Source organism: Eschrichtius robustus, chromosome X (genome assembly GCF_028021215.1).
Source record: "Eschrichtius robustus isolate mEscRob2 chromosome X, mEscRob2.pri, whole genome shotgun sequence".
Lineage (NCBI taxonomy): Eukaryota > Metazoa > Chordata > Mammalia > Artiodactyla > Eschrichtiidae > Eschrichtius > Eschrichtius robustus.
Window position 1 is genome coordinate 124,645,688 of NC_090845.1, and position 72,089 is coordinate 124,717,776.

General features: G+C 40.4%; 2 pseudogenes; both read left to right on the forward strand.

The window, feature by feature from the left end:
- The first annotated feature begins 25,420 nt into the window (after positions 1-25,420).
- On the forward strand, positions 25,421-44,436 carry LOC137756450 (peptidyl-prolyl cis-trans isomerase A pseudogene; annotated as a pseudogene).
- A 15,965-nt stretch (positions 44,437-60,401) lies between these two features.
- Positions 60,402-60,954, forward strand: LOC137756451 (transcription factor 7-like 1 pseudogene; annotated as a pseudogene).
- The last annotated feature ends 11,135 nt before the right edge of the window (positions 60,955-72,089 follow it).

The following is a 72,089-nucleotide window of genomic DNA, read 5'->3' on the forward strand; positions in this document are numbered from 1 at the left end:
CCTTCATCTTGGACTTCCCACCTCCAGAACGGTAAGAAATAAATGTCTGCTGTTTCTGAGGCACCCAGTCTGCGGCATCTTTGTTACAGCAGCTCGAACTCACGAGGGCCCCTAGCAGCAATGTGAGTGCCTCGCGGAAGAAGGAATAGGTGACTCGGCCAGTGTTTGACAGCATGAGGTTCCCGGATCTACGGGGAAATCCAAGTGGAGGCGCCAAGGAGGAAGCTGCGTCTCTAGAAGATAGGTGTGCACGGCGGATCCGGGTGTGAGCGTGTCGGCAGTGAGGTCGTGAGGATGAATGAGGGCCCCTGACCAAGTCTGAAGAGCAGGAATGCCCAGTGCACTCAGGGCAGAGGTTCAGGAAACATAAACTTTTAAAGTGTGAGTAGGGCAAGAGGATTATCCGGCAGAGTCTGAAGAAGGATCGCACTCAGAGAGAAAATCAGGAGAGAATGGTTTCACATGAAGAAAGCATATCAAGAAGAGGGTGGTCACAGTGCCAACGACTGCAAACATTCCTATAGGAAGAAAAAATGGGGAAAGAGAAAGTATCTTGTTCATGGATTATTTGAAAAAGTCCAGACCACTAATTTTCTATTGTGCACCCATTTTATCCAGGGAAGATAATGTTCTTCTGATTCGAAATGACAGAGCAGACAGTTCAAGGAGGGAATTGCAGCCACAGGTTAATCGGGAGACGGCAGGAGATTACTTAACCATTTACAACACACACAGGCCCTCCGGTCACCCTAACGACTGATGTTCCTGCTGCTGAAGAACCACACAGGTATCATCTCAGTCACTGTCAGTAAATTTTGTCATCACCTGTAGAACAGGAGACAGATGCCAGGAGATTGGGGATGGGCAAAGGTTGCTGAGAATTTCAGGACAAGGGAAACAAATGGGGACTTAGAGAATAACACCGTCAGTCTGGCCCTGCATCCTAACAAGGCGTTTGGAAGCAGGAGGGGTCAGAGGTGACTCCAGGGCTTAGGACCAGGTCACTGATTGATGGTGGGGACATCAAAAAATAACACAGAAGCCTGGGCCACACTTTTGCAGGAAAGAGAATGTAACTCGGCTCTCTTGGGCCCGAGCTGATGCTGGGCTTTGCACATGTAAACACTGCAGACGAGGTGACACTCCAGAGAAGAGGACCGTCCCAGCTGCAGATTCACACATGGGAGCCCCCGCATGGCTGATGTCTCCTGTAATGGTATGAAAATAACCATTCTCAGAAAGTGGTAGGAAGAGGAAGGCCCTGGGCTAAGGACTGGACCTCGAGTGCTTAGTGCTGTTGGTAGTGAGAGGAAAAGGATGCTCAGGAAGGTCGGGGGAGAAGCAGGAACAGGCAGCGTCAGGAGTCCCGTGAGCGCACCAGCCTCTCGCTCACCCGCTCGTGACCTTTCAACGACTTGTCCCCTCTACCTGGGATGCCCTTCCCCCACACCCCAGCCCATCACCAGGGAAACTTCTCTTCCCCCTTAAAACTGCACCTCACGTGTCACCATCTCCAGAGGACCTTCCCTGACCCTCCTCCCTTCTGCCCCCTCAAACACACACACACACACACACACACACACACACACACACACACAGCCCACCCCACCCCATTCCTTTCCTGTGCATGTGTTTTTACAGGCGCGCACACCACACGAGTATCAGCTGCCTGTGAGGGAAGGATCTGCTCCAGGCCTCTCTCCTTGGCTTGTGGATGGCCGTCTTCTCCCCCGTCTCTCACATCATCTCCCCTCTATCCGTGCCTCTGTGCCCACATTTCCCGTTTTCATAAGACACCAGTCATACGGGATCTCATGGTGTTTACTTGGTTACCTCTGTAAAGACCCTGTTTCCAAATACAGTCACATTCTGAGGTCCTGGGAATTAGGATTCAACATGCGTATTTTGCAGGATACCATTCAACTCTTAACGATGGCCAAGCTGAACCCGTTTTCTAAGGGCTGGTCTTCTCCTTATTACCCATAAACAGAACAGAAAAATACTGAATGATGATATCCTATGTAGAGGGTCCAGTCCTCAAATCCTTTCCATTTTATGTGAAAGAAAACCAGAAATATTGGTATAGACCCATTTGAACACATGCACAAACACAAAACCGAAGGAGTTCTGGAACTCCGGCCTCACCTACAAATGCTTCCCTAGGACAGACCCAGCCCTGACTTGGCTCCTCAGCAGACTTAGGGTTACTCATCTACCAACAGCGTGAGGCAGAGGGATCTCAGAATACGCAAGACGCCCACTGCTGCCAAACCCAACAGGTCACAGGAAGCCCACGGCCAGGTAGAGCAACAGGAGAAGGAGCCGGGCCGAACTTGGGAAAGTCTCCTCACCTCTCTCAGCCCCAATTTCTCATCAGTAAAGTGCAGATGAGAATAATAGTGCAGCCCACTGGCTCATTCTAAAGATTAAGTAAGATATGAAGCTACAATATACATCACAGTGCCTGACAGATAGTAAGTGGTCCATAAATGTTAGCTTAAAGAGATGTTAAATTAAGCGTGGCCAGGTGTGAGGTAAGTACTCATTCTTCCTGGTTCACTGGATTTAGAAGGGATAACCAGGTGGCCTCTTACGTCACTTAGCATCCTCTGGAGGCCGAAATGCTAGCCCACTCCCATTGCTGGAGTTCAATGTGTTAAGACAGCTTCACTCTGATGATTCCTCGTTTCATAGAAGGCTTGCTTTGAGATCCATACTACAAGAGGGGTTCTCCCAAACACACACAGGCAGTATAGACCAAGGCAATCGTTTCCATGACAACAAGGAACCTAGGAAAGTGACAGGTAAACTTCTGCCACGTCCCTGCCTCATCCCACTCTTCTCACAGGTGAGTTTTTTGCCTCATGGTTTTGAGACACTGAAAAATCCAACAGCCCACCTTAGAATATGGGCCACAGAAAAGATACTTAAAAGGCAAGTCCAGTCTGCCTAAGGTTTTGAATGGACATCAATCATTCCTTTAGTTTAACGCAGATGTCAGACCAAGGGTAAGAGAATGTGTGTATCGGGTGGGTGGCATTCATAGCTTGTCATCATGTGTTCAAACAGTTCTTGATTTCACTGAGGATAGGCAATAAGAAGCTCTTTTCTTCAGGTCAACACAGTCTGGTCAGATGAGCTCTGGGGCGTTTGCTTCATTAAAGCAGAAGTTTAGCCCCTGGAGGAAGGACACCACCTAACACTTGGAGCACGAGGAACGTCTCGGCAAAAGCAAACCAGCCTCGCTGTGCTCTGGAGCCGCGGCACAGACGCTCTCAGGAGGTGCTGGTGGAGCTGAACAAAGCTGAGTTAGACAGCTCCTCACCGACTGGCACCGCGACATCATTTCACCGCCTTCCTTCCTCTCTCAGCACCGCGTCCACTGGTTATGAACTTTCGCCAATTTCGCCCTGAAACCACTCTATGGAATCTTGTCAGCCTGTTCTTGTTCACTGCCTCCGCCTTGTGTCAGGCTCTCATGGCTCACATTTGTCCTTCGCCCCCCTTTGGCACCACAGATATAAGGAAATCCGAAATCCCCGGCACGCCATTCAGAGGCGCTCTACACCGGGGCGCCAAGCTCCGTTTCCAAGCTGTTTCTCACCACTCCCCACCCGAACTCTGCTCCACCCACAAGGGCCATCCCCATCCCTTTCTCTGAAACCTCAGACAAACTCCTTGGTCACTGCTTTTTCTCTCGCTGCTTTTTCAACCTTTAAAAGCCTTTTCACCTCCTCAGTTACCTCTTACCCCCTGCCTATCAAAGCCTCCTCAACCATCAGAGACCTTCGCTTCCTCTGGGAAAGAATTAAAGCCTCCAAACCTCTGTAAGTCTTTCATTTTATTTTTTTTCTTACGACACTAGGAGGTAGTGTACTTTAGGAGAAAAGGTGGACTCAAGTAAGTTTTGTTTAAAATCCCGGATCTACTACTTTTTAGGAGTCTGACTTTGGGCATGTTATCTAACCTCTCTATGCCTAAATTTCCTTATAACAGCAGTTACTGGTATGATATAAGCACTCAAATATGACCTCCCTTGTTCCTTCCCAGCATGGTCTGTGTGCTAGCATGCTCTCTCTCTGTCTCATATATGTGTATATATACATATAATACATGCATATGTATTATACATCCATAGGCACAATGGAGGTACTCAATAACTACTTGTTGAATTAATGAAAAATTAGTATATTCTTAATGAACGCTTTTTAGTTGAGCTGATTCATTCCATTAAACATTTGTATTCTGATCACAGGAGGAAGCTAAGCTAGCGAAACAAAAAAAATGTCATGCCCCCCAATTCCAGTCCAGCATTCACCATCTTTTATCATTGTCACCACCACCACCACCATTTCTTTCTTCTTACTGCACTCTTCTTCCTACGGAAACTTTATTCCAAAGAGAACAAAGCACCTAATTACCCTTGCAATAGTTCCATCTTATAATTAATCAAAACCATCTGGGAAAGCAAGTGAAAAATTCCCAATTTTTCAGTCCAATTCCCCTTCCTAAGATTATGTGTGGAATGACTTCAGAAGAGGATTCATCATAGTGAGGGTGCAGATCCCTGCCTTTAGAAATCAGAGCTGCCTGACTACAGAGCTGATGGCCATGGACACTCAAGGACAAGGCCCACATTCAGCAGGTGCTCAATATTATAAGAGTCAATAAACACACAAGAGGAAGTGCCCACAGTTGATTCAATTCTGATGTTCATCATCTAACACATCTTCCAGTGTCAAATAATTACTAAGTGCAGCCAAAGGCATCTTTACCTTTACAAAATGACTGTATATTTCTTAGTTAATGCAAATACCTCCTGAAATAAAACCCAGAGCAATTCATACAGAGTCACTGAAGAGTTCATACCTTTTGTCTAAATAATATGAATTCTCAAAATTTATCCTCACAAAATCATTTCCAAAGGCACAAAACCCAAAATGCACAAAAATATTTACTGTTTTTTTAATAATAGCAAACATATGGAAACACTTTAAATGTCCAAGAATAGGGAAATAATTCTTTCTTTTTTTTCCCCAGAGGCACTCCATGTTTATTTAATTTGATCACTTCGACATCATAGGGTTGTGAGGATAATTCAGGTGAACTGCGAAGTGTATAATCGGCCCTTCAGAACTGTCAGCTTTATCATGATATTTTGTCCCAAATCCTCAGCGTCCATAAAAATTTGGCCTCTGCAGTCTCATCTCTTCCTATTCCCGACACACAGACCCTCCCTTGGGAGTAGGGTCTCCACCATCAGACCTGCTCTTCTCTCCCGACTTCTACGTTTACACCCACCACGCATCAAATGCTACAGACCAGGCTCTGTAGTAAGAAAGTTCCATAAATTCTCTCAGTCAAACCACCAAAAGCCCTTAGGAGGTCGCTTCTCTCACTGCTACCATTTTAGACAGCAGGGCACAGGCCCTGAGGGTTTCAGCGACTTCCCCAACGTCAACTCAGGCAGCGAGGCCCCTTCCCAGGTCGGAGGCGCACCCTCGGTCGGCGCAAACCCCGCCCAGCGCCGCACTTCCGGCCACTTCCCCGCTCCCCCGCGCGCGCCCCTCTCACCGAGAACCTGAGTCAGGCCCCTGAGGGCACGCTCCACCGTCCTGGGTGGTTTTCCCCTTTTCTCCGCCAGAGACTGAGGGTGAGATAGATCCACGTTGGTGTCCCAGACGCGAGGAGGTCACCCCGAGGTCCTCGGACGGAGGGCCCAACGGACAAGTCCCGCGGAACAGGGAGGGAATGTCCCGCCGCGGGCCAGGGTGTGGTGGGGGGGAGGGGAGGCTCCGCGCGAGACTTGCCGCCGGGAACGGCGATCACGTGGTGGGGAGGAGGCGCCAGCGCGCCCAGCCAGGGAACTCATTCTCTTTAAAGGGCAAGTCCTGGTACCCCTCTGGGTCTGAGTTTCCTTATCTGTAAATTGGAAATAATATTTACTTAATTGTTTTAGGGGATCAAATTACTTCATGCAAATAAAGTAGGTACATTCGAAATTGGGTTCCAAGAGAGTCCCCGTGTTAGTAGACCGCCTTTTCGCTTGAGCTCTTTTGAAAGGTTTTTATTTATTGTTCCTTGCAGTCCAGTGATCTTGGATTCCGATGAGCCGTGTGGTGCAGAGACAGACACAGAGAAACATGGCCCTCTCTTCACTCTACCCATAAGTGGGTGAAAAAATGCAATAAATGTTTAATTATAGGTGACACAAATTACCAGATGTAACACCTATAAAAATGTCATTCCAATTCTGTTTTTCCACAGAGATGCATGTTGGCAATGGGCCACCCACTGCTCAGCACCATATGTGCAAGATCTCATCAAATACTGATTACTTCTTCCATCTTACAGATGAGGAAACGGAGGCTCAGAAAAGTTATACATCATGAGTTGAGGAGATGAAATTTCTGTATGGAAGAGTTTAGGCCTGCAGTCTCCGTGAGTATGTGAGAGAGAGAGAGAGTGAGTGAGTGTGTGTGTGTGTGTGTGTGTGTGTGTGTGTGTGTCTGTGTCTGTGTGTGAGAGAGAGAGAGAACGAAAGAAAGAACACAGAAGTGAACAGCCAGGAGTGGGAGTTGGCTAAAGGACTGACTTGTTTTGAGGTTAAATTTGCCTACAAAACAGTTTTTTTACTTAGTGTTTTTTGTTTGTTTTTGTTTTAAATTTTTTGCATGGTTTGTGGAAGTTACTCAAGATTAGGGTACTTGTCTTGAAGCTTCATTTGTATCTGATGCAATCTGTCTTTATCAGTGCTTAGGTATGTGTTCCTTTGGGGTGGATTGTGGAGCACAGGGCTGTTGAACCATCGCATGTGGAAGGCTAAAGTACTTACAAATCCCTCTCTCCTCTCTTGCTCCCCCATTGATTAAAATCTAGTCCAGAGCCACACAGATTGGCCAGACTCTAAAACCAAAGTGCCTAGCCACAAAGGTGACCTCCCTTTACAGGAACAATAATATCTGTTTTTAAATCTCACATTACTAAAGTACTGTATGGTTTTCAAAGAATTTTTTGATCTGTAATTTTATTTAAGTGTGACCCAACTTGCAAAAACAACATTCTTATTTTAATGAGACCAACTTAAAGATACCTTCAAGTAATCCAGATATCCCAGACCTCACCAGCCTGAAAGTTCACATTTATTTTTCATAACCAAAGCAGGAAACTCAAGGCTCCACCAACCTGATTGCTGGAAATCAGGCTTCTATTTCCAAAATATCCCCTTGGTGTATCTTGGGGTACTTTCAGTTGCAGGCATCACACAGGGTCCACTCTGTTCTATATAATGGAATACCACTCAGTGATAAAAAGAAACAAACTACTAATATAAGCAACCCGGATGATCTTCCAGAGAATTATGCTGAGAGGAAAAAAAAAGATAATCTCAAAAGATTATACACTCCAGGATGACATTCTTAAAAAGGCAAAACTATAGAAAGAAGTACAGATCCGTGACTGTCAGATTTTCTGGCTGCGGGAGAGTTTGACAATAAAGGGGTGACATGGGAAAATTTTAGGGGGTGATAGAACTGTTTTGCATCCTGACTGTGTTGGTAGTTATGTGAATTTATGCATGTGTTAAAATTCATAGAACTGTACACACCAAAAAAAGTTAATCTTATAGTATGTTAATTAAAAACAATCACAAAGACTGGAGTTGGGGAGAGTTAAGTATGTGAAAAAAAAATAGTGGTATTAGTCAGAATTCTCCAGAGAAAGAAACCAATAGAATGGAAGGATGGATGGACGGATGGATGGAGAGGTAGAGAGGTAGATAGATACATAGATATATAGGTACACAGATAGATACATTTACTATAAAGAATTGGCTCATGTGGTTATGGAGGACGAGAAGTCCCAAGACCAGCAGTGAGCAAGCTGGAGACCCAGGAGCTCTGATGTGGAGTTCCAGTGTGAGTCCAAAAGCCTGAGAACTAGGAGAGCCAATGGTGTAAATTCCAGCCCTAAAGTTGGCAGTCTCAACTGTACTTGAGATCCAAGTCTACTATGGATGCTTTTATTCCTTCTCTGCCTACTATGAGACGTTTGGTATTACTGCTAAACCTACCTCAAATATGGAGGCCAGAAACCACATTAAAGCAGATATGAATCGCTTCAACGTCTCAGACAGACAGCAAAATTTGATGTAAATTCCCCAACCCTAGTGCTATGGACTGAATGTTTTTGTCCTCCCAAAATTCATACGTTGAAACCCTAATCCCAGTGTGATGGTATTAGGAGGTGAGGCCTTTGGGAGGCAATTAGATCATGAGGGTGGAGCCCTCAGGATGGGATTAATGTCCTTATAAGAAGAGAAACAAGAGGGACATGGCTCCCTCTCTCTCCCAAGATGGAAAGATGGCCTTCTGAAAACCAGGAAGAGGGCTCTCACCAGACACTAGACCTGCTGGCACCTTCATCTTGGACTTCCCACCTCCAGAACGGTAAGAAATAAATGTCTGCTGTTTCTGAGGCACCCAGTCTGCGGCATCTTTGTTACAGCAGCTCGAACTCACGAGGGCCCCTAGCAGCAATGTGAGTGCCTCGCGGAAGAAGGAATAGGTGACTCGGCCAGTGTTTGACAGCATGAGGTTCCCGGATCTACGGGGAAATCCAAGTGGAGGCGCCAAGGAGGAAGCTGCGTCTCTAGAAGATAGGTGTGCACGGCGGATCCGGGTGTGAGCGTGTCGGCAGTGAGGTCGTGAGGATGAATGAGGGCCCCTGACCAAGTCTGAAGAGCAGGAATGCCCAGTGCACTCAGGGCAGAGGTTCAGGAAACATAAACTTTTAAAGTGTGAGTAGGGCAAGAGGATTATCCGGCAGAGTCTGAAGAAGGATCGCACTCAGAGAGAAAATCAGGAGAGAATGGTTTCACATGAAGAAAGCATATCAAGAAGAGGGTGGTCACAGTGCCAACGACTGCAAACATTCCTATAGGAAGAAAAAATGGGGAAAGAGAAAGTATCTTGTTCATGGATTATTTGAAAAAGTCCAGACCACTAATTTTCTATTGTGCACCCATTTTATCCAGGGAAGATAATGTTCTTCTGATTCGAAATGACAGAGCAGACAGTTCAAGGAGGGAATTGCAGCCACAGGTTAATCGGGAGACGGCAGGAGATTACTTAACCATTTACAACACACACAGGCCCTCCGGTCACCCTAACGACTGATGTTCCTGCTGCTGAAGAACCACACAGGTATCATCTCAGTCACTGTCAGTAAATTTTGTCATCACCTGTAGAACAGGAGACAGATGCCAGGAGATTGGGGATGGGCAAAGGTTGCTGAGAATTTCAGGACAAGGGAAACAAATGGGGACTTAGAGAATAACACCGTCAGTCTGGCCCTGCATCCTAACAAGGCGTTTGGAAGCAGGAGGGGTCAGAGGTGACTCCAGGGCTTAGGACCAGGTCACTGATTGATGGTGGGGACATCAAAAAATAACACAGAAGCCTGGGCCACACTTTTGCAGGAAAGAGAATGTAACTCGGCTCTCTTGGGCCCGAGCTGATGCTGGGCTTTGCACATGTAAACACTGCAGACGAGGTGACACTCCAGAGAAGAGGACCGTCCCAGCTGCAGATTCACACATGGGAGCCCCCGCATGGCTGATGTCTCCTGTAATGGTATGAAAATAACCATTCTCAGAAAGTGGTAGGAAGAGGAAGGCCCTGGGCTAAGGACTGGACCTCGAGTGCTTAGTGCTGTTGGTAGTGAGAGGAAAAGGATGCTCAGGAAGGTCGGGGGAGAAGCAGGAACAGGCAGCGTCAGGAGTCCCGTGAGCGCACCAGCCTCTCGCTCACCCGCTCGTGACCTTTCAACGACTTGTCCCCTCTACCTGGGATGCCCTTCCCCCACACCCCAGCCCATCACCAGGGAAACTTCTCTTCCCCCTTAAAACTGCACCTCACGTGTCACCATCTCCAGAGGACCTTCCCTGACCCTCCTCCCTTCTGCCCCCTCAAACACACACACACACACACACACACACACACACACACACACACAGCCCACCCCACCCCATTCCTTTCCTGTGCATGTGTTTTTACAGGCGCGCACACCACACGAGTATCAGCTGCCTGTGAGGGAAGGATCTGCTCCAGGCCTCTCTCCTTGGCTTGTGGATGGCCGTCTTCTCCCCCGTCTCTCACATCATCTCCCCTCTATCCGTGCCTCTGTGCCCACATTTCCCGTTTTCATAAGACACCAGTCATACGGGATCTCATGGTGTTTACTTGGTTACCTCTGTAAAGACCCTGTTTCCAAATACAGTCACATTCTGAGGTCCTGGGAATTAGGATTCAACATGCGTATTTTGCAGGATACCATTCAACTCTTAACGATGGCCAAGCTGAACCCGTTTTCTAAGGGCTGGTCTTCTCCTTATTACCCATAAACAGAACAGAAAAATACTGAATGATGATATCCTATGTAGAGGGTCCAGTCCTCAAATCCTTTCCATTTTATGTGAAAGAAAACCAGAAATATTGGTATAGACCCATTTGAACACATGCACAAACACAAAACCGAAGGAGTTCTGGAACTCCGGCCTCACCTACAAATGCTTCCCTAGGACAGACCCAGCCCTGACCTGGCTGCTCAGCTGACTTAGGGTTACTCATCTATCAACAGCATGAGGCAGAGGGATCTCAGAATACGCAAGACGCCCACTGCTGCCAAACCCAACAGGTCACAGGAAGCCCACGGCCAGGTAGAGCAACAGGAGAAGGAGCCGGGCCGAACTTGGGAAAGTCTCCTCACCTCTCTCAGCCCCAATTTCTCATCAGTAAAGTGCAGATGAGAATAATAGTGCAGCCCACTGGCTCATTCTAAAGATTAAGTAAGATATGAAGCTACAATGTACATCACAGTGCCTGACAGATAGTAAGTGGTCCATAAATGTTAGCTTAAAAAGATGTAAAGCGTGGCCAGGTGTGAGGTAAGTACTCATTCTTCCTGGTTCACTGGATTTAGAAGCGATAACCAGGTGGCCTCTTACTTCATTTAGCATCCTCTGGAGGCCGAAATGCTAGCCCACTCCCATTGCTGGAGTTCAATGTGTTAAGACAGCTTCACTCTGATGATTCCTCGTTTCATAGAAGGCTTGCTTTGAGATCCATACTACAAGAGGGGTTCTCCCAAACACACACAGGCAGTATAGACCAAGGCAATCGTTTCCATGACAACAAGGAACCTAGGAAAGTGACAGGTAAACTTCTGCCACGTCCCTGCCTCATCCCACTCTTCTCACAGGTGAGTTTTTTGCCTCATGGTTTTGAGACACTGAAAAATCCAACAGCCCACCTTAGAATATGGGCCACAGAAAAGATACTTAAAAGGCAAGTCCAGTCTGCCTAAGGTTTTGAATGGACATCAATCATTCCTTTAGTTTAACGCAGATGTCAGACCAAGGGTAAGAGAATGTGTGTATCGGGTGGGTGGCATTCATAGCTTGTCATCATGTGTTCAAACAGTTCTTGATTTCACTGAGGATAGGCAATAAGAAGCTCTTTTCTTCAGGTCAACACAGTCTGGTCAGATGAGCTCTGGGGCGTTTGCTTCATTAAAGCAGAAGTTTAGCCCCTGGAGGAAGGACACCACCTAACACTTGGAGCACGAGGAACGTCTCGGCAAAAGCAAACCAGCCTCGCTGTGCTCTGGAGCCGCGGCACAGACGCTCTCAGGAGGTGCTGGTGGAGCTGAACAAAGCTGAGTTAGACAGCTCCTCACCGACTGGCACCGCGACATCATTTCACCGCCTTCCTTCCTCTCTCAGCACCGCGTCCACTGGTTATGAACTTTCGCCAATTTCGCCCTGAAACCACTCTATGGAATCTTGTCAGCCTGTTCTTGTTCACTGCCTCCGCCTTGTGTCAGGCTCTCATGGCTCACATTTGTCCTTCGCCCCCCTTTGGCACCACAGATATAAGGAAATCCGAAATCCCCGGCACGCCATTCAGAGGCGCTCTACACCGGGGCGCCAAGCTCCGTTTCCAAGCTGTTTCTCACCACTCCCCACCCGAACTCTGCTCCACCCACAAGGGCCATCCCCATCCCTTTCTCTGAAACCTCAGACAAACTCCTTGGTCACTGCTTTTTCTCTCGCTGCTTTTTCAACCTTTAAAAGCCTTTTCACCTCCTCAGTTACCTCTTACCCCCTGCCTATCAAAGCCTCCTCAACCATCAGAGACCTTCGCTTCCTCTGGGAAAGAATTAAAGCCTCCAAACCTCTGTAAGTCTTTCATTTTATTTTTTTTCTTACGACACTAGGAGGTAGTGTACTTTAGGAGAAAAGGTGGACTCAAGTAAGTTTTGTTTAAAATCCCGGATCTACTACTTTTTAGGAGTCTGACTTTGGGCATGTTATCTAACCTCTCTATGCCTAAATTTCCTTATAACAGCAGTTACTGGTATGATATAAGCACTCAAATATGACCTCCCTTGTTCCTTCCCAGCATGGTCTGTGTGCTAGCATGCTCTCTCTCTGTCTCATATATGTGTATATATACATATAATACATGCATATGTATTATACATCCATAGGCACAATGGAGGTACTCAATAACTACTTGTTGAATTAATGAAAAATTAGTATATTCTTAATGAACGCTTTTTAGTTGAGCTGATTCATTCCATTAAACATTTGTATTCTGATCACAGGAGGAAGCTAAGCTAGCGAAACAAAAAAAATGTCATGCCCCCCAATTCCAGTCCAGCATTCACCATCTTTTATCATTGTCACCACCACCACCACCATTTCTTTCTTCTTACTGCACTCTTCTTCCTACGGAAACTTTATTCCAAAGAGAACAAAGCACCTAATTACCCTTGCAATAGTTCCATCTTATAATTAATCAAAACCATCTGGGAAAGCAAGTGAAAAATTCCCAATTTTTCAGTCCAATTCCCCTTCCTAAGATTATGTGTGGAATGACTTCAGAAGAGGATTCATCATAGTGAGGGTGCAGATCCCTGCCTTTAGAAATCAGAGCTGCCTGACTACAGAGCTGATGGCCATGGACACTCAAGGACAAGGCCCACATTCAGCAGGTGCTCAATATTATAAGAGTCAATAAACACACAAGAGGAAGTGCCCACAGTTGATTCAATTCTGATGTTCATCATCTAACACATCTTCCAGTGTCAAATAATTACTAAGTGCAGCCAAAGGCATCTTTACCTTTACAAAATGACTGTATATTTCTTAAGTTAATGCAAATACCTCCTGAAATAAAACCCAGAGCAATTCATACAGAGTCACTGAAGAGTTCATACCTTTTGTCTAAATAATATGAATTCTCAAAATTTATCCTCACAAAATCATTTCCAAAGGCACAAAACCCAAAATGCACAAAAATATTTACTGTTTTTTTAATAATAGCAAACATATGGAAACACTTTAAATGTCCAAGAATAGGGAAATAATTCTTTTTTTTTTTTCCCAGAGGCACTCCATGTTTATTTAGTTTGATCACTTCGACATCATAGGGTTGTGAGGATAATTCAGGTGAACTGCGAAGTGTATAATCGGCCCTTCAGAACTGTCAGCTTTATCATGATATTTTGTCCCAAATCCTCAGCGTCCATAAAAATTTGGCCTCTGCAGTCTCATCTCTTCCTATTCCCGACACACAGACCCTCCCTTGGGAGTAGGGTCTCCACCATCAGACCTGCTCTTCTCTCCCGACTTCTACGTTTACACCCACCACGCATCAAATGCTACAGACCAGGCTCTGTAGTAAGAAAGTTCCATAAATTCTCTCAGTCAAACCACCAAAAGCCCTTAGGAGGTCGCTTCTCTCACTGCTACCATTTTAGACAGCAGGGCACAGGCCCTGAGGGTTTCAGCGACTTCCCCAACGTCAACTCAGGCAGCGAGGCCCCTTCCCAGGTCGGAGGCGCACCCTCGGTCGGCGCAAACCCCGCCCAGCGCCGCACTTCCGGCCACTTCCCCGCTCCCCCGCGCGCGCCCCTCTCACCGAGAACCTGAGTCAGGCCCCTGAGGGCACGCTCCACCGTCCTGGGTGGTTTTCCCCTTTTCTCCGCCAGAGACTGAGGGTGAGATAGATCCACGTTGGTGTCCCAGACGCGAGGAGGTCACCCCGAGGTCCTCGGACGGAGGGCCCAACGGACAAGTCCCGCGGAACAGGGAGGGAATGTCCCGCCGCGGGCCAGGGTGTGGTGGGGGGGAGGGGAGGCTCCGCGCGAGACTTGCCGCCGGGAACGGCGATCACGTGGTGGGGAGGAGGCGCCAGCGCGCCCAGCCAGGGAACTCATTCTCTTTAAAGGGCAAGTCCTGGTACCCCTCTGGGTCTGAGTTTCCTTATCTGTAAATTGGAAATAATATTTACTTAATTGTTTTAGGGGATCAAATTACTTCATGCAAATAAAGTAGGTACATTCGAAATTGGGTTCCAAGAGAGTCCCCGTGTTAGTAGACCGCCTTTTCGCTTGAGCTCTTTTGAAAGGTTTTTATTTATTGTTCCTTGCAGTCCAGTGATCTTGGATTCCGATGAGCCGTGTGGTGCAGAGACAGACACAGAGAAACATGGCCCTCTCTTCACTCTACCCATAAGTGGGTGAAAAAATGCAATAAATGTTTAATTATAGGTGACACAAATTACCAGATGTAACACCTATAAAAATGTCATTCCAATTCTGTTTTTCCACAGAGATGCATGTTGGCAATGGGCCACCCACTGCTCAGCACCATATGTGCAAGATCTCATCAAATACTGATTACTTCTTCCATCTTACAGATGAGGAAACGGAGGCTCAGAAAAGTTATACATCATGAGTTGAGGAGATGAAATTTCTGTATGGAAGAGTTTAGGCCTGCAGTCTCCGTGAGTATGTGAGAGAGAGAGAGAGTGAGTGAGTGTGTGTGTGTGTGTGTGTGTGTGTGTGTGTGTGTCTGTGTCTGTGTGTGAGAGAGAGAGAGAACGAAAGAAAGAACACAGAAGTGAACAGCCAGGAGTGGGAGTTGGCTAAAGGACTGACTTGTTTTGAGGTTAAATTTGCCTACAAAACAGTTTTTTTACTTAGTGTTTTTTGTTTGTTTTTGTTTTAAATTTTTTGCATGGTTTGTGGAAGTTACTCAAGATTAGGGTACTTGTCTTGAAGCTTCATTTGTATCTGATGCAATCTGTCTTTATCAGTGCTTAGGTATGTGTTCCTTTGGGGTGGATTGTGGAGCACAGGGCTGTTGAACCATCGCATGTGGAAGGCTAAAGTACTTACAAATCCCTCTCTCCTCTCTTGCTCCCCCATTGATTAAAATCTAGTCCAGAGCCACACAGATTGGCCAGACTCTAAAACCAAAGTGCCTAGCCACAAAGGTGACCTCCCTTTACAGGAACAATAATATCTGTTTTTAAATCTCACATTACTAAAGTACTGTATGGTTTTCAAAGAATTTTTTGATCTGTAATTTTATTTAAGTGTGACCCAACTTGCAAAAACAACATTCTTATTTTAATGAGACCAACTTAAAGATACCTTCAAGTAATCCAGATATCCCAGACCTCACCAGCCTGAAAGTTCACATTTATTTTTCATAACCAAAGCAGGAAACTCAAGGCTCCACCAACCTGATTGCTGGAAATCAGGCTTCTATTTCCAAAATATCCCCTTGGTGTATCTTGGGGTACTTTCAGTTGCAGGCATCACACAGGGTCCACTCTGTTCTATATAATGGAATACCACTCAGTGATAAAAAGAAACAAACTACTAATATAAGCAACCCGGATGATCTTCCAGAGAATTATGCTGAGAGGAAAAAAAAAGATAATCTCAAAAGATTATACACTCCAGGATGACATTCTTAAAAAGGCAAAACTATAGAAAGAAGTACAGATCCGTGACTGTCAGATTTTCTGGCTGCGGGAGAGTTTGACAATAAAGGGGTGACATGGGAAAATTTTAGGGGGTGATAGAACTGTTTTGCATCCTGACTGTGTTGGTAGTTATGTGAATTTATGCATGTGTTAAAATTCATAGAACTGTACACACCAAAAAAAGTTAATCTTATAGTATGTTAATTAAAAACAATCACAAAGACTGGAGTTGGGGAGAGTTAAGTATGTGAAAAAAAAATAGTGGTATTAGTCAGAATTCTCCAGAGAAAGAAACCAATAGAATGGAAGGATGGATGGACGGATGGATGGAGAGGTAGAGAGGTAGATAGATACATAGATATATAGGTACACAGATAGATACATTTACTATAAAGAATTGGCTCATGTGGTTATGGAGGACGAGAAGTCCCAAGACCAGCAGTGAGCAAGCTGGAGACCCAGGAGCTCTGATGTGGAGTTCCAGTGTGAGTCCAAAAGCCTGAGAACTAGGAGAGCCAATGGTGTAAATTCCAGCCCTAAAGTTGGCAGTCTCAACTGTACTTGAGATCCAAGTCTACTATGGATGCTTTTATTCCTTCTCTGCCTACTATGAGACGTTTGGTATTACTGCTAAACCTACCTCAAATATGGAGGCCAGAAACCACATTAAAGCAGATATGAATCGCTTCAACGTCTCAGACAGACAGCAAAATTTGATGTAAATTCCCCAACCCTAGTGCTATGGACTGAATGTTTTTGTCCTCCCAAAATTCATACGTTGAAACCCTAATCCCAGTGTGATGGTATTAGGAGGTGAGGCCTTTGGGAGGCAATTAGATCATGAGGGTGGAGCCCTCAGGATGGGATTAATGTCCTTATAAGAAGAGAAACAAGAGGGACATGGCTCCCTCTCTCTCCCAAGATGGAAAGATGGCCTTCTGAAAACCAGGAAGAGGGCTCTCACCAGACACTAGACCTGCTGGCACCTTCATCTTGGACTTCCCACCTCCAGAACGGTAAGAAATAAATGTCTGCTGTTTCTGAGGCACCCAGTCTGCGGCATCTTTGTTACAGCAGCTCGAACTCACGAGGGCCCCTAGCAGCAATGTGAGTGCCTCGCGGAAGAAGGAATAGGTGACTCGGCCAGTGTTTGACAGCATGAGGTTCCCGGATCTACGGGGAAATCCAAGTGGAGGCGCCAAGGAGGAAGCTGCGTCTCTAGAAGATAGGTGTGCACGGCGGATCCGGGTGTGAGCGTGTCGGCAGTGAGGTCGTGAGGATGAATGAGGGCCCCTGACCAAGTCTGAAGAGCAGGAATGCCCAGTGCACTCAGGGCAGAGGTTCAGGAAACATAAACTTTTAAAGTGTGAGTAGGGCAAGAGGATTATCCGGCAGAGTCTGAAGAAGGATCGCACTCAGAGAGAAAATCAGGAGAGAATGGTTTCACATGAAGAAAGCATATCAAGAAGAGGGTGGTCACAGTGCCAACGACTGCAAACATTCCTATAGGAAGAAAAAATGGGGAAAGAGAAAGTATCTTGTTCATGGATTATTTGAAAAAGTCCAGACCACTAATTTTCTATTGTGCACCCATTTTATCCAGGGAAGATAATGTTCTTCTGATTCGAAATGACAGAGCAGACAGTTCAAGGAGGGAATTGCAGCCACAGGTTAATCGGGAGACGGCAGGAGATTACTTAACCATTTACAACACACACAGGCCCTCCGGTCACCCTAACGACTGATGTTCCTGCTGCTGAAGAACCACACAGGTATCATCTCAGTCACTGTCAGTAAATTTTGTCATCACCTGTAGAACAGGAGACAGATGCCAGGAGATTGGGGATGGGCAAAGGTTGCTGAGAATTTCAGGACAAGGGAAACAAATGGGGACTTAGAGAATAACACCGTCAGTCTGGCCCTGCATCCTAACAAGGCGTTTGGAAGCAGGAGGGGTCAGAGGTGACTCCAGGGCTTAGGACCAGGTCACTGATTGATGGTGGGGACATCAAAAAATAACACAGAAGCCTGGGCCACACTTTTGCAGGAAAGAGAATGTAACTCGGCTCTCTTGGGCCCGAGCTGATGCTGGGCTTTGCACATGTAAACACTGCAGACGAGGTGACACTCCAGAGAAGAGGACCGTCCCAGCTGCAGATTCACACATGGGAGCCCCCGCATGGCTGATGTCTCCTGTAATGGTATGAAAATAACCATTCTCAGAAAGTGGTAGGAAGAGGAAGGCCCTGGGCTAAGGACTGGACCTCGAGTGCTTAGTGCTGTTGGTAGTGAGAGGAAAAGGATGCTCAGGAAGGTCGGGGGAGAAGCAGGAACAGGCAGCGTCAGGAGTCCCGTGAGCGCACCAGCCTCTCGCTCACCCGCTCGTGACCTTTCAACGACTTGTCCCCTCTACCTGGGATGCCCTTCCCCCACACCCCAGCCCATCACCAGGGAAACTTCTCTTCCCCCTTAAAACTGCACCTCACGTGTCACCATCTCCAGAGGACCTTCCCTGACCCTCCTCCCTTCTGCCCCCTCAAACACACACACACACACACACACACACACACACACACACACACAGCCCACCCCACCCCATTCCTTTCCTGTGCATGTGTTTTTACAGGCGCGCACACCACACGAGTATCAGCTGCCTGTGAGGGAAGGATCTGCTCCAGGCCTCTCTCCTTGGCTTGTGGATGGCCGTCTTCTCCCCCGTCTCTCACATCATCTCCCCTCTATCCGTGCCTCTGTGCCCACATTTCCCGTTTTCATAAGACACCAGTCATACGGGATCTCATGGTGTTTACTTGGTTACCTCTGTAAAGACCCTGTTTCCAAATACAGTCACATTCTGAGGTCCTGGGAATTAGGATTCAACATGCGTATTTTGCAGGATACCATTCAACTCTTAACGATGGCCAAGCTGAACCCGTTTTCTAAGGGCTGGTCTTCTCCTTATTACCCATAAACAGAACAGAAAAATACTGAATGATGATATCCTATGTAGAGGGTCCAGTCCTCAAATCCTTTCCATTTTATGTGAAAGAAAACCAGAAATATTGGTATAGACCCATTTGAACACATGCACAAACACAAAACCGAAGGAGTTCTGGAACTCCGGCCTCACCTACAAATGCTTCCCTAGGACAGACCCAGCCCTGACTTGGCTCCTCAGCAGACTTAGGGTTACTCATCTACCAACAGCGTGAGGCAGAGGGATCTCAGAATACGCAAGACGCCCACTGCTGCCAAACCCAACAGGTCACAGGAAGCCCACGGCCAGGTAGAGCAACAGGAGAAGGAGCCGGGCCGAACTTGGGAAAGTCTCCTCACCTCTCTCAGCCCCAATTTCTCATCAGTAAAGTGCAGATGAGAATAATAGTGCAGCCCACTGGCTCATTCTAAAGATTAAGTAAGATATGAAGCTACAATATACATCACAGTGCCTGACAGATAGTAAGTGGTCCATAAATGTTAGCTTAAAGAGATGTTAAATTAAGCGTGGCCAGGTGTGAGGTAAGTACTCATTCTTCCTGGTTCACTGGATTTAGAAGGGATAACCAGGTGGCCTCTTACGTCACTTAGCATCCTCTGGAGGCCGAAATGCTAGCCCACTCCCATTGCTGGAGTTCAATGTGTTAAGACAGCTTCACTCTGATGATTCCTCGTTTCATAGAAGGCTTGCTTTGAGATCCATACTACAAGAGGGGTTCTCCCAAACACACACAGGCAGTATAGACCAAGGCAATCGTTTCCATGACAACAAGGAACCTAGGAAAGTGACAGGTAAACTTCTGCCACGTCCCTGCCTCATCCCACTCTTCTCACAGGTGAGTTTTTTGCCTCATGGTTTTGAGACACTGAAAAATCCAACAGCCCACCTTAGAATATGGGCCACAGAAAAGATACTTAAAAGGCAAGTCCAGTCTGCCTAAGGTTTTGAATGGACATCAATCATTCCTTTAGTTTAACGCAGATGTCAGACCAAGGGTAAGAGAATGTGTGTATCGGGTGGGTGGCATTCATAGCTTGTCATCATGTGTTCAAACAGTTCTTGATTTCACTGAGGATAGGCAATAAGAAGCTCTTTTCTTCAGGTCAACACAGTCTGGTCAGATGAGCTCTGGGGCGTTTGCTTCATTAAAGCAGAAGTTTAGCCCCTGGAGGAAGGACACCACCTAACACTTGGAGCACGAGGAACGTCTCGGCAAAAGCAAACCAGCCTCGCTGTGCTCTGGAGCCGCGGCACAGACGCTCTCAGGAGGTGCTGGTGGAGCTGAACAAAGCTGAGTTAGACAGCTCCTCACCGACTGGCACCGCGACATCATTTCACCGCCTTCCTTCCTCTCTCAGCACCGCGTCCACTGGTTATGAACTTTCGCCAATTTCGCCCTGAAACCACTCTATGGAATCTTGTCAGCCTGTTCTTGTTCACTGCCTCCGCCTTGTGTCAGGCTCTCATGGCTCACATTTGTCCTTCGCCCCCCTTTGGCACCACAGATATAAGGAAATCCGAAATCCCCGGCACGCCATTCAGAGGCGCTCTACACCGGGGCGCCAAGCTCCGTTTCCAAGCTGTTTCTCACCACTCCCCACCCGAACTCTGCTCCACCCACAAGGGCCATCCCCATCCCTTTCTCTGAAACCTCAGACAAACTCCTTGGTCACTGCTTTTTCTCTCGCTGCTTTTTCAACCTTTAAAAGCCTTTTCACCTCCTCAGTTACCTCTTACCCCCTGCCTATCAAAGCCTCCTCAACCATCAGAGACCTTCGCTTCCTCTGGGAAAGAATTAAAGCCTCCAAACCTCTGTAAGTCTTTCATTTTATTTTTTTTCTTACGACACTAGGAGGTAGTGTACTTTAGGAGAAAAGGTGGACTCAAGTAAGTTTTGTTTAAAATCCCGGATCTACTACTTTTTAGGAGTCTGACTTTGGGCATGTTATCTAACCTCTCTATGCCTAAATTTCCTTATAACAGCAGTTACTGGTATGATATAAGCACTCAAATATGACCTCCCTTGTTCCTTCCCAGCATGGTCTGTGTGCTAGCATGCTCTCTCTCTGTCTCATATATGTGTATATATACATATAATACATGCATATGTATTATACATCCATAGGCACAATGGAGGTACTCAATAACTACTTGTTGAATTAATGAAAAATTAGTATATTCTTAATGAACGCTTTTTAGTTGAGCTGATTCATTCCATTAAACATTTGTATTCTGATCACAGGAGGAAGCTAAGCTAGCGAAACAAAAAAAATGTCATGCCCCCCAATTCCAGTCCAGCATTCACCATCTTTTATCATTGTCACCACCACCACCACCATTTCTTTCTTCTTACTGCACTCTTCTTCCTACGGAAACTTTATTCCAAAGAGAACAAAGCACCTAATTACCCTTGCAATAGTTCCATCTTATAATTAATCAAAACCATCTGGGAAAGCAAGTGAAAAATTCCCAATTTTTCAGTCCAATTCCCCTTCCTAAGATTATGTGTGGAATGACTTCAGAAGAGGATTCATCATAGTGAGGGTGCAGATCCCTGCCTTTAGAAATCAGAGCTGCCTGACTACAGAGCTGATGGCCATGGACACTCAAGGACAAGGCCCACATTCAGCAGGTGCTCAATATTATAAGAGTCAATAAACACACAAGAGGAAGTGCCCACAGTTGATTCAATTCTGATGTTCATCATCTAACACATCTTCCAGTGTCAAATAATTACTAAGTGCAGCCAAAGGCATCTTTACCTTTACAAAATGACTGTATATTTCTTAAGTTAATGCAAATACCTCCTGAAATAAAACCCAGAGCAATTCATACAGAGTCACTGAAGAGTTCATACCTTTTGTCTAAATAATATGAATTCTCAAAATTTATCCTCACAAAATCATTTCCAAAGGCACAAAACCCAAAATGCACAAAAATATTTACTGTTTTTTTAATAATAGCAAACATATGGAAACACTTTAAATGTCCAAGAATAGGGAAATAATTCTTTTTTTTTTTTCCCAGAGGCACTCCATGTTTATTTAGTTTGATCACTTCGACATCATAGGGTTGTGAGGATAATTCAGGTGAACTGCGAAGTGTATAATCGGCCCTTCAGAACTGTCAGCTTTATCATGATATTTTGTCCCAAATCCTCAGCGTCCATAAAAATTTGGCCTCTGCAGTCTCATCTCTTCCTATTCCCGACACACAGACCCTCCCTTGGGAGTAGGGTCTCCACCATCAGACCTGCTCTTCTCTCCCGACTTCTACGTTTACACCCACCACGCATCAAATGCTACAGACCAGGCTCTGTAGTAAGAAAGTTCCATAAATTCTCTCAGTCAAACCACCAAAAGCCCTTAGGAGGTCGCTTCTCTCACTGCTACCATTTTAGACAGCAGGGCACAGGCCCTGAGGGTTTCAGCGACTTCCCCAACGTCAACTCAGGCAGCGAGGCCCCTTCCCAGGTCGGAGGCGCACCCTCGGTCGGCGCAAACCCCGCCCAGCGCCGCACTTCCGGCCACTTCCCCGCTCCCCCGCGCGCGCCCCTCTCACCGAGAACCTGAGTCAGGCCCCTGAGGGCACGCTCCACCGTCCTGGGTGGTTTTCCCCTTTTCTCCGCCAGAGACTGAGGGTGAGATAGATCCACGTTGGTGTCCCAGACGCGAGGAGGTCACCCCGAGGTCCTCGGACGGAGGGCCCAACGGACAAGTCCCGCGGAACAGGGAGGGAATGTCCCGCCGCGGGCCAGGGTGTGGTGGGGGGGAGGGGAGGCTCCGCGCGAGACTTGCCGCCGGGAACGGCGATCACGTGGTGGGGAGGAGGCGCCAGCGCGCCCAGCCAGGGAACTCATTCTCTTTAAAGGGCAAGTCCTGGTACCCCTCTGGGTCTGAGTTTCCTTATCTGTAAATTGGAAATAATATTTACTTAATTGTTTTAGGGGATCAAATTACTTCATGCAAATAAAGTAGGTACATTCGAAATTGGGTTCCAAGAGAGTCCCCGTGTTAGTAGACCGCCTTTTCGCTTGAGCTCTTTTGAAAGGTTTTTATTTATTGTTCCTTGCAGTCCAGTGATCTTGGATTCCGATGAGCCGTGTGGTGCAGAGACAGACACAGAGAAACATGGCCCTCTCTTCACTCTACCCATAAGTGGGTGAAAAAATGCAATAAATGTTTAATTATAGGTGACACAAATTACCAGATGTAACACCTATAAAAATGTCATTCCAATTCTGTTTTTCCACAGAGATGCATGTTGGCAATGGGCCACCCACTGCTCAGCACCATATGTGCAAGATCTCATCAAATACTGATTACTTCTTCCATCTTACAGATGAGGAAACGGAGGCTCAGAAAAGTTATACATCATGAGTTGAGGAGATGAAATTTCTGTATGGAAGAGTTTAGGCCTGCAGTCTCCGTGAGTATGTGAGAGAGAGAGAGAGTGAGTGAGTGTGTGTGTGTGTGTGTGTGTGTGTGTGTGTGTGTGTGTCTGTGTCTGTGTGTGAGAGAGAGAGAGAACGAAAGAAAGAACACAGAAGTGAACAGCCAGGAGTGGGAGTTGGCTAAAGGACTGACTTGTTTTGAGGTTAAATTTGCCTACAAAACAGTTTTTTTACTTAGTGTTTTTTGTTTGTTTTTGTTTTAAATTTTTTGCATGGTTTGTGGAAGTTACTCAAGATTAGGGTACTTGTCTTGAAGCTTCATTTGTATCTGATGCAATCTGTCTTTATCAGTGCTTAGGTATGTGTTCCTTTGGGGTGGATTGTGGAGCACAGGGCTGTTGAACCATCGCATGTGGAAGGCTAAAGTACTTACAAATCCCTCTCTCCTCTCTTGCTCCCCCATTGATTAAAATCTAGTCCAGAGCCACACAGATTGGCCAGACTCTAAAACCAAAGTGCCTAGCCACAAAGGTGACCTCCCTTTACAGGAACAATAATATCTGTTTTTAAATCTCACATTACTAAAGTACTGTATGGTTTTCAAAGAATTTTTTGATCTGTAATTTTATTTAAGTGTGACCCAACTTGCAAAAACAACATTCTTATTTTAATGAGACCAACTTAAAGATACCTTCAAGTAATCCAGATATCCCAGACCTCACCAGCCTGAAAGTTCACATTTATTTTTCATAACCAAAGCAGGAAACTCAAGGCTCCACCAACCTGATTGCTGGAAATCAGGCTTCTATTTCCAAAATATCCCCTTGGTGTATCTTGGGGTACTTTCAGTTGCAGGCATCACACAGGGTCCACTCTGTTCTATATAATGGAATACCACTCAGTGATAAAAAGAAACAAACTACTAATATAAGCAACCCGGATGATCTTCCAGAGAATTATGCTGAGAGGAAAAAAAAAGATAATCTCAAAAGATTATACACTCCAGGATGACATTCTTAAAAAGGCAAAACTATAGAAAGAAGTACAGATCCGTGACTGTCAGATTTTCTGGCTGCGGGAGAGTTTGACAATAAAGGGGTGACATGGGAAAATTTTAGGGGGTGATAGAACTGTTTTGCATCCTGACTGTGTTGGTAGTTATGTGAATTTATGCATGTGTTAAAATTCATAGAACTGTACACACCAAAAAAAGTTAATCTTATAGTATGTTAATTAAAAACAATCACAAAGACTGGAGTTGGGGAGAGTTAAGTATGTGAAAAAAAAATAGTGGTATTAGTCAGAATTCTCCAGAGAAAGAAACCAATAGAATGGAAGGATGGATGGACGGATGGATGGAGAGGTAGAGAGGTAGATAGATACATAGATATATAGGTACACAGATAGATACATTTACTATAAAGAATTGGCTCATGTGGTTATGGAGGACGAGAAGTCCCAAGACCAGCAGTGAGCAAGCTGGAGACCCAGGAGCTCTGATGTGGAGTTCCAGTGTGAGTCCAAAAGCCTGAGAACTAGGAGAGCCAATGGTGTAAATTCCAGCCCTAAAGTTGGCAGTCTCAACTGTACTTGAGATCCAAGTCTACTATGGATGCTTTTATTCCTTCTCTGCCTACTATGAGACGTTTGGTATTACTGCTAAACCTACCTCAAATATGGAGGCCAGAAACCACATTAAAGCAGATATGAATCGCTTCAACGTCTCAGACAGACAGCAAAATTTGATGTAAATTCCCCAACCCTAGTGCTATGGACTGAATGTTTTTGTCCTCCCAAAATTCATACGTTGAAACCCTAATCCCAGTGTGATGGTATTAGGAGGTGAGGCCTTTGGGAGGCAATTAGATCATGAGGGTGGAGCCCTCAGGATGGGATTAATGTCCTTATAAGAAGAGAAACAAGAGGGACATGGCTCCCTCTCTCTCCCAAGATGGAAAGATGGCCTTCTGAAAACCAGGAAGAGGGCTCTCACCAGACACTAGACCTGCTGGCACCTTCATCTTGGACTTCCCACCTCCAGAACGGTAAGAAATAAATGTCTGCTGTTTCTGAGGCACCCAGTCTGCGGCATCTTTGTTACAGCAGCTCGAACTCACGAGGGCCCCTAGCAGCAATGTGAGTGCCTCGCGGAAGAAGGAATAGGTGACTCGGCCAGTGTTTGACAGCATGAGGTTCCCGGATCTACGGGGAAATCCAAGTGGAGGCGCCAAGGAGGAAGCTGCGTCTCTAGAAGATAGGTGTGCACGGCGGATCCGGGTGTGAGCGTGTCGGCAGTGAGGTCGTGAGGATGAATGAGGGCCCCTGACCAAGTCTGAAGAGCAGGAATGCCCAGTGCACTCAGGGCAGAGGTTCAGGAAACATAAACTTTTAAAGTGTGAGTAGGGCAAGAGGATTATCCGGCAGAGTCTGAAGAAGGATCGCACTCAGAGAGAAAATCAGGAGAGAATGGTTTCACATGAAGAAAGCATATCAAGAAGAGGGTGGTCACAGTGCCAACGACTGCAAACATTCCTATAGGAAGAAAAAATGGGGAAAGAGAAAGTATCTTGTTCATGGATTATTTGAAAAAGTCCAGACCACTAATTTTCTATTGTGCACCCATTTTATCCAGGGAAGATAATGTTCTTCTGATTCGAAATGACAGAGCAGACAGTTCAAGGAGGGAATTGCAGCCACAGGTTAATCGGGAGACGGCAGGAGATTACTTAACCATTTACAACACACACAGGCCCTCCGGTCACCCTAACGACTGATGTTCCTGCTGCTGAAGAACCACACAGGTATCATCTCAGTCACTGTCAGTAAATTTTGTCATCACCTGTAGAACAGGAGACAGATGCCAGGAGATTGGGGATGGGCAAAGGTTGCTGAGAATTTCAGGACAAGGGAAACAAATGGGGACTTAGAGAATAACACCGTCAGTCTGGCCCTGCATCCTAACAAGGCGTTTGGAAGCAGGAGGGGTCAGAGGTGACTCCAGGGCTTAGGACCAGGTCACTGATTGATGGTGGGGACATCAAAAAATAACACAGAAGCCTGGGCCACACTTTTGCAGGAAAGAGAATGTAACTCGGCTCTCTTGGGCCCGAGCTGATGCTGGGCTTTGCACATGTAAACACTGCAGACGAGGTGACACTCCAGAGAAGAGGACCGTCCCAGCTGCAGATTCACACATGGGAGCCCCCGCATGGCTGATGTCTCCTGTAATGGTATGAAAATAACCATTCTCAGAAAGTGGTAGGAAGAGGAAGGCCCTGGGCTAAGGACTGGACCTCGAGTGCTTAGTGCTGTTGGTAGTGAGAGGAAAAGGATGCTCAGGAAGGTCGGGGGAGAAGCAGGAACAGGCAGCGTCAGGAGTCCCGTGAGCGCACCAGCCTCTCGCTCACCCGCTCGTGACCTTTCAACGACTTGTCCCCTCTACCTGGGATGCCCTTCCCCCACACCCCAGCCCATCACCAGGGAAACTTCTCTTCCCCCTTAAAACTGCACCTCACGTGTCACCATCTCCAGAGGACCTTCCCTGACCCTCCTCCCTTCTGCCCCCTCAAACACACACACACACACACACACACACACACACACACACACACAGCCCACCCCACCCCATTCCTTTCCTGTGCATGTGTTTTTACAGGCGCGCACACCACACGAGTATCAGCTGCCTGTGAGGGAAGGATCTGCTCCAGGCCTCTCTCCTTGGCTTGTGGATGGCCGTCTTCTCCCCCGTCTCTCACATCATCTCCCCTCTATCCGTGCCTCTGTGCCCACATTTCCCGTTTTCATAAGACACCAGTCATACGGGATCTCATGGTGTTTACTTGGTTACCTCTGTAAAGACCCTGTTTCCAAATACAGTCACATTCTGAGGTCCTGGGAATTAGGATTCAACATGCGTATTTTGCAGGATACCATTCAACTCTTAACGATGGCCAAGCTGAACCCGTTTTCTAAGGGCTGGTCTTCTCCTTATTACCCATAAACAGAACAGAAAAATACTGAATGATGATATCCTATGTAGAGGGTCCAGTCCTCAAATCCTTTCCATTTTATGTGAAAGAAAACCAGAAATATTGGTATAGACCCATTTGAACACATGCACAAACACAAAACCGAAGGAGTTCTGGAACTCCGGCCTCACCTACAAATGCTTCCCTAGGACAGACCCAGCCCTGACCTGGCTGCTCAGCTGACTTAGGGTTACTCATCTATCAACAGCATGAGGCAGAGGGATCTCAGAATACGCAAGACGCCCACTGCTGCCAAACCCAACAGGTCACAGGAAGCCCACGGCCAGGTAGAGCAACAGGAGAAGGAGCCGGGCCGAACTTGGGAAAGTCTCCTCACCTCTCTCAGCCCCAATTTCTCATCAGTAAAGTGCAGATGAGAATAATAGTGCAGCCCACTGGCTCATTCTAAAGATTAAGTAAGATATGAAGCTACAATGTACATCACAGTGCCTGACAGATAGTAAGTGGTCCATAAATGTTAGCTTAAAAAGATGTAAAGCGTGGCCAGGTGTGAGGTAAGTACTCATTCTTCCTGGTTCACTGGATTTAGAAGCGATAACCAGGTGGCCTCTTACTTCATTTAGCATCCTCTGGAGGCCGAAATGCTAGCCCACTCCCATTGCTGGAGTTCAATGTGTTAAGACAGCTTCACTCTGATGATTCCTCGTTTCATAGAAGCCTTGCTTTGAGATCCATACTACAAGAGGGGTTCTCCCAAACACACACAGGCAGTATAGACCAAGGCAATCGTTTCCATGACAACAAGGAACCTAGGAAAGGGACAGGTAAACTTCTGCCCCGTCCGTGCCTCATCCCACTCTTCTCACAGGTGAGTTTTTTACCTCATGGTTTTGAGACACTGAAAAATCCAACAGCCCACCTTAGAATTTGGACCACAGAAAAGATACTTAAAAGGCAAGTCCAGTCTGCCTAAGGTTCTGAATGGACATCAATCATTCCTTTAGATTAATGCAGATGTCAGACCAAGGGTAAGAGAATGTGTGTATAGGGTGGGGGGCATTCATAGCTTGTCATTATGTGTTGAAACAATTCTTGATTTCATTGAGGATAAGCAACAAGAAGCTCTTTTCTTCAGGTCAACAAAGTCTGGTCAGGTGAGCTCTGGGGCGCTTGCTTCATTAAAGCAGAGGTAGGAGATAAAAACACAATATGCAATTGCAACTGGTATAGCTACATTAACATGAAATAAAATAGAATTTACAGCAACATCAATTAGTAGGGAGAAAGACTTTAACTTCAGAATGATAAAAGGCTTAATTAATCATGAATATATAACAAAGTGTCTGTCATTTTGTTTGTGCTAAAAATATGGCCAACAATATATAAAAGGATAATTAGTAGAATTATAATAAAATTGAAAAATTTTCAAACATTGCATACTGGTCTCCTTAATGGATAGGCTGAGCAGACAAACATATTAGTAAAGATACTGAAAACTGGAATTAAACCATTAACAATTTAAACTTTATAACTGCTGTGTAATTCCTGAAGAATACATATTCTAAAAACCATACACCGAACACTTGTAAGCATTGACTATATCCTTGGCTACAAAGCTCGTCTCAATAAAAGTCAAACAATTTCAGTTATGGCATATTCTCTGTGATCACAATGTCAGAAATCAACATCACAAAGATAAAATGAAAATTCTTGGTTTTCAAAATTTTAAAATACACTTTAAAAATCTTTAGGTGAAGAAATAAGTCTTAACGGAAATTAGAACTATTTTGAAATAAAAGTTAATACAAATGCTATATCTAAATGTGTGGGATGAAGTTAAAGCCATGCTTAGCAGGAAATTTATTCCTTAAATGCATAAATCACAGAAAAAAATAAAGGATGAAGATTAATGCAGTAATAGTCTATTTTAGTAAGTTTAGAAACAAAATGGAAAAATTAACCCCCAGAAGATAAAAAAGAAAATATTAAAGATGAGAGCCAAATTAACGAACCAGTACATGAATATACAATAAAAGAGGGTCAAGAAAACCAAAAATTTGTCCTTTGACATAAATAATAAAATTGATAGACTTCTGGTTTCAGCACTTATAGGAAAAGAGCTTGAAAGTTGCCATTTCCTTTCTTACAAAAAGAAAAAAGCTGAACAGTTGAAAATCAACAACTTTTCTTGGATCCTTCAGAGAATCAAAGTATCAGAGCAAACTGCCACCCCAAAGTCTATAATGACAGGCAAATACAGAGACTTATAACAGAGAACTGCTAATTTGTAGCAAAAGGCACTGGAGATAACACTTAAATGGTAACAGACAAAATGTTGGAGTTGGAGCGTGGCCTAGCCAGATAATGAGAAACTCCTGGGGACCCAATCTCAGGGAGAATCCCATGCTTTCATGGGCTTTCACTCCAGGAACCACACCATGTTCTCCAAGTAAGGATCCAGGAAAATTTTTCCCTTTGTTTCTAGCAGGAGGGGGAAAATAACCTCTTTGAAATATTCCCAGAGAGTTCTCCACAACAAAGACCTACCCTCCAGCGGAAAAGACTTTAACTGAGCCTTATCCCACCTGGGGGATAGAGCATGTGCCTGACTGCCAGCACCCTCTGTGTGTCACCTAAAAGGGGGATATCTGAGAAGCACTTCCGAAGCTCACAGTTCAGGGACATAGGACCACTAAAATTTTAACTGTAAGATTATAGAACATTTACCCTCTGACACACACACCACCATACCAATATAATTCACAGCTGGAAGCAGAGACCCAGAGGAAGTATTTTCATGGAAGCCAATAGACAACAGGGAAGACAAAAAGAAAAAAAAAAAAAAAGACATGACCAGAATTTGAAACCTCTGTCATCTACAGCTACAGCAAACATTAAATATAGGCAAACTTAACCAAAATGCATAAAACCTCACACTGGAAGTTTATTTAACTTAGTTTGTATTACTCAATACATCATGCCTAGTGTTAACAACAAATTACAAGGTATGTTAAACAAAAAGAAAAAACAGTCTGGAAAGACAAAACAAGCATCAAAATAAGACTCAGATGTGACATATATTTTGGAATTATCAAGCAGGAAATTTAAAATAACAATGAGAATATGTTAAGGAGTGTAATGGAAAAGTAGACAATATGAAAAAATAAATGAGTAATATAAGCAGAGAGACAGACACTATGAGAAACAATCAAAAGAAAATTCTGGAAAACTAAAACATGGTAACATAAATGAAGAATGCCTTTGATGGGCTCATCAGAAGAATGGGCATGGCTGGAGAAAGAATCAGTGAACTCGAAGATGTGTCAATAGAAACTTCCTAAATTATAATACAAAGGGGAAAAAAGAATGAAAAATAAAAGAACAAAATAAGAATTCCAAAAATGTGTAACACATGAATAATTTGAATATCAGAAGGAGAAGAAAGAGAACAAAGTAGAAGAATACTTGAACTAGGACTGTCGATGTACAAGGGCAAGAGAAAATGGATATCTCAGCTCAAGCAAAGACAACAAATTCACCCTTTCTCCACCTGTTTGTTCTATTCAGGGGCTCAAGGGATTGAATGATACCCTTCCACATTAGTGATGGAAGATCTTCTTTACTCAGTTTACCAATTCAAATGCTAATCTCTCTAAGAAACATTCTCACAGACACACCTAAAAATAATGTTTTACCAGCTATGTGGGCATCCCTTAGTGTAGTCAAGTTAACACATAACAAGGTTAGGGGGCCTCTCTTATTTTCTAAAGCCTTCAACTAGTTGGATGAGGCTCACCCACCTTATGGAGGAAAATCTGTTTTACTCAAAGTCTGTTGATTTAAATGCTAATCTCACCTTAAAAAAATACCTTCACAGTGACATTTAGACTTGTGTTTGACCAAATATCTGGGTACTGGGCCCTAGCCAAGTTGACACTTAAAATTAACCACAGAGGACTTCCCTGGTGGTCCAGTGGTTAAGACTCCCTGCTTTCACTCCAGGGGGTATAGGTTTGATCCCTGGTCGGGGAACCAAAATCCCACATGCCGTGTGGCACGGCAAAAAAAAAAAAAAAAAAAAAACAGATTAACGAGGGATATTACATAATGATAAGGAGTTAAATTTTATAAAAAGACATAATGATTCTAAATGCATATGTTGTTAACAACAGAGTGCCAAAATACATGAAACAAAAACTGATTGAAATTTAAGGAGAAATAGACAAATCATCTATTGGGGTTGGAAACTTCTGTCAAATAAAAACAAATCTGGACTTAGATAAGGAGAGATTTTATTCAGAAGAAAAACTATTGCAACAGGGAGATCTACCCCATCTCAGAAATCTGCAAGCATCTCAAAATCAAACAAAAACGTAAGCAGTACCTTGGGAACTACCAATTAGAAGAAATGCCCAGCAGGGTCTGACAGGACAAGTGTCACACTGTGGTCAGCCAATTCTCAATATAAACTGATAAGAGAAGATGTTCTGCATTTGCTCACACTTGGGGACAAGCAAAGTTCAGGGGCCCTAAGGAAGAGAGAAACCTGACTAAATTTTGGTCAAGACAGAATAGAGAGTAAGAAATAGACAACTGTGGACACTTGGTCAGTCAAAACTCCCCTGTTAGTAATTGATAAATCAACCAGGCAGAAAATCAATAGGATGTAGACGACCTAAACAGCACTATCAGGCAAACTGGTCTAATTGAGACTTATGAAATACTCCATCCAACAAGAGTAGAATTCACCTTCTTCTCAAGTCACATGAATTTTCTCAAGAACAGTCACCAAGATAAACCACATTCTGGGCCATAAAACACACCTTAACCCCTTTAAAGGAAAGTGTATGGAGTGATATCAGCAAGATGTTGGAAACCTTGGATCCTCCTTCCTCCCACAAACAAACTGGTTCAGCAACAATTCATGGACAAATTCCCACTGTGAGAAACCTAGAAACTAAGAGAAAGTCTCCTGCACCCGAGGAAAGCTAAACCAGACTCGCTGAAGCGGGTAGGGAGATTTGGGACACCTCTCACTGGGGTCCCTGATCCCAGCCCAGCACCATAGGATCCGGAAGAGATCCCCTAGCTCCCAACTTCACCCAGGGAAATGAAGGGGTTGGTTCACAAATCCAACACCCCAACTTTTTCAAAGGGGCTCCCTATTGGACTGGCTTTTGTCTTGCTAGTTGGACTTCTGACAGGTCCAGCATAGTCTAGCAGCCAGGGGCAGAGCTGAACTGATGGCTTGGGGTGGTAGATGCCATAGATTCTTTCCTCTGCTCAGCACAGAATGAACAGATGGAAAATCCCAGCTTTCAGCTTCCTCCTGGGGAAGGAAAGAGTTGATCTGTGCAGCCAGCTTCCCAACTTCTCCTGAGATGCCCAAAGACCTAGCATCTATCTCACTAGTCCTAGAGTTCAAACAGGTCCAGCACCATCTACCAGCCCCAGGAGAGACAGAAGTCACACAGCTTGGGCTAGTAGATGCCTTCCCTTGCTCAGCACACAGTGAGCAGATAAAAAACCCAAGCTCTCAGTTTCCCCCTGAGGAGGGAAAGAACTATTAGAGGCCCCAGAACCTCTGGCAGGACTGATTTGTTGAAGTCTTGTCCTATACGTGGCCAGCCCATGAAGACTGGGAGAAGTGCCTGCTTTGTCTAATGCACAGACACCAACACAGAGAGTCAAGGAAAATGAAGAAAAAGATATCCTAAACCACTCAAATCTAAAGAACAAGGCAATTCTCCAGAAACCAATCCTAATAAAAGAAATCACCCAGTGTATATTCTCATACCACAAAGCAATTAAATCAGAAATAAACAGCAGGAAGGTAGCTCTAAAGTTCCCAAATATTTGGAAATTAAACAATACATTTTTAAATAACACAACAAACAAAGAAAATGTCTCAAGAGAAATTTTTTAAAATACTTTGAACCTAATGAATATAAAATACAACTTATCAAATTTTGTGAGATGAGTGGAAAGTAGTGCTTAGAAGGAAATTCATGGTATAAAATACATATTTTAGAAATGAACAGTGATCTATTATCTATAATTTAAGTTTATATCTTGGGAAACTAAAGAAAAAATACATTTAAGTCTAAAACTAGAATAAAAATAGAAATAATAAATATTAGAGCAGAAATCAATAGAATTTAAAACAGGACAAAAATAGAGAAAATCAAAGAAACCTAAAGCAGTTTCTTTGAAAAGATAAAAATAAGTGATAAACCTGCAGACAGGCTAACCAAAAGAAAAAGAGAGAGTACAAGATACAAATACCATAAATGAAAGAAGGATCATACAACTGATCCTATGAAAATTTAAAAGATAACAACAGAATACTATTAACAATTCCATGCCCACAGTTCTGATAACCTGAATGAAATGGACCATTTGTTTGAACAACACAAACTACAAAAAGTCACACAAAGAGAAACAGATAATCTGGGTAGGCCTAAAACTATTACAGAAAATAAAAATTAATAACCTTCCAAAAAGGGAAGCACTAGACCCAGATGATTTCACTGGTGAATTCTAACAAACACTTAATGAAGAAATAATATCAATTCTCTATAATCTCTTTTGGGAAATAGGAACAGAAGGAACACTTCCTAACTCATTTTATGAGGCCAACGCTTTCCCTTTTATGAAATCCAGATAAAGATATCACAAGAAAGAAAAACTATAGACCATTCTCTCATGAGCATAGATACAAAAATCTCCAACAAAATATTAACAAATTGAATCCCGCACTGTATTAAAAAATATACACCATGATAAAGCATATATGCAAGGCTGGTTCAACATGCAAAAATCAATCAATGCAAACCATATCAATAGTCTAAAGAAAAAAATAACGTGATAAGATCAATTGATGCAGAAAAGCATCAGACAATAACTTACATCCATTCATGATAAAAACTCTTAGCAAACTAGGAATACAGAGACAGATTCCCTACATGGTAAATAACACAAAAAATCTACAGCTAACATCATACTTCATGATGAGAAAGTATATGCTTGACCACTTTGGGGAACAAGGCAAGGATGTTCTCGCTCGCCACTCCAATTCAAAATTATACTGGAATTCCTAGCTAGTGCAAAAAGACAAGAGGGGGGGAAAGGGGTTACAAATTAGAAAGGAAGAAATAAAAATATCTTTGCAATAGTGATTTTCTATGTAGAAAATCCTCCCCAAAAAAAGTCAAGAAAAACTTCTGGCACGAATAGCAATTATAGTAAGTTTGTATTATATAAAGATAATATAAAAATGTCCATTGCTGTGGAGACCTTCAAGATGGCATAAGAGTAAGACGTGGAGATCACCTTCCTCCCCACAAATACATCAGAAATACATCTACATGTGGAACAACTCCTACAGAACACCTACTGAACGCTGGCAGAAGACCTCAGACCTCCCAAAAGGCAGGAGACTCCCCACGTACCGGGGTAGGGCAAAAAAAAAAAAAAAGAAAAAACAGAGACAAAAGAATAGGGACGGGACCTGCGCCAGTGGGAGGGAGCCGTGAAGGAGGAAAGGCTTCCACACACTAGGAAGCCCCTTCGCGGGCGGAGACTGCGGGGGGCGGAGGGGGGAAGCTTCGGAGCCGCGGAGGAGAGCGCAGCCACAGGGGTGCGGAGGGCAAAGCGGAGAGATTCCCGCACGGAGGCTCGGCGCCGAGCAGCGCTCACCAGCCCGAGAGGCTTGTCTGCTCCCCCGCCGGGGCGGGCGGGGCTGGGAGCTGAGGCTCGGGCTTCGGAGGTCAGATCCCAGGGAGAGGACTGGGGCTGGCGGCGTGAACACAGCCTGAAGGGGCTAGTGCGCCACAGCTAGCCGGGAGGGAGTCCGGGAAAAAGTCTGCAGCTGCCGAAGAGGCAAGAGACTTTTTCTTCCCTCTTTGTTTCCTGGTGCGCGAGGAGAGGGGATTAAGAGCGCCGCTTAAATGAGCTCCAGAGACGGGCATGGGCCGCAGCTACCAGCGCAGACCCCAGAGACGGGCGTGAGACGCTAAGGCTGCTGCTGCCGCCACCAAGAAGCCTGTGTGCAAGCACAGATCACTCTCCACACCGCCCCTCCCGGGAGCCTGTGCAGCCCGCCACTGCCAGGGTCCCGTGATCCAGGGACAACTTCCCCAGGAGAACGCACGGCGTTTTCTTTAAGAAAATAATCTGGGCTTCACAGGCAAATTCTATCAAACATTTAGAGAGGAGCTAACACCTATCCTTCTCAAACTCTTCTAAAATATAGCAGAGGGAGGAACACTCCCAAACTCATTCTACGAGGCCACCATCACTCTGATACCAAAACCAGACAAAGATGTCACAAAGAAAGAAAACTACAGGCCAATATCACTGATGAACATAGATGAAAAAATCCTCAACAAAATACTAGCAAACAGAATCCAACAGCACATTAAAAGGATCATACCCCATGATCAATTGGGGTTTATCCCAGGAACGTAAGGATTCTTCAATATAGGCAAATCAATGTGATGCACCATATTAACAAACTGATGGAGAAAAACCATATGATCATCTCAATAGATGCAGAAAAAGCTTTTGGCAAAATTCAACACCCATTTATGATAAAAACCCTCCAGAAAGTAGGCATAGAGGGAACTTACCTCAACATAATAAAGGCCATATATGACAAACAGACAGCCAACATCGTTCTCAATGGTGAAAAACTGAAACCATTTCCTCTAAGATTCGGAACAAGACAAGGTCGTCCACTCTCACCACTATTATTCAACATAGTTTTGGAAGTTTTAGCCACAGCAATCAGAGGAGAAAAAGAAATAAAAGGAATCCAAATCAGAAAAGAAGAAGTAAAGCCATCACCGATTGCAGATGACATGATAATATACATAGAGTATCCTAAAGATGCTACCAGAAAACTACTAGAGCTAATCAATGAATTTGGTAAAGTAGCAGGATACAAAATTAATGCACAGAAATCTCTTGCATCCCTATACACTAATGATGAAAAATCTGAAAGAAAAATTAAGGAAACACTCCCATTTACCACTGCAACAAAAGAATACAATACCTAGGAATAAATCTACCTGAGGAGACAAAAGACCTGTATGCAGGAAACTGTAAGACACTAATGAAAGAAATTAAAGATGATACCAACAGATGGAGAGATATACTATGTTCTTGGATTGGAAGAATCAACATTGTGACAATGACTGTACTACCCAAAGCAATCTACAGATTCAATACAATCCCTGTCAAACTACCAATGGCATTTTTCACAGAAGTAGAACAAAAAAATTTCACAATTTGTATGGAAACCCAAAAGACCCCAAATAACCAAAGCAATCTTGAGAAAGAAAAACGGAGCTGGAGAATCAGGCTCCCTGACTTCAGACTATACTACAAAGCTACAGTAATCAAGACAGTATGGTACGCGCACAAAAACAGAAATATAGATCAATGGAACAGGATAGAAAGCCCAGAGATAAACCTATGCACATATGGTCACCTTATCTTTGATAAAGGAGGCAAGAATATACAATGGAGAAAAGACAGCCTCTTCAATAAGTGGTGCTGGGAAAACTGGACAGCTACCTGTAAAAGAATGAAATTATAACACTCCCTAACACCATACACAAAAATAAACTCAAAACGGATTAAAGACGTAAATGTAAGACCAGACACTAGAATACTCTTAGAAGAAAACATAGGCAGAACACTCTATGACATAAATCACAGCAAGATCCTTTTTGACCCACCTCCTAGAGAAAGGGAAATAAAAACAAAAATAAACAAATGGGACCTAATGAAACTTAAAAGCTTTTGCACAGCAAAGGAAACCATAAACAAGACGAAAAGACAACCCTCAGAATGGGAGAAAATATTTGCAAATGAAGCAACTGACAAAGGATTAACCTCCAGAATTTACAAGCAACTCATGCAGCTCAATATCAGAAGAACAAACAACCCAATCCAAAAATGGGCAGAAGACCTAAATAGACATTTCTCCAAAGAAGATATACAGATGGCCAACAAACACATGAAAGGGTGCTCAATATCACTAATCATTAGAGAAATGCAAATCAAAACTACAGTGAGGTATCACCTCACACTGGTCAGAATGGCCATCATCAAAAGATCTACAAACAATAAGTGCTGGAGATGGTGTGGAGAAAAGGAAACCCTCTTGCACTGTTGGTGGGAATGTAAATTGATACAGCCACTATGGAGAACAGTATGGAGGTTCCTTAAAAAACTAAAAATAGAACTACCATATGACCCAGCAATCCCACTACTGGGCATATACCCTGAGAAAACCATAATTCAGAAAGAGTCAAGTACCACAATGTTCACTACAGCACTATTTACAATAGCCAGGACATGGAAGCAACCTAAGTGTCCATCAACAGATGAATGGATAAAGAAGATGTGGCACATATATACAATGGAATATTACTCAGCCATAAAAAGGAACGAAACTGAGTTATTTGTATTGAGGTGGACGGACCTAGAGACTGTCATACACAGTGAAGTAAGTTAGGAAGAGAAAAACAAATACTGTATGCTAACACATATATATGGAATCTAAAAAAAGAAAAAAAAATGAAAAAAGAAAATGGTCAGAAGAACCTAGGGGCAAGACGGGAATAAAGATGCAGACCTACTAGAGAATGGACTTGAGGATATGGGGAGGGGGAAGGGTAATCTGGGACAAAGTGAGAGAGTGGCATGGACATATATACACTACCAAACGTAAAATAGATAGCTAGTGGGAAGCAGCCTCATAGCACAGGGAGATCAGCTCCATGCTTTGTGACCACCTAGAGGGGTGGGATAGGAAGGGTGGGAGGGAGGGAGACACAAGAGGGAAGAGATATGGGGACATATTGTATGTGTATAACTGATTCACTTTGTTATAAAGCAGAAACTGATACACCATTGTAAAGCAATTATACTCTAATAAAGATGTCAAAGGATGAATAGAAGTAACTTTACCCTGGAGAAACCCTACCTCAGCCATGTGATCAAGGTCATTAAGAGTCATAAGTCTTGTTGATAGTGTATAACCTAACCCCAGTCTAATTATAAGAAAAGCAGCAGACAAATCCCAGTTTAAGGATGTTCTATAAAATACCTCACCAATACCTAAAAATGTTGACACCAAAACTACAAGGAAAGTCTGAAAAATTGTCACTGTCTTAGAGGAGCCTCAGGATACATGACAGCTAAATGTGATATGAGATCATTGATGGGATCCTGAAACAGAAAAAGGACATTATGTGAAAAGTTTTAAAAAATTGGAATAAGGTATGGACTTTAGTGAATAATTGGATACCAATATTGGTGGCTTGTTACCAAATTTATGATACTAATATAATATGTTAATAATAGGGGAAACTGGGTGCAGTGTATACAGGAAGTCTGTACTGTCCTTGCAATTTTTCGGTAATTAAAATTTTTCTGTAATTAACTTTTGCAATTTTTCTGCAATTAACTTTTGCAATTTTCCTGCAATTAATTAAAATTAAAGATAACATTTATTCTAAAAATTCAATAAATGTCTGCCAAAACACATTAAGAATGAACAACAAAAGACTGTCACAGATCTTTCAGATGTTAATAAGGGAATGTCATGAACAACTTTATGGTAATACACTTAATATTTAGATACAATGTATAAATTTCTGGAAAACTATAATTTACCAAAAATTACCCAGAAGCAATTTAAAACTGAATAGTTCTTTAATGATTAAAGCATTTGCATTAGTAATGAAAATCTTCCTACATTGAAAGCTGCAGGTACAAAGAGCTTCACTAGTAGTTCTACCAAACGTTCAAGACAGCAATAATTCCAGCATTACACTAACTATTATTCCCAATAATTGAATAAGAAGGTACAGTTTGCAACTCATTCTGTGAGTCTAACAACAGCTTGTTAAAAACTCTAACAAGAGTTGTATAAGAAAGGAAAATTACTTGTGAATCTCATTCGAAAGTATATGTGCAAAAATCCTCACAAAATATCAGCAACAGAAAAAAAGGATAATATATCATTAGACTGTGGAGTTATCTCAGAAATGCTGGTTCTGTTTTGCTTTAAAATTTTAATTAATATAGTGTACCATATTACCATATTAAAACAGGAGAATCATACGATCATCGAAATAGGTGGAGTTAAATCACTTGATATAATTAATAACATAGTCATAATAGAAAGACTTGGCTAGATTTCTATAAGAAAACTTCCTTTAAGGGAATTCCCTGGCAGTCCAGCGGTTAGGACTCTGTGCTTTCACTGCTGAGGGCCTGGGTTCAATCCTTGGTTGGGGAACTAAGATCGCACAAGCCGCACAGTGTGACAAAAAAATAAAAAATTTAAACTTTCTTTACTGGAAAACTGACGGTTACAAAAGATACTTAATGGTGACACACTGAGTAATTTCCATTGAAATGTGGAACAACACAAGGAGGCCCACTACCGCCACTTTAATTTAATATTTGTACTGAAGTCCTATCCAGCATGGTCGAGTTGTATTCATCAGAAAGGGGGCAGGGGAAGATGACATTTTATATATATATATGCACATTATATATATAATTATGCACATAAAAATACAAAATAATATAGAGATAAATTATTAGAATTGATAAGTTTAGCAAGTTCTCCATAAAAAAACACATAAAAGAGAATGTTATTTCTATGTACCATCAACAACAGATAGAAAGTGACATTTAAAAAGATAACATCTGGGGGGCTTCCCTGGTGGCGCAGTGGTTGAGAATCTGCCTGCTAATGCAGGGGACACGGGTTCGCGCCCTGGTCTGGGAGGATCCCACATGCCGCGGAGCAACTGGGCCCGTGAGCCACAACTACTGAGCCTGCGCGTCTGGAGCCTGTGCTCCGCAACAAGAGAGGCCACGATAGTGAGAGGCCCGCGCACCGCGATGAAGATTGGCCCCCGCTTGCCGCAACTAGAGAGAGCCCTAGCACAGAAACGAAGACCCAACATAGCAATCAATCAATCAATAAATCTTTAAAAAAAAAAAAAAAAAAAAGATAACATCTGGGACTTCCCTGGTGGCGCAGTGGTTAAGAATCCGCCTGCCAATGCAGGGGACATGGGTTCCAGCCCTGCCCCGGGAAGACCCCACATGCTGTGGAGCAACTAAGCCCATGCGCCACAGCTACTGAGCCTGTGCTCTAGAACCTGCGAGCCACAACTACTGAGCCCACGTGCCACAACTATTGAAGCCCGTGTGCCTAGAGCCCATGCTCTGCAACAAGAGAAGCCACCGCTATGAGAAGCCTGTGCACCGCATAGAAGAGTAGCCGCAACTAGAGAAAGCCCACGTGCAACAACGAAGACCCAATGCAGACAAAAATTAAATTAAATTTAAAAAATAATTATAAAATTATAGCAATTAAGGCAGTGTGATATTGGTATAGGGACAGTAAAATGGACAGAACAGGAGAAGGCAGAAATAGAGTTGCTATAATGGTTCGGGTCGCCAATTTCCAATGTGGTGAGGGGGGTTTTTCCATACCAACAATTCTTGGGACCCCAGCTGGGTGTCCTACAAGTTATCTCAATTCTGACACTATCTACCTGGAGACAGCATCACATTCCACAGGTTAAGGGCTCAGTTCTACAGGACTGCTCCTGACCCCAACTTCAGAGGCCAGTCTCAAGTCCAAGTTATCACCTGTTCTTCTGACCAACGGGCTATAAATCAAAGGTTCCCACAATCCCCTCTTTGGGCTTGATTAACTTGCTACATCAGCTCACAGAACTCAGAGAAACATTTTACTTACTGGATCACCGGTTGGTTATAAAAGGACATGACTCAGGAACAGCAGGATGGAAGAGATGTATAGGCAAGTCATGTGGGAAGGGGCGCAGAGCTTCCAAGCCCTCTCAAGGCACACCACTCTCCCCAAATCTCCACGTTTGCCAACCCAGAATCTTTCCAAACTCCGTCCTTTTGGGGTTTTATGGAGGTTTCATTACATAGGCTTGATTGATTCAATCATTGACCATTGGCAAACTGAATTCAATCTTCAGCCCCTCGGCCCTCCCCAGAGGTGGGGGAGGTTAGTGGAAGTTCCAACCCTCTAATCACGTGGTTGGCTCTCCTGGCAATCAGCCCCCACCCTAGGTTTCTTAAGTGCTTTCCAAAAGTCACCTCATTAACATAACAAGACACCATTATGGCTCCCAATGCTTAGGAAATTCCAAGTGTTTTAGGAGCTCTGAGCCAGAAACAGGACAAAGACCAAATACACACTTCTCATTATAAATCATAATATCACATAGAACCTTCCGTAAATGGATATTTGATTTTTGACAAAAGTAGCACTGCAGAGGAGTGGGGAAATGTCAGGTTTTTTTTTTCTTAAATGGTGCTGAGACAATTGGGTATACACAGGGGAAAAAATGAAAAAAAAAGAAATTTAACCCTGACCTCACCACACACACATACATCAATATACACAATCCCTCCTCATTCTTTACAGATTTGGTACTTGTGGATTCATTTGCTCACTAAAATTTCTTTGTAATCCCAAAATCAATACTTACAGTGTTTTTGTGGTCATTTGTGATCATGCACTGAGTGGTGAATTTGAGTCTTTCAACACAGACGTTGCCAGCTGAGGTCGAATAAGGCAATGCTCTGCCTTGTTTCAGCTCTCATACTGTAAAAAAGTGTTCTTTTCAAGGTCTATTTAGCACCACATTTCTTGCATTTTTGTTTTCCGCTTGTTTTTGGTGATTTTGCTGTTTAAAATGGCCTCCAAACACAGCACTGGAGTACTGTCCAAGTGTTCCTAAGCAGGCTATGATTTGCTTTATGAGTATTAATAAACTTTGTTCAGGCATGAGTTACAGTGCTGTTGGCCATGAGTTTGTCAACCTAAATAAACCTAGGAGGCAATAATCAAGTAGAAAGCAGTTATTTGTGTCGACTTAGAAAATACACAACGTGAGAGTTGCGAGTTAAGTTTTATTTGGGGCAAAATGAGGACTGGAGCCCGGGAGACGGCATCCCAGAGAGCTCTGAGAAACTACTCCAAAGAGGCAGGGGGGAAGGCCAGTATACATGTGATTTTGGTGAAGGGGGAGTACATGCAATCAAGCACATATTTTTTACAGAAGGTTTCGGCTCATCTCGTGCAGGTTACTGCTAGTCACGAGGAGCAGTCGTCACCATGAAGGTTTTTAGTGCTTTTCTAGATATGAGGAGATACAAGAATTGGGCTCATAAAATTGGCCCCTGAAAATATCTAACTATCTGAAGACCTGTTCTGCCAGTTTTTCCCAGAGCACAGAGCGCCTCATTTCTGCTCTCCACCCTGAACTGCTTTCAGGGGTGTTGAAAATCAGCAGCTGCAGCAGCACCTGATTTAATCCTTGTAGCGATAGATGGCGAGTGCCAATTCGTAGTTGACATTTGAGATCAACGAAGTGCAACTGGGGCACACAGATTCGGGTTGCAACCCGAAGTGTCTCACTAGGGAGTAAAAGTTAGGAGCTTTTAAAGGCAAAGAAGGGGGGTTTGCATTACAAGGAATTTTAATTGGAATTAGAGGCATAAGGGAGGTAAAGTTTGTTACTGTGACAAGTTGCAGGTGTTCTTGCCGACTCCCAGTCCTTGGTTTGTAGTTTGACCCAGTTCAAAAGTTCATGGTTCTGAAACCGTGCAACACAAATTGGGACCTGAACCCACGCGCTGGGACTCGAACCCAGCCAGAACCCAGATTGGGGTTCCACCCAGTTGGGACATGCATAAAGTCCACCTTGGCAATGGCCTCCCAGCTCTATTCTAAGACCCCTTGACATAAGTGACTCCATTTTATTTCACATTTCACAAGCTCGAAGTTAATGAGTCAACAATTTGGTATATCCAGAAAAAGGAAGAGGAAATTTGTCCATCTGTACATCAGGCAGCTCTGGAAAGTGCCAAAGTCACAGCTATAGTGTGTGATGACGCTATGGAAAAGATGGAAGAGTGGCTAAGTCTGTGGATTTATAAGATGATAACCAATTAATAACAGCATAGTGGGCCTCATTGTTGTGAGGCTGAAAGCCAAAGAAATTTACAGTCAGATTACTCAGGGTTAGGAAAATATTAAACCCTCTTGACTAATCCTGGCTGATTGGCTTGCTTGTTTCAAAAGGCAATATGGTGTGAAAAACGTTAAACTTGTAGGTGAGGCAGGTTCTGCAGGTCAGGAGGCTGTGGAAGAATTTTAAAAGTATCCACTAAGTGTTGTACAGGAAAAGAGTAATGGGAAGAGAAGATTTACAATGCTGATGAGGCTGGCTTGTTTTAAAAGGACATTGGCAAAGAACCTGTACAACACAAATGACACTTCAGTTGGTGAAAATGTCACCAGAGACCCATAGGAACCTAATCCTGTATTTTTCCTAAGAGCATAGCTCATCATTTGCTAATTCAGTGTTTATGGTGACTTTGTAGAACATAACTTTTGTGAATAATGAGAATCAGGTATATATATTTATATATAATCTTACAAATCAATAAGGTGAAGACAAAGACCTCTACAGAAAAATGAACAAAAGATTTGAACAGTTCCTTCAAAACAGAGTAATTCCACATGTCCAAAAATCATTTGAAATGGTACTCAACCTTATTAGTAATCAGGAAAATATAAATTAAAGCCACAGTACTAGAGGCCTTGCAGACGCCGCCGTCCTGAGCCTCCCGCGCTGCGCTCCTTGGTCAACTCCATCGTGTTCTTCGACATCGCCATCCAGGGAGAGTCCTTGGGCTGCATCTCCTTCGAGCTGTTTGCAAATTCTAAAGACAGCAGAAAACTTTCATGCTCTGAGCACTAGGAAGAAAGGATTTGGTTACAAAGGTCCCTGCTTTCACAGAATAATTCTGGGATTTATGTGCCAGGGTGGTGACTTCACACGCCATAATGGCACTGGTGGCAAGTCCATCTATGGGGAGAAATTTCATGATGAGAATTTCATCCTGAAGCGTATGGGTCCTGGCATCTTGTCCATGGCAAATGCTGGCCCCAACACAAACGGTTCCCAGGTTTTCATCTGCACTGCCAAGACTGAGTGGTTGGATGGCAAGCGTGTGGTCTTTGGCAAGGTGAAAGAGGGCAAGAATATTGTGGAAGCCATGTGCTTTGGGTTCAGGAATGGCAAGACCAGCAAGAAGATCACCATTGCTGACTGTGGACAAATCTTATAAATCTGAATTGTGTTTTATCTTAACCACCAGACATTCCTTCTGTAGCTCAGGAGAGCACCCCTTCACCCCCATCTGCTCGAAATATCCTATAATTTTTGTGTTCTCACTGCAGTTCTTTCGGTTCCATATTTTCCTTATCCCCTTCCAAGTTTAGCTGGATTGCAAAGTTGTTTCTGATTATGAAATAAAAACTAAAAAACAACAACAAAAAACCCGACAGTACAAGATCATTACCCACATTCCAGACTGGCAAATTTTTACACTCTGATAATATCCAGTGGTGAAAAACATATAATTCTAATACTCTATCGGTGGAAGTGTGCAATTAATATAACCACTTTGGAAAACAGTTAGGAATTATTTAATAAAATTGAAGACACACGTACTCCGTAGCCCAGCAATTCCACTCTTGAGTAAATACCATAGAAAAGTGCTTGTATATATGCATCAGTTTTCTTAGTAAGTATGGAAAATGTTAGAGCTCAGAGCAGGCTCCAGAGAATGGTAATGTGCTCTAGTCTAGAAGTAACTGAGATCTTTTTACCAGATTTGCTCTATTTTTAAAAGCATAACAATTTTCATTTTCTTAGCTTAAGATTCCATTTAAAATATTTTAAGTGTATTAGCATATTAAAATCTACAGAAAGCTAAAGACGCATTCCCCTGCTGTTGTTATGTTAATGGACATGTCATATCTTCTCTCACAATAACAGAAATCCAAAAATGAGCAGGCATTGTTTCAGGTGCTCAACAATGAATTAAAGGACTAAGGCTCTTTGTGTTTCACCATCATTACTGTAGGGGAGTAAAACTTGCCACCCCGAAATGTCTCTTTGGCATGAGGATTATTTGGAGCTGAAAACAATCAAGGCCCAAAAGACTCAGGAAGAACTTTGACCTTCTCCCTAAGTGCCTAAAAGAATGTAGATTAAAAAAAAAAAAAAAAAAAGAATGTAGATAGAGGACCTGTTCCAGGAGGGGAGCTATCCCTAAAGATAACTACAATTACGAACTAGGTGTGTGGACAGGGATGGACTTAGCTAAGTCTGTTGGTTAAAATTCCTTTCTGTGTCCCAATGTCTCTGCCTGGCCCAGCAAACATTTATTTACCAAACATTTGCTTTCCCATCTCCATGTCAATTGCCTTTCTCCCCTTTGAAATCCCAAACCACTAACTACATCAACATCCTCTTTTGTTTTTAGCTGAGGATGGTATATAAGGTGAGGGTTTCAGCCATTTTGGTGAGTTACTCAATGTTCCTGGGTCTCTTCCATGTATACATGTTACTAAACTTTGTTTGATTTCCTCCTGCTAATCTGTCTCATGTCAATTTAGACTAGCCAGAAGAACCTAGAAGGGTAGAGGAAAATTTCTTCCTCCCCAGCATTACCATGTGATTGTACGGTGGTTCCTGTACTTCCAGGCCTCACATCTGTGTGTTACAGGCAAAGAGGGTAAAGGAATGAGGCTAAACACATGTTATCTGTCCTTCTTTTCATCAGTAATCAAAATTATTTCTCAGAACACTACTTAGATTTTTCTTTCTTTCATCTTTTTGGCAAGAACTATGCCACAAGGTCAGCCTTGGTTGCGGGGGAGACTGGAAAACAAGAATTCATCTTTCCAGCCTCTGGAGTAGAAGAATGTAAAAGAGAAATGCTTAAGGAATGAACACTGTATGAGCCAATACAATGCCAGGTACACTCACCTTACCTACCCCAAAGGGTTGTTATGAGGATCAATTGTGCTGTCAGATTTGAAAATCTTTAGAATTTACAAAGTGCTAAACACATGTAAGGAATTATTATGCTCATCTTTTGGAACTAAGTATCATTTGGTACGTTAGTGAACACACATTATGATTCAATGATTAATTACTGAGAAAAAGAACTTCTATGCAAATATTATACTAGATGATTTAAATCTATCTATTTTTATGTATTTTAAACATCAGCTAGCAACTGCTAGCTTGGGACTTTGCTCAGGATAGGATATTTCTACTTAATGAACCAATGTGAAAAATTCCTTTCTTTTCTAGGAGATGAATCTGGAAAGCTTGTCATATTGTTTGTCTCTGACTAAAGTTTCTACTGCAGATAGATGGAAGGCAAAGAGAAAATATTCCCTATAGTAATAGGCAAGGGAAAACTGATATTGATTTTTAAGATAAATTCAGAGTAACTCTCACAGGCTCTGGGTGTATCTAGGTCACTGGAAGAAAAAAAGGACTGTAGCACTTTGCTGACAGATAGGAGAAATATAGTTATTTCTTACACATGGTTATTAAATGGATTCAGAACTTTTTATTATTATACCAAGATTATTTCAACCAAGTAGGAACTACATACATATATGAACAGAATGCAAGAAAATAATTTTGACAATACTATGCATTTAGATCAGTTTTGAATAAGGAACTCGTGGTTAAATTAACTTTAAAATCCCAAATAAAATGACTTACAAATTCCAATCATTTCAAAGTGGCAGCTACTTCACACATGATTATGTGGTCCAAACAGAATACAGTGAATTAGTCAGTGGTTATTTCTCTCTCATCCAACTCCAAAATCATTCAAGGTACCACAGGGCCATTCTAGGCGTTTTCAGAATTACCAGCCTTAAGTATTGACTGAAGTGGTAATTTAGTAATCTCAACAAATGAATCCAATGGACTAGAAAGAAGAATATCTTCATTAGCTAGGAGTAAATAATAAAGTTAACAATAACATCTTTAACTACTTAATCAGTCAACAAAGATATATTAAGCACCTAATACGTGGCAAGCTCTACACTAGGCACTAGGGATACAATGGTGAACGAAAAGACATATCTGCCATGTCCTTTTATGCTACATACAGTGGAGGGTAAAAGACAAATGTTAAGCGTACACTTAAATGATATCGTTCTTAAGTGCTTAATACAATTCCTAGCATATAGTACTCATTCAATAAATGTGTACAACTACTATTGATGATATAAAAACAAACAAATAAATAGTGCTATGAAAGCATAAAGTAGGAGGACTAAATCTATTCTGGAGAGGTCAGAAAATGCTAGATCTGATATTTAAAGCAAGTTCTGAAGGGTGAGTAGGTATTAACTCAGCAAAAAGAAGGCATACACCTTATTCATTTCTAAAATGAACACTATATGCAGATTGCTCTATTCTCTGATCCCTAAAAATTTCTTACAATTACACGCTGATAACTTTGCTCAAGTCAATATCCCCTATTAAATGCTTTCCCTCCACTTTTTCACCAGTTCTGATCTCATTTCTTTTTCAAAGCCTAAATTTGTGGAATTACTCTGCAAAATTACGCCTTGTTCCAACAGTGATATTTGGTCTTAATCATTAGTTATCTAGGAGCTAAGATATTTGGAATGTATCAATAGCTGTGGTACTTTATTAAATAAGTCTTAAGTGTGTACAACTGGACTGTAAAAAGAAAGCCAGAAAAGGACAGAAATAAATATTTGGAGAAACACTGGTGAGGAATTTTCCAAAATTAGTGACAGCAAACCAGAGACAGAAGAACCTCAGAGAATAAAAACACACACACAAACCTCAAACAAACATAAGCATATCATACTCAAAAACAAGGACAACTTCCTATTTCAGCTCCAACATGTAGAGAGCTTGGAAATCATCATTGCCATACATACAAGAAAAAAACTGAACAAACTGAAAACCAGTGACTTTCCTTGGAACCATTAAAGAATAAAAGTTGTAGGGCAAACCGCTATCCCAAAATCTGGAGAGAAAGGTGAATACAAAGAAGAGTTGAGATCAATTTACTTGGATTAGATGCCAGTAGAGTCATAAAGTGATAAGAACACTTAAACCATAACTTTGGGAAATTACTGGAAGCACTGTGTAGACTAGTTTGAGAGCGAGGAATCCTTAGGGACTGCAGTCTTAGGGAGGCGTCCACACTTGTGAGTTTTACCTCCAGGGATCCCACCAAGTTCTCATGTTAAAAAGCCAAGAAAAATTCTTTCATGTCTATAACAAGGGTCAGGGCAGTAACCAAGACCCGACTCTATGTTGTTTACAAGAAACTCACTCTAAAGACACAGGTTAAAAGTAAATATATGGAAAAAATATACCATGCAAACATTAAGCAAAAGGAAGACGAAGTAGCTATATTAATTTTAAATGATGCTGACTTTGGAACAATAAAAATTATCAGGGATAAAGAGGATCATAATCATAAAAATGTCAACTCTCCAGGGAAACAAAAGGATGTGTGTGTACCTTAACAACAGAGCGTTAAAATCTGGGAGACAAAAACTGCAAGGAGAAATAGAGAAATCAACTATTATACTTCAACATCTGTCTTTCAGTAGGAATATAGTTAACCTGAACAGCACTATCAATCAAACTGATCTAATTGACTTTTATAGAATACTCTATCCAGCAACTACAGAATACGTGTTCTTCTCAAACTCACACAGAACATTCGCCAAGACAGACCACATCCTGGGCCATAAAACATACCTTACCAAATTTAGCCTGCTGTATAGCACAGGGAACTCTTCTCAATGCTCTGTAATGGCCTATATGGGAAAAGAATCTAAAAAGAGTGGATATATGTATATTTATAACAGATTCACTTTGCTGTACACCTGAAACTAACACAACATTTAAAATCAACTATACTCAAAGAAAAATTTTAAAAAACCTTACTTTACCAAATTGAATAGGAATTATGCAAATTATGTTCTCAGACAACAGTAGAATTAAACTAGAAATCAATAACAGAAAAATACATGGAAAAGTCCCAAATATTTGGAAATTAACCAACACACTACTAAATGACATATGGGCCAAAGAAAAAGTCTCAAGAGAAATTTTAAAATATTTTGAACTAAATGAATATGAAAATACAACCTATCAAAATTTGTGAGATACAGGGAAAGCAGTGCTTACAAGGATGTTTATAGTCTTCAATGCATATATTAGAGAAAAACAAAGATCTGCAATCTATAACTTATGCTTGCATCATAGAAAACTAGAGAGAGAAGAGCAATTTAAACCTAAAGCAAGTATAAGAAAGGAAATAATAAAAATTAGAATAGAAGTAAATGAAACTGGAGACAGCAAAATAACAGAGAAAATCAAATAAATCAAAAGCTGGTTCTTTGAAAAGTTCAATAAAATTGATAAACATCTTCCATGCTCACCAAGAAGAAAGAAAGAGGATGCAAAACACCAATATCAGAAATGAAAAGGGGTACAGCAGAGATTGGCACAACGTTGTAAATCAACTCTACTTCAATTAAAAAAGTTAAAAACAAAAATAAAAAAACCCAAAAACAATAAATAAATAAATAAAATTGATGCAAAGAGAGAAAGTTAAAAAAAAAAAAAAAGAAGAAAGAAATGAAAAGGGGGCCATAGCTATTGATCCCAATGAACATACATAGAACTTTCAATTATGATGATGGGGAGTCTGTCTTGGTTTTAATTATGCAATGCTTTGGACACATAAAAGGATGGAGAGAAACAAAGAAAGATGAAGGTAACAGTTCTGTTTTATAGTAGTACTAATCAACTGGAATAATGAGTACAAAAACCCATTGAAAATAGGGATAATAATAAAGTACCAAAGAATATTCATTAAGAAAAGTTCAGGAAAAGTATTAAGTAAAATGCAAAAACTTACACTGAAAATAATTAACTCATTTAACAAACATCTATTGAGTACTTACTATATGTCTGACACCATTAGAATTTCTTGGGTTATAGCAGAGAACAAAACACTCAAATACCTCTGCCTCCATGGACTTTACATTACATTGAAGAAGAGAGGTAATAAACTGTAAACATATATAATAAGAAAATTGTATATTAGAATTTGATGACTGCTATGGAAAATTGAAATATGGAGAAAGATAAAAGAGTAGGGATATGGCTACAAGTTTTAATACAACACAGGGTGGTCAGAGTCAGCCTCGTTGTGAGGTTGAGAGCTTAGCAAAAAAATAGAAGGAGGTCTTGAGGCATAAAGTAATACAGATATCTGGGGGATGATCTTTCATGGCAGAGGAAACATGGCACAGGCATTCTAGGAAAATCAAGTTCAATGTGGCTGAAGAAGAGTGAGAGAAATAAGAGGTTAGGTCATATAGTCAACAGGGGATCAGGTCAAATAGGTCTTTGTAAGACCTTGTGGGATTTTTTACTTTACTTTGATTGAAAAGAAAAGCCATTAAAGAATTTTGGAGAAGAGGATTAATACAATATAGTTTTAAAGGGATTATTCTGGCTACTGTGTTGATCACAGACTATACAGAGGCAAGGGTAAGATGCAGAGAGTCCTGTTAGGAGGCAATTTCCAAGATTTTGGCCTGAGCAACTAGAAGGATGGAGTTGCTAACAATTGAGATGGAGTAAACTCTGGGTGAAGCAGGTTCATAAGGGAAATACTAGGAGTTCAAATTGCAATGTGCTGAATTAAAGAAGCTTATTAGATATCCAAGTGGAGACGTAAACAGTTGATATACTATTATAGTTTAGAGTTGGAGAAAGTAGACTGAGGTATGTAAATTTGGGAGTTGTCAGCCATAGATGGTATTTTAGAGCTATGCTTCTACATGAGATAATCAAGGAAGAGAGAGGAGAGATGAGGACCAAGGCCTCAATATATTCAAAATTTAGAAGACAGAGAGAAGAGGAAGAACTAACAAAAGAGACTTAGAAAGAATGACCAATAAGGTAGGAGTAAAACCAAGAGAGTGAAATGGAATGCCCAAGGATTGAATCCAGGAGTATATACATATTTAACTCTCTTTATGAGAAGATTTACCGTTGTAAAAATGTTCATTTTTCCCCCAAATGCATTACAGTTTTAAGGCAAGAAAACAGGGAGAGACTAAAAATCCCAGCATTATATTTTCCCCCAGCTTTTTATTTTGAATCAATTTTTAAATACTCCAATGAATACCTGTATAACTTAATCTAGGCTCACCAACTGTTACATCATACCATATTTTCTCTTTTTGCTGATCCATTTGAAAATAAATTACATACATCTTGATATTTCACTGCTAAATACTTCAGCTTGTAATTCCTAATAATGAGAATACTTTCTCACATACGGTAAGAAAGTTACTGTAAATTCAACATCATCTTATATCCAGTTTAGATTTGTATTTCCTCAATTATCTTCAGAATTTTCATTTATAGGTATTTAATTTTCAATCCAAGATCAAATCTAGGGTCATATTTTGTCTTTGATTATTATGTCTCCTTAGCTTCTTAATCTAGACTAGTGTTCCTGACTTTATTTCTCCTATGATAGTGATAATTTTGAAGAACCCAGGTCTGTTGTCCTTTAGAATGTCTCATGTTCTCAATTGTCTGTTTCTACATTATTAGATTCAGGTTAAACATTTTGACAAGGACTTTATATGATTTCCTATATTTCTTATATCGCATCAGGAGACATATAATGTCAAATGTCCCATATTGGTGGTAATAATTTTGAATACTGGATTAGAAGAGTGACTGCCAATTCTCTCCATTTTAATAGTATCTTTGTTTCTTTGTAATTAATAAGTAATCTTTGGGGCAATATTCAAGGCTATGTGAATATCTCATTGCTCAATAACCTTTCACGCAATTGGAATCTTTTGAATATACGTGATTGAATCAAATATTACATTGGGAATTGCACAATGGCAATTTAAAAATTCTATCATCATTTCTTATGCAATTATTAGTTGGCATTGGTACAAAGGAGATTTCCCTTTTGTCCTTCTCTCACTTTTTTTTAAGGTATCATGATAGACTCATGTTTTCTTTTAATCCATATATTATAATCCATTGTAATAATTATTCTTTTTTGAAGTCAGTAGAATATAATCAGCATGCATTGTTAGAGCTCATGCAAAAAAGAGGTAAAACTGAGATAAATTCCAAAAAAAGAATAATAAAGCCATTACTAACACCACTGAAAGATCAAACTTTTATTTAGCATGAAATAAAACACCTAACAGATATATAAAAAGACAAAATATGTGGCTCAGATTCTTTGGAGAAACTTTTACATTTGAGGAAAAATTAATATATACATAAATGCAATGTATACTGCAGAGACAAAAATTTCATCTAGGGAAATACACATAAGATTTTGAGATTAAATTAATTTGCAAAACAATACACAAACACACACAATGATCTTGTTATTACACAGAGAATGAACAACAAAATTTCTATGTACTGACGTGAGAATAAATTACATTCATGTGTGTATATATTTGCACAGCTGTGCACTGATTTGTTTGAGCATGGAGAAGGATATCCCAGGATATGTACCAGGCTATTGACATTGAGTAGTACCCTTGGGTGAATATAGTGGGTTGTAATAATGGGAAAGTTTTGACCAGAAGCAGAATAATGGAGGAACATCATTACTTATCTGTATTTATTTTTGCGGTTTCTCTAGCAACGATGACCATATATTCCTATTGAAATAACAATGTTAAATAAGAAAATATATCTTAAAAGACGAAAAATATTGGATTATCACTTTTTCACTTTTTGTGATCTTACAAAAGGTATTTAACTTTTCCTCTTCAGGTGTCCTTTTATGTAAGCAAAAGAAAAAATGTATTACTCATAAAAAGAGCAACAGCAGCCTCCATTTATTTATTACTTATGAGGACTCAGCTACCATGTTTCATGCAGTTATATGGATTGTCTAATTTTATTTACCGCACAATAATAATAATAGAAACTACTATTACTATATTAAAGGGTTGTTGAAAAGATAAATGCTCACATATATGTGTATTTTTAATTTAATTTAATTTATTTTTTTATACAGCAGGTTCTTATTAGTTATCCATTTTATACATATTAGTGCATACATGTCAATCCCAATCTCCCAATTCATCACACCACCACCCCCCACATATATGTGTTTTAATCATGTCAGCTGATAATCAGTATATAAGTTAAGGGGTTATAAGTATCATGAAAGTGCTTTACAGCATAACAATACATGATAATATGCTGTATGCTTATGTAAGGCCTACATATTTACTGCATAAGAAGATAATGTTAGAAACCATCCTACTAACTTGTTGCCTTTACCTTTTGCTACAAAATTCCTTTTATTCTGCCATAATGAAGGATCACTAGTGAGTTTAGGTTTTATGAGTAGGCACTATAGTGCACACTAAGTACGTTACCTGAGAACCTATATCATGGTTGAGACATAAAACACAGTTATGTAAGAAAGGGATTGTCTGGGTGGAGAAGAGGGAATCAGTGCCAGAAGTATATCTGCTGTCACATTTGTTCTGTATGACCAAATATAGCATAAACTGAATACAATTCATTGAAATGTGAATTGTTTCCAATACTACAAAGCTTCAAACACATTGATGATATTATAATTATCTACCTAGAAAAATCTAAAGAATCATTAGGAAAACTGATAAGTTACAAAGTAGTTCAGAAAAGTGTATAGACAGAAAACAGGTATACAAACATTTAACAGAATCTTTATATACTAGTAATAATCTTTCGTAAAAGGCAATAGAATTAAGAAGCCATTTACAATAGAAAGAAAAAGCAAAATACTCAGAAATAGGTTTATCATGAATGGTTAAAACCTATGTAAATTTAGATGGAAAAACAATCATTTTCTTGGAAAGGATGAATCTCGGTGAGACTGGGGTAATTTCTACATAATTAGTTTGATATTTAATTAATTTATATTAATACATAAGTTAAAATTCCAATGTGGCTTTATTGATTATTTGAAAAAAGTTGTTTGATAAAATATTACCTGCATGAATATGGATAAGGTTAATCAAGATAAACCACCGAAAACAAAAAGAACGAAAATCTCTGACATATCAGGTAGGAAGTTGTATGGCAAAACTGCAGTGAATAAAAAGAGGCAGATCTGGCTTGAAATTCAGAGAGAGAGAGAGAGAGAGAGAGGGAGATCACTGAGAGAACATGAATGCATTAAATACTACTGAATGAAATTCACCAGGCAGGTTAGCACCGATTACGGAAGAAGTATAGTATGAAAGATACGTACCTGTGGGGATTGAGGATTATTATTTTTTTTTATAAGTTTGCATATTTTTGTGAGAAAAGATTACACTTGTTATTTATAATATCAACATAAACATACGTGTATGTAAGCATATATGATGTATTTGTGTATGCGTGTGTGTTAACCTTGGAGCAGACACTGAATGTAGGACTTTAAAGCAGTCATTTAACCCCCACAAGCCACACTTGTGCCTTCTGTAAAAATCCAGTAATTGCTCTTGAAATTAAATAAGAAAAAAAATATTAAGTTTTACTTAATGGTTACATATCAAGCAGGGGCTTAGTAACTACATTTAGGTGTTATATAATATATATCACTTAGAAAATCCAAGCAAACGACTAAAAGATGAGGTCTACCGGATAAATACTTCAGTAAGAAAGGCAGAGGGCAGAAAAAAATTAATGGCATCCCAAAGGCACAAGTATGCACGTCTGAGAAGGCGAGGAGGAACTACGGAGACACAGAGAATGATCACGTTTCTGGTAAAAATTCAGCTCCAAATGCCAGGCTTAACCTCTTTGGGTTTCTGTTGGTTTGCGAACTGGTCCCCTTACATGGAGGGCAAGGAGAGAGGGAAGGAAGAGGTAGGCTGCCCCAGATTGGTAGGCGGCAATTTACTGAGTAAGGGAATTTACATACAAGGCTTGTCTCCCAGGGCTGCATCCCCACTTGCTTGAATCTTAAAAGTCCATATAGGGGCCTTAACGGGGTTCAGTCATATATTCAGTCCAGATGGTCTCAGCAACACCTCGCTCTCTCGAGGCTGTGTCCTTGGAACAGCTCCCACTGTGGGAACAGTGAGCAGAAAGTATCTTCCAAGGGTGGGGAGGGGAGCGGAACCTCTGATTGCTCTGAACCAGCTCACAGGTCAACCAGCAGTCACATCCTTCTCCAGGAGCTCCCCCAACAGTTTCCTTCTTCCAGATCTTGTTTCTATAATATCTCCCTGCCTTGTTAGATGATGTTTTTGTTGGTTTGTTTTGTTCAATTTTGGTTTCGTTTGGTAATATTAGTGGTGCTCTTTGAGAAGAGTGGCACAAATTTCCTAGTCTGCAATTACTCCAAAGGAAAGTCCATACATAGAGTTTCAGATGAATTATGCTCACTTCATTTTCACAACAAAGTTATATTCTAGAAACGTACTAATTCCCTATTAAATATTTTATAATGACTGTATACAGCACAAAATGAACCAAATATTTTGATGCTTTCATTGTAAAGCAAACCAACAAACAAAAAATTCTTTTGGCTGTGTAAATAGGTATAATGTCTATGTACAAATAAACGTGAGTGGGTTTTTTTGAGCATGGAGTAGGTTGTGGAAGGGTATGTATGAGAACGCTTGCCATAAGAACATTGGGGTGCAAACTGCAATCAGAAGGGTAATGAGGGACATCAATAATTTCTCTGAACCTAGTTTTCTACTGTGTCTCTAGCAATAATAACCAGATATCTTGAAAATAAATAAGTGTAAGAGAAAAAGACATGTTTAATAAACATCTTAGGAGAATTACTTTTTTCCAGCATCACTGAGATTTAATTACAAATAAAAATTTATATATTTAAGGTGTACAAAGTGATGCTTTGATATATGTATATATTATGCAATGACTACCACAATCAACCTAATTAACATATCACCTCACATAATTACCATTTTTTTCTGTGAGAACAATTAAAATCTACTCTCTTAGCAAATTTCAAGTTTACAATATAGTATTAAGTATAGTCACCATGCTGTACATTATATCTTCAGAATTTATTCATCCTGCACAACTGGAACTTTGTATATTGGTAATTCCCTGGTGGTCTAGTGGTTAAGACTCTGTGCTTCTACTGCAGGGGGCACGTGTTCCATCGCTGGTCCTGGTCGGGAAACTGAGCTCCTGTATGCCACGTGGTGCAGCCAAAAAAAAAACCAAAAACAAAAACGCAAAAAGATGTTCAACATCATTAGCCATGAGGGAAATGCAAATTAAGACTGCAGTAAGACACCATTGCATACTATTGGAACAGCTAAATTAAAAAACAGTGATGATACCAAATGTTGGCAAGGATGCAGAGAAACTGGATCTCTCACATATTGCTGAGGGGAATGTAAAATGGTACACCTGCTCTGGAAAAGCTTGGTAGATAATTTAAAAACTAAATATACACTTACCACATGACTCTTCAATCTTCCTCTTCAACATTTATCCCACAGAAATAAAAATTTGTCTACAAAAACTGTTGTACACGAATGTTCATAGCAGCTCCATTTTTAATAATCAAAAAGTGGAAATAACACAAATGTCCTTCAATGAGTGAATGGTTAAACAAACTGTGGTACATATATACCATGGAGTGTTACTCAGCATTACAAATGAATGAACTATTAATACTCACACAAGTTAGATGGAGCTTAAGGTTATTACACTGGGTAAAAAAAATAGAACCTCAAAATATTACATATTTATGATTTCATTTATATAACATTATCTAAATGAAAAAAATGTAGAGATGGAAAACAGATTCCCAGGGTTTAGGCATGGAGGTGGATGAGGAGTGTGTGACTGTAAAGGGGTGTATGATAGAGTTCCTTTGTGGTGATGGAACAATTATGTATCCTTATTGTGGTAGTGGTTATACAAATCCATACATGTGACAGCATTTCATAGAACTTACAGACACACACATACACCGACACAGAGAGAGAGAGAGAGAGAAATGAGTGCATGCAATAACTAATGAAATCTGAATAAAGTCTATAATCTAATTGATAGTATTCTACTAAAGTCAATTTCCTGATTTTGATAATGTACTATGGTTATGCTACCATAGTACCTACCATGTGGTAGTATGCTACCGTAAAAGGAAGCTGAATGAAGGATACACAGGAATTCTTTGTACTATTTTCACAATCCATTATGAATGTAAAATTACTTCAACATATAAAGTTAAATAAAAGTAAATAATAATGAAAATAATTAGAACAATAATGATCATTTGTGTTAGTATTAATTGATGGATAATCTCATATGATCCTCACAGCAATCCTATGATTTAGAAAATATTATTAATTCTACATCACAGGATTGCCATGAGGTGTCAATGAGGAAGTCTTTTGGAAGATTAAAAGCAACATAGAATTATAAGCCATTATATTATCACAACACATCTCAAATTTTTGTATACATCCCCTATAAAAGCACACAGGCATGCACACACACTTATATAGACACATTTACAAATCAAAATGGCCAACTTCACATATCAGAAAGGAGAAAACTCTGTCTTGGAAAGATCTTGCATTTCCTTTAATTTAGTCATCCTAGAATAAAAGGCTGTCATGAATTTGTCAAATTAACACTTGTTAAGTGGAGCACAGAGTGTCAGATCACAGCAGAATTTGAAATAGAGAAGTTTATTACTCACAGGTCCTGGAGGAATTACGGGGCACCCCTTGAGGGGTCACACAGGGAGGTCAAGGCAGAGTGCAGCCAGAGGGAGAGACAGGACCTAGGGCACATGCTTTTATTAGGGTCCATGGGTGGAGTGCTTTGGGGTTTCCAGGTTACGGTGGGATTGATCAATTCAAGTCAAAAGAGTGAAGTTTTGGTAAGCCCCATGGGTGTCTTATCTAAAGGGCACGTAAGAGGGGAGACTGTTGATCACAAGGACTCTTGGGGAAGTTGTATCAGGAACTTATATTTACCTATGACTTTGCCAGCTGCTATGTAGGGCATGTGCTTGCATGAGGGACTCGTGTCTGTGTAAGGCCCGCTCAGGCCATTTGGTTGAACAAAATGGATGCCAAGGCAGCAATATCATGGAGTAGCTTAGCTAAACTCTCAACAAAAGCACAAAGTGACACTTTCATAAATATGGAAAGCCAATATTTAGATTAATATCTAAATTTAAAATATTTCATGAAATCCTTAAATAAAGAGGGTATAGCAGGCATTTGAAACACCAGATCCTCAATGGTATTGTAATGCTACAATAATGAAAACCTTGCACTATTGGCTCAATTAATGACAAAGATCAATATACTTAATTGAGAGTTGAATTGCTCTTGCATAAAGTAAGTATTTAACAGAAATAGACATCCACAGATATATTGTCAATTTATAACATAGCCAAACTCAGTCCATGTGTGTTAAAATTTAGATTTAAAAAAAATTAGAATTAAAAAAAAATAGGCATCATTATTTACAATTGCTAAGACATGAAAGCAACCTAAGTGTTCACGGATAGATGAATGGATAAAGAAAATGTGGTACATATCCACAACGAAATATTATGCAGCCATAAAAAAGAAGGAAACCTTGCCATCTGTGACAACATGGATGGATCTTGAGGACATTGTGCTAAGTGAAATAAGTCAGGCAGAAATAATCTCACTTACATGTGGAAGCTAAAATAAATAAATAAAACCAAATTCATGGAAAAAGAGATCAGATTTGTGGTTACCTGAGGCAGAGGATGGGATTGGGAGAACTGGATGAAGGTGGTAAAAAGTTATACACTTACAGTTATAAAATAAGTATTAGGGATGTAATATAAAACATGATGACTATAGTTAACATTGCTGTGTGGTATATTTGATAGTTGCTGAGAGAGCAAATAGTAAAAGTTCTCACAAGGAAAAAACATTTTTTTATAACTATATGAGGTGATGAGTGTTAACCAAACCTCTTGTGGTCATCATTTTGCAGTATATGTGTGTCAAGTCATTATGCTGTACCTCTTGAACTTATACAGTGCTCTTTGTTAATTATATCTCAGTAAAACTGGAAAAATAAAATAATTTTCAACCCCCCCCCCCCCCAAAAAAAAGGCATTACTTACTTTCACCCAGATGGAGGTTCATGGTGAGTTATTTAATGAAAAAGATGGATTATGTAAGATTAATTCTACTTGGTAAAAATGCTATTTTGTTTCAAGGTCTCCAGTGAGTCACCGGATCAAGATGTAGCCTTAGTCAAACTCTATAACCTCCCTTGGAAAATTACTCCAAACTGATTACCTGAAAGCTCAGGTAACAGCCTAGCTAATGGACAAGTGTTGAAGTCAGTGAGAAAAACACACATGATCCCATGTTTTCAGAAGCTACCAAGGCCAAACTTTATGGACTGGCTTTGAAGAGACAGAGAAACATAAATGCTGTTATCATCACAATATTTGATTCTATACAACGACTTGCATGAATACATGCAATTTTGGAGTATTATATATATTTCTAAATGTGGCAAATGTTGAATAAAATGAACTAGGCAATTAATATTGATTAAAGAAGAAGTATGAAATGAAGGGTAATGGAGAAGGTACTACTTTTGTTTTTTTATGTTCCGTTGCCTGGTATCACTAGCAATGGTGAAAAATAATTTGCAATGTTATTAAGAAAATTATTATGAAAAATAATAAAATAATTGATACCATAGATCAGCTATTTGATATGTCGTTGCAAATAAGAAAAAAATGATAATAATGATAATCATTAACACTTGATGCTTACTTACATTTTCTGGCAGAGAGCTTAGTGCTTATATGTAGATTATCCCCCTTGACCCTCACAACAATCTTACTCTATAAAAATATTATGAATTGTATATCACAGAATTTTCATGAGAATTCAGAGAGGCAACATATGTAAAGACCCTTTTGGAATCTGAAAAGTAGTAACAGAAACATAAACGGTTTTATTTATACTATCACAAAATTAAATTTCATTAAAAATACACATTTAATAATCACATTTGAGGGAGTTCCCTGGTGATCCCTGGTTAGGACTCTGCGCTTTCACTGCCACCGGGAAACTAAGATCCCACAAGCCGCGCGGCGCCGCCAAAAAATGTTTTTAAAAATCATATTTGATTTGCTGTTTAGAATTCACTTTGCTGTCTATGAGATACGAAGTTGAACTAGCCCGGGACAACTACGGTAAGAAAAAGAAGAGGAAGTGAGAAAAGCAGCTGTCCCAGACCCCCGCCCAGCAGCAAGTCCAGGAGGCAGAAGGTGCTCTGGCCTCCAAAAGGAAGAAGCCATGTGTCCCGTACCTGCCCCCTGAGAAGCCCTGTGACAGCCCTGCCTCCTCCCACGGCAGCATGCTGGACTCCCCGGCCAGCCCCTCAGCGGCCTTGGCCTCCCCGGCTGCCCCGGCCGCCACCCGCTCGGAGCAAGCCCAGCCCCTCTCCCTCACCACCAAGCCAGAGACCCGGGCCCAGCTGGCTCTCCACTCGGCTGCCTTCCTGTCAGCGAAGGCTGCCGCCACCTCCTCTGGCCAGATGGGCAGCCAGCCCCCAACCCTGTCCCGGCCCCTCCCCCCGGGGTCCGTGCCCACAGCTCTGCTGACGTGCCCCCCTTCCTTCCCAGCCACGCTCCATGCCCACCAGGCCCTCCCCGTGCTCCAGGCCCAGCCTCTTTCCTTGGTCACCAAGTCTGCCCACTAAGCTGCCCCCTGACCTATGCAGGCTGTCACGTGACTCATCGAGTAGTAATGATGCAGCAGCAGCAGAGGAAGAAAAACAAGGTAACTTTATTGGTCAATATTTGACCACTCCGGACTGTTCTGTAGAGTGACTGGTAACAGCAGCACTTTACGTTCTGTAGATGTAAACAGTAGCTGATCTTAAGGCTTTTTTGAAAAACAAAACAAAACAAAACAAAAAATCTTTAAAAAACAAGAACTGAAAAGTAGTGTGTTATTCTTCCTATATGTGCAGCAGTGGATGGACCTGGGCAGAAAACACCTCTGTCTCTACCTCCTGGACTCTCTGCCCTCCTCCCTCTTCCCATCACCCGCCAGCGTCCCGGCTTCCCCCACCCAGCCTGCATGTTGGTCGTTCCTGCCATTTCTAGCCCGCAGCCTCTTCATCTACATCCCATTCCTGGACATTCCCTTTTACTTGGCCCACGTTTTTCTCCTTTGCTCAGTTCCGTGGGTTCTTGCCTTCATCTTCGTCCTCTGCCCAGTGTAAGGCTGTCACCATGTGAGAAGACACCTCGGCCTCGTTTGTCTCCACCAGCGTCCCCTTTCCCTCAGTGGCCCTAATGCCCCAGCCTCCAGCTTTTGGTGGGGGGAAGAGGTCCTCTGCAATGGTTCTTCCCCGCGTTTAAAGGGACTCAAGGTGCCTGCCACTTCCTCAGCGAAGAAGCCTGTGTTCCACCCGCTTACCAGTCGAGATGTCCCCTCACAGCCCCGGAGTGTCAGACAGGACCTGGCTCTGAGGTCTGGCTCCTGTCACCCGGGTCGGGTCCGTGCTAACACAATCTGCCAAAGCTCTAAAGACCCTCCTCCCTCCCCCATCACCTCACACGCTTCTTCTGCATTTCTTTTCATTTTTATGGGGTTTTGGGGAACAATTTAAACTCCCAGTTGTTTATTTTCACAAAAGGAAATAAAATTGCCACTGCAAGAAAAAAAATTTTTTTTTAAATCTTGTTTGATTTGTTTAGAATTCCCTTTGCTATCTATGAGATATGAAGTTGAACTAGGTTGTTAGTGATAGTCCCTAAAATAAAAGCTCTGCTTAACTTGTTTCATATGATTATTCACGAAACATTCTGATTACGATGATATAGTGTGTAGTTTGGTTTTAATATCCCAATGCCCCAAACAAATGAATATTATTAATCACCTTAAAAAACTAAGAAAATCCACTGAAAATTTTTAAAAATCAGTAATATAGTTTGGTGAGAGAAGCAATATTTAAGGAAGTAAATACAACCAGTGGCTTCCCTATGTATCAGCAATAAGTCTTTTAAAAATAACAATTCATAAAAGAATCTATCCACAGCAGAAAGAAAAAATTAAAAGATGTCAATGAATAAATTTAAGCATACAAAATGTCCTGGTTGTATATAAATACTGTCCTCTTGTGTGTGTGTGTGTGTGTGTGTGTGTGTGCGTGTGCGTGTGTGTGTGTGTGTGTGTGTGTGTTCCCACATGCAATAGATCCTGGATGGAAAAACAATCTACTGAAAATAGCTAATCAAATTATAATTTGAAAGTGATTTTCTTTTTTAGACATTGGACATAGTATTGTTACAGTCTAAGCAAATGTGAATATCTATAAGAAACCAAATAAAGAATGCCAATGAATAATATTTAATACATTAAACTGTACTATAAAGCTATAATCATTAAAACAACCATTGGATCAATAGCTCAAATGGATATGGGGAAATTCAACACTTGCAACTCAATTCTCACCGTTAAATGGATACATTACACACATTTTTAAAGGTTGTATTTGAAAATATCCCCGAAATAAAAATCTACTAACAAGTACATCCTTAATGATTTGTTGAATGAGGAAAACAATTAGCAGATGAGTGTATAAATTATGACTTCCTTTTTGTGAAATAAAAAAGGTTTAAAAAATGTCTCTCTATTTACATACTATGGGTGAGTATATATAATTTTATGGGAGGAAAATGATGACGAGAAATTCTTACATGCTATTAGTAATTGTTAAGGCTAGGCTTCCACTAAGTTTGATAATTAAATGGAAGCATCAGGGTATATTCTCCATTGCAACTCAATCCATTAATTATTTATCAAATGTGTAACGTGAAAATAATAAAATAATGACAGAGAAGTTAATTCCAACACTTTAGCATTTTACTTACTTTAAAATACATATTATACATTATTTCCAAATACCAGAGTTATTTTTCTTAAGTTATATGAAACACTAGTTACCCATACCAATTATGATACCTTTAAAATTTTTCTATTAAAAAAAGCTATCAGCAACCAAGTTAATTGGTTTCTTGACCCACTAGGTGGGACACTGAAATAGAACAATTTGGTAATTGTGGGTTATTAAGATAGAAAAATAATGGAGGAAATGTTTAAGAGTAATCCTGTATCTTTAACAGCAAAACAACAAAATAGCAATATATTCGAACGTTTGTTAATATATGGTTTTGTTGCTAAAAACTTAGTTTTGTACTTAAAGTTTTATACTTACTTAAAACTTACCAACATATAAGTAACTTGAGTAAATCTATTAACTAGCTAATATTAAGTCCCACTATTAAGTTGACATCTCAATGTTGTTTGGCTTTCAGGTGGCTGTCAGTGCAACCCTGGGTGAGTTGGCACCAAAGTCTCTACAAACTTGTTTTGTGAGGGAGGACCTGGATCCCAAAATACAGAAGAGTATCAAATGTCTAAGAGGCTCATATTAGGCATAATCCCAAAATAAGTACCACCTGAATGGTTTGAAAGAAGAACCTAAGGCACATATTTTTGGGATGATGTGTGTGGAGGATTATTTTAATTGTGATTCATGAAGAGAGCTATTACCATTCACTTAGGAAAACCAAGAAATTCATGTTGAAAAAAATTGAGAACTTATAGTTTGCTCTGGAAGGAGGCAGGCAGACAGCAATTGTATAATAACCAATAGCTTTACCAATTATCAAAGTTAATCCATCAGGAATGGAAAAACAAAAACCAAAACAAAATGAAGAGATAATCTAAAATTCTAAAGGATAAACTTCTCAGGTATTTTCAAGGACACTTAGGATGAAAAACATTTTTTTCACAGAAAGATTTAAGAAAGAAGTTTCAAAAATGATAAACATGGAAAAAAAAGGCTCAATATTGTAAAGTTGTTAATATTTCATGAATTAACTTATAGTCATTCTAGAATTAAAAGTCCTAATATAGCCTAATGTAATTTTTGTAAGTTTAATTAAGTGAGGTAATGGTAATCTCCAAAAATAAATTGGTGGTATATGACATAGAAGCAATGGATAAGTAGAATAGGAAAAGCAATTGAATAATGGTTACTCTACTATAAAGCTATAATAATTTAGACAGTTTGCTGCTGGGTCAGTCATTGGTCATTGCAACTTATTTGAGAGGTAGCTGTAGCACAAAGTCAATATCTGTCAGAAAACCACACATAAATCCTCAATTTAAAACATATGCCTGAATTCAGCCCTCATGGGTTAAAATTTAAGTTTCATAATTTTCAAACATTTCAGACATTAATTCATGAAGCAATTTGACTTAGACATCTGTGATGTACTTAGTTTTTACAGTGTGATGAAACATGAAAAAATAAATTTATACAATATTTCCCATTGTTAAAAAAATTCTCAAATACCTTAGAGTTTGTGTGTATGTGTGTGTATGTATGTATATATTAGGATTTCTTTTGAGCATACAGAAAAGTACGGAGGAAATACACTAAACAATTTGCCTTGCTTATAAAAGGGCTGGAGAAATATATAGGGTGTGATGGGAGATCATTGCACTTTCTTTATGTCTTTACATTATTTACTATTTCAAAATGAGCAAATATTTCTCTTTAATTAAGATACAATTTAAAAAGAAAATGCAATGTGGTTAAATATGAAAGGAAACTTTGCTTAATTCTTCTATAACTGACGAGCAGTACACTTTGTGCTTTTAAGTGGATTACCTTGCTCGGTCTTTACACACATAAAAAAATATAGTATAGTTGTTAGTTCTACATTATAGACTGGTCAGAGTGACTAAAGAGATTGATACATGAGAAAATTATCACTAAAGAGCTTACAATGTTCAGGTCCATCCTTAAAAATTAAATATAAATAAATATGAAATAGATAAAAACATTTTCACTGCTGACTTTTGAAATGTTATTTAGAATCTATGAATTTTTACTAAAGTTAATCACATTATCAACTTACAATTTTGGAAAGTAACTTATAGTCATCCTCAATTTACAAAAAAAAGGCAATAAAAAATCTTGTTTTTCTGTGTATATTTAAATACATACAGGCATATGTATTTTTAAGAGAACAACCAGGAAATATACCACATTGTTAATACTTCTTACTATAGGAGATATGAGGCAGAGAAGGTTGGTGTGGGTGAGAAGGATTGCTAATTTTTATTATATATCCTTAGCTAGTTCCATCTGAGATAGTGAGAAGGACTTATTTTGTTATTTAAAATAGTCAGTAGAGATAAAGAGATAAAAATGAAAGGTTCTACAGGCAAATCATTTCATAAGAAAATTTTAAAAGTCACTTACCTTCTAGAAACTATAAATTTTCTCTTCTGTAAACCAAAGATATTAACCATACTTAATATTAAATTTGGAAAAAAGTAGCAGCACTGATGATGATTATTAAGATTTACAGACTACTTACACGGCAGGCTGACTGCTTGGTGTGTACTTGTGGATAATCTCACTTGAACCTTGTAAAAGTTCTATGATACAGATGATATTATTAATTCTGATGATTCAGTTCCTCTTGGAAATTGAGAAGAGATAAAAACAAGCTATTAAATTATCACATTTGCTTCAAAGCCAAAATACACATTTAATTATGTTCTCTTGATATCCTCCTTAGAAGCCAACTATCTATATATCAGGATGTGATTATCTAGACTAATCCTTCGTATTAGCTATGCTTAATCACCCCTATTCCATTAATTGTCATTTTATGCCTCAAGGTCTCAGATGAAACTGGAGTTCAAGAAACTTGAAACTCAGTTCAAGGAACTGCCACAGGTAAACACTGCGTATTGGCTGCCACGTGACTCTGAACTGACCACGTGAAGACCAGAATTTCGGAATAGAGATGAAGATCCCAGGTCTAAAGAACATGGGCTAAGGAGTGGTTAGGAAGACCCAGTCTCTAAAGCATGAATACAGTCTGAGTTGCTCTGTACTATTGTACATGTAATTTGCTGATTATGGTAATGCAGTAAACAGTCGGGGCAGCACTTAACATTTAGTAAATCCAAGAAAATGCAGTAAAGAATGATGACCTTCGCTAAGATAATTTGGTAGAAGAAACAGTTTTATTGAGATATAATTTACATGCCACAAAATTCACCCATTTTAATGGTGTATAATTTAAAGATTCTTAATACATTTACAGAGCTGGGCAACTATCACCACAACCTAAGGCAACTACTAATCTACTTTTTTTCCTTTATAGATTTGGAGTTTCTGGACATTTCATATAAATGCAGTGATACAACATGTGGCCTTTCTGTCTGGCTTTCATCTAACATAATGTTTTGAGTTTAATCCACTGGCAGCACATATTGATACTTCATTCCTTTTTATTACCAAATAATATTCCAGTGTATGGCTATATCACAGTTTGTTCATCCATTCACCACATTGCGTGGACACATGTTTTCACTTTTTTTTTTTTTATTAATTTATTTTTTTAAATTTTTGGCTGTGTTGGGTCTTCGTTTCTGTGCGAGGGCTTTCTCTAGTTGCGGCAAGCAGGGGCCACTCTTCATCGCAGTGCGCGGGCCTCTCACTGTCGCAGCCTTTCTTGTTGCAGAGCACAAGCTCCAGACGCACAGGCTCAGTAGTTGTGGCTCACGGGCCTAGTTGCTCCGCGGCATGCGGGATCTTCCCAGACCAGGGCTCGAACCCGTGCCCCCTGCATTGGCAGGCAGATTCTCAACCACTGTGCCACCAGCGAAGCCCCCTGTTTTCACTTTTTGAGGTAAATACCTAGGAGTGGAATCATATGCCAAGTTAATGCTAACTGAACATTTAACATTTTAAGAAGTTGCTATACCATTTTCCAAAGTGGCTGCATCATTTTTCATTCTAACAGCAATGTGTGAGAGTTTCAGTTTCTTTACATCCTTTTCAACACTTGTTATCACCTGACTTTTATATGTAATATTTTGCTAGGTCTGAAGTGGTATCTTATTGTGGTTTTAATTTACATTTCCCTAACGACTAATGATTTTGAGCGTCACTTCATGTACTTCAGGCCATTCCTATGTCCTGTTTGTTAAAATTTCTATTTACATTTTTTGCCTATTTTTAATGGGATTATTTGCCTTCTAATATATTCTGGGTACAAGTTTTTTATTGAATACATCATTTAAAAATACTTTCGGGGGCTTCCCTGGTGGTGCAGTGGTTGAGAGTCTGCCTGCCTGTGCAGGGGACACGGGTTCGAGCCCTGGTCCGGGAGGATCCCACGTGCCGCGGAGCAACTGGGCCCGTGTGCCACAACTACTGAGCCTGCGCGTCTGGAGCCTGTGCTCTGCAACAAGAGAGGCCGCGACAGTGAGAGGCCCGCGCACCGCGATGAAGAGTGGCCCCCGCTCGCCGCAACTAGAGAAAGCCCTCGCACAGAAACGAAGACCCAACACGGCCAAAAATAAATAAAATAAATAAATAAATTAAAAAAAACAAAAAACTTTCTCCCATTGTATGAACTGTGTTTTCACTTTATTAATGAAGTCATTTGAAGTACATTTTTTAATCTTGATGAAGTAAAATATACATTTTTTTAAAATCTCTTGTGCTTTTGGTGTCATAGCTGAGAAATATTTGTCTAACTCAAGGTTTAAAAATTTACCATTAGCTTTTTTCTAAGAGTTTTGTAGTTTTAAGCTCTTAATTTACATCTATGATCCATTTCGAGTTAATTTTTAGGTTTGGTTTTAGGTAAGAGTCCACATTAATCCTCTTATATGTGGTTATCCAGTTGTCTCAGAATAACTTATTGAAAAGATTATTCTCTCCCAATTGAAAGGTCTTGGTACCCTTGTCAAAAATCAAATAACCATAGATATATGGTTTTACATCTGGACTCTCAGTTCTATGCCATTGATCTGTATGTCTATCCTTTTCCCAATACAACACTGTCTTGATTACTATAGCTTTGTAGTAAGTTTTAAAATTGGTCAGTGTAAGTCTTCCAATGTTATTCTTCTTTTAAATATTGTTTTGGCTCTATAGATCCTTTGTGTTGCCATATGAATTTTAGAATGAACTTGTCAGTAGCTGTGAAAAAGACAGCTGGGCTTTTAATAGGGTTGCGTTGAATCTATAGATCAATTAGAGAGTATTGCCATCTTAACATTATTGATTCTTCCAATTAATGAGATGTTCCTCCATTTATTTAGATGTCCTTTAATTTCTTTCAGCAATGTTTTATAGTTTTCATTGTACAAGGTGTGGACTTTTTTGTTAAACATATTCTTCAGTATTTTATTCTCTTTGATGATATTGTGAATGGAATTTCTTCATTTTCATTTTGTTTCTTGGTTTTTTTGGCCATGCCACAAGGCTTGTGGGATCTTTGCTCTCCAGCCAGGGATGGAACCCAGGCCCTGGGCAGTGAAATTGTGGAGTCCTAACCACTGAACCACCAGGGAATTCCCTTCATTTTCTTTTTGGACTGTTAATTGTTAACATTTACACATACTATGACGTTTGCATGGTGACCTTGGGTGCTGAGACCTTGCTGAGCTTGTTTATTAGTTCTTGGTTTTTGTGTGTGTGGATTCCCTAGGATTTTCTACATACAGGGTCATGTTTTCTGCAAATAAAGACAGTTTTAATATTTCCTTTCCAGTCTGGATTTTGTTTCATCTCTTTTACTTACTTAACTGCACTGGCTAAAACTACCAGTACAATGTTAAATAAAAATGGTAAGGGTAAATATCTTTCATTTGTTCCCAATCTCAAGTGGAAGGCACTTAGTCTTTCACCATTATACACCATGTTTTTAGTGGTGTTTTCTTGTGAATGCCAATCCCTGCTATACATGATCTTGCTCACCTTCCATCAGTAGACTTCTGTAGCTTGTTACTCACTGCATGCTAGCCTGATGTTGGGGATCTTCTCTGTTTCCCTGGTACAAGCTAAATCTTAGGTAGGTGAGATATTAGGTTCTTGTGGGCAGGCCTTTCTCAGCAATGTTGTCCCTCCCCCAACTGTAGGAAACCTCTAATGATCTGAGCCCAGATCATTGTTTTATCTCTCCCCCAGGAGTAAAGAATATTTTACTTTCCTGTACACCCAGTTTCAATGGGTCTTATTCTGTGCCCTGGGTAAAACAAGATTAGCTGCCCTTCTCCTAGAATCTTAAGACATTTGTTCCATAGTAGAGAAGACTTGGGGCAGAGTTTCATGACTTTCTCTCAGCAATGGCTGCTCACTTCCTCTAACACTTACCCACTCTTTCTCATGCATTTCATGGACATTACCTTGCAAATGTTCACGATCTGTCTCCAAGATTCTTATACTCTCAAGTAGTCAACACTCATTCTTTTACATTTCACTAAAAAAAAAAAAAAAAAAGCTAAAATAATTAGCTGAATATTTCTTACCTGCTTATCAACATAGGACTGGAAATTCTATCCAGCACAATAAAACAGAAGAAATAAACAAATGTAATACAAATCAGAAAAGAAGAATAAAAAAAACTGCATTTATTTGCAGAAAGCATGGTTTTCTATGTAAAATATCCCCCCAAAATATTCTGAAATTAATAAGTTAATTTAATTACATTGCAGGATATAAGATCAATATATAAAAATCAGTTGTATTTTTATATACTCGCAATGAACATGTGGAAATCAATATTTGAAATACAATACCATTATAATCACTCAATATGAAATACTTAGGTGTAAATCTAATAAAACATGTCCAGAACTCATATGCGGAACTTATAAAATGCTGATGAAAAAAATATCAAAGATCTAAATAACTGGAGACACATATTCATGAACTGGAAGAGTCACCATGGCAAAAGTGCTAATTTGCCCCAACTTGATATACAGGTTTTAGGTAATTCCTATTAAATTTCCAGCAAGACTTTCTTTAGATACAGACAAGAGTATTCTAAAATCTGTATTGAAAAGACAAAGAAACTAGAATAGCTAAAAGACATTCTGGAAAAAAATACAGTGGGAGGAAATACTCTGTCCAAATTCAAGACATATTACACGGTTACACTCATCAAGACTATGAGGTATCGGCAGAGAGACAGACACGTTGATAAATGGAACACAATAGACAACTTAGAAGTAGCCCACACACAAGTATGGACAACTGATTTTTGACATATGTGAAAAAGCAATTCAGTAGAGAAAGAATGGTCTTTTTAACAAATGCTATGCAAATTGGATATCCATAGGAAAAAAGAAGAAAAAAGAAAAAAGAACATGGACCTAAAATACATAATTCATACAAAAATTATCTTATTCCAACCAAATAACATAAACCATAACTCATATAGGTTTTAACTAGCTTACTTATTTACGGTCGTTAAGTTACAACATAAACTATGATCCTTCACACTCACTCAGTGAGAAAAACATGACTTTTTAATTACATTTTTAATGAGGAGTTAATTTTTATTTTAATATAAAACATGCAATGGAAATTGTATGTGCCTGTTAATATTTACAAATATAATTATATCCTGATAACTTGTTTATATACCAATGTAATAATTTTTATGTATTTATAACAGTTTATGCATAGGTTTGCCGACAATACCAAGTAGATATGTTAATTGTGGTTTTTGCTACTCTAAATAATTTTAATAAAATTTGCTATTTTTCTAATGAAAAAAGACTTCCAAGCCTATATTACATGATAATTTCATGTTAATTTTAGAAGCTAAATAGCTGTCATATATTGATCTCTGCAGTCCCCATAGTAACCATGAGATATTAATCTTTTTAATATTAAAATCTCAGCCAAACTACTGCACATTGTGCAAAGTAAATACAAAAGATATGATTTTATTGAAATAATTTATTAAGAAGGAAATTCTCCATAAGGATTTTTAGGATTTTTGGTTAGAATTATAGTCACAGTAATATGGAGTAACTTATTAGAATAATAAGTTTAAAGAACCATATAAACTCAAAATTACCAGAGTCAGTTTTTTTAAAAAAGGAAAATTAACTATAATGTTCTTCAAGAATATTTATATACTTAAAAAGGCTTTCATAGAAACTAATAATCTCAAATATTTTTGAGTTTGCAGATTGTTATTCATTGACATTGTAATAGTAGTAAATAGAAAATTAAATGTCAAAAGGTTTTCTCTAGAGATCTTTTATATTTTCCTCATATTACTGAAAAGAACATATTATATTTATTAATGGGATTATGGGGAAATATCTCAATGTGAAATAATTATGTGACATCAGGCATTACTCAGTGCTCTTGGATTCTTTCAGCATCAGTTTTCACTAATATAAAATTGGGAGATAAATAAATGTGCTGTTAAATAACTTACTTAAACTTGTATATATAAGGCAGATAGTGGTGTTTAAAATTATAAATAGATATAAATGTTTACTTATTTAACTTGAGGTCATTTTATGCCTGTAAAATATAATAATGAAAATGCTTCCGTTGCTACATAAATTATTCATTTTGACTACATAAAAGGTTTCAGTTGGATAAATAAGGCTGTAATTCAGCTCCATATTCTTTTTTTTTTTTTTTTTTTTTTTTTTTCAGCTCCATATTCTTAATGTTTCTGTTTGGATCAAAAGCCTGCACTGAATTAGTAAATATGTTGCACCTATTTCTTTAAGCAAAGCATGCCTACTTTTGTAAAGTTAATGTGGAAAATGGTAAGAAAAATTACCATTAAATAGTCAAATATTTCACAGGATATACTTATACATTATACAATATATATTATATAAATATAATTATATATTATTTTATATTATCTATTATAAAACATCATTCTTTTATAAAATATGTAACATACAATATATATTATAAAATATATATTATACAATAGAAACTATTTTGGTATATCTAAGATTTATATGT